Here is a 54935-nt window from a genome sequence, read left to right as displayed (position 1 = left end):
TGATTGTCCCTTTTGGTTTAAGATAGGAGTCAGTAAAGATTTTCTGCAAATGATCAAATAGTGAGTATTTTAGGTTTTGCAGACCATATACAGTCTCTGCCACATCTTATTTCTCTACTTAAATTTTTTTACAACCCTTTAAAAATTTAAACTCCATTCTTAGCTTGTGTATTATACAAAAATAGGCCATGAGTGGCCTGAAAATAAGATATAAGATAGCTCTTAGATTGGGGGTACACAGCATATCCACCTGGGTCCAGTCAGGAGAGAGAACCACATAGTAATTGAATAGGGAGAAGTTAATATGAGGAATTACTAACTATAGAAGGGAGATTGGAATATCAAGAGATTGGCTAGTAAGAAGGAGAAGTCTTAAAAAATAGGAATTCCAGATGTAATAATATAACATAGTCTAGTATAGTATGGTATAGTATAATATAATATGATATAGTTTAATATAATATATTATATAATATAATATAGTCACTACCCCCTGCTGCTGAGATAGAGGACCCAAGAAAGAGACCCCCATTTCCCCCACCCCACCTCCTCCTTGCCCCCATACTGAGATCCAAACCTTGCTGTAGAAGGCATGGCCTGGCTCTTTTGATGACGGAGAAGTTAATGTGGTGCTATGCCAGTAGAACTTGCTAGAAATCTGCCCTCTGCAACTTTCTGGATATTCACCCCCTAGGTGTTAGAGAGGTATTCTTGCAAAGTTGCCTCACTGGAAGCACTCTGCTACAAAACCACTTGCAAGGGTGCCAAGGAGAAGTTGCTAGCTGCAGGGTGTTGCCGGGTGCTGCTGGTCACTAGACACAGCAGGAGCCGGGCACTGGGAAAGCCACTTGCGCTGCAGGACCTGGTGCTGGAGAATTCACCTCCTCTGCAGAAGCCGGGAGCTGCAGGAGCCAACCAGGAAGGAACACTCCTTCCTCCTGCACGTCTCTCCAGCGCCCTCTGCTGATAAAGCTTTAGGACCAGACACTGGCAAAGGAAAACTCGTTAAAGGGCCCAGTTAAGTTCTCACAGACCAGGCAAAAAGGGTGGATTGAGAGCTGGCAGGAAATAACTGATACCAGGTACAACAGGAATTCTTCCTTTCAGGGTAGAAAGGAGTAAGCCAGACCCTGAGTGGGGACGATACCTCCTTCGTGGGGCTTGAGCTTCCCTTTCCCACCAGGTCTCACAGAGGTCTTCTGGTGACCGGGTAAGGGCCAGAGTTTGGATTTAAGAGTGGTATTTCTGTTGATCTTGATGGATCCTGTGTAAAGTCATGGCCAGGCTTGAACTGTCCTGTGGAGACTGTGGGAAACAATGTCTATGGCACCACTTGGGGGTGCTGTGCCCAGTAGGGCAGGGGTGGGGGGCTTCCCGGAATTAAAAACAAACATCCTGGTGACCCAAAGAGAGGAGGGCTGGAAGGAAGATCTAAAAGGACAGGCCCAGGAGCCCCTGTGAGGCCAAGTCTTGGGAAACCATCAGAATAGTGGGGGGTGGGGCGGGGTTACATGGCAAGGGAGACGGTTCATGCCATAATCATGAAGTATAAAAAGGAAGGATAAAATAATTAATTGGTCTAAGGATGAAGAAACACAGAAGATGCATTTAGAAGAGATTATCACTTGGGTCCAAAGTGTCAGTTCAGTTATTACCGAGGGAAAAGTCAATGTCTTTTCTTCCCTTCCGTGTTCCATGATTTGCTTGATCTGGCTGTGATCCAGACTCGGAGCAATAACTGTGGAGTTCTCCACCCAGCCATAATAAAAAAAAACTGAAAAAAAAAAGTTTTCCTTCAAACTACCTTTCTATTGGGCCAGCTATGAATTCCTGTGTGCTAACACATTTTAACACTTGCATGATATAACTTATGGTACGGTCTTCTCGTGGATGGCAATTTAATGATTTTATTTAAGGCAACCTGACCCTGCTTATACCACTAGCCAGCTGGTGATTTAGGCAACTTCTCTGAGCCTCCCTCTATTTCTTTATAAGATAAGTAAGGAGATTAGTTGCTAGGGCTCCTTGCAGCTCTAACCCTGTTTTTAACTACAAATAAGAAATAACCTGCAAAAAGTCAGACTACTAATACGTAATTTAGGAACTAATTTATTTGCTTTACTAACAACAGTCTTCATTTCTCAAATGATTCACAACTGAATTCCTTTGAAAAGCAAATTATCTTAGTGTCTAAAGTGGCTTCAAATTTTCAGGAACGTGGGTGTTAAATAAAAGTAGGGCAGCCATCATTAGAAATAGCATAGCTGCGTGTACATATATTCAGAATTCAGGATTTTCACGGAAGTAAATTACAATTTACACTTGCCTAGGTCCAGTCTTTCTTCAAAAGCAAGAAAGTGCCCTTACCTGGTGAGATTTTAGAGACAATAGTAAAATCTCAGGCCTAGGAGAAAGCAAGCAAAGAGACAAGATATAGTTTTTGCCTGATGTCACACCATGAAGGTTTCACTCCTTTGGTTCCAGGCCTTGATAGCTCTTTAAAAGCAAATCTCACCGGTATGAATAAAACTGTAATTTCTTTTTGGATATTTACATCTCACTGCCTGAGCTAATTAGTTGTTTCCCTGAGGGTTCTTGGAGAGAAAGGCATTGGAGGCCTCAGATGGACACCCAGGGGTGAAGGAAGGCGTGTGTGTGTGTGTGTGTGTGTGTGTGTGTGTGTTGGAGGGCTGCGGGGACATAGGGGAAGGGTGAAGTAGTACCGGTAGAAGCCGCTTTCGCTCTCCTGTTTTGAGTAACTCCGGGCCACATACCCACTGCTTGACACATGGGGGCGCTCAATAAATAGTTCATGGATGACTCTGGCGTTACATCGCGCCAAGGTGGCAGTGGTGTCTGGTTGGAACTTGCTTAAGAGAAAGCTGAGTTAGCATCCTCGCATCCACGCGCGAAGGAGGGCAAACCGTAGGGTGGAGCAAAGTCCCAGAGCACGGAGACCGCAGCGGATCCCACGGTTGGCCCTGGTCGGAAGTAATTCACGCAAATGTGGACGCGGAGGCCCCCCTCCGCCCAGGCTGGGGTCAAGGGTCTTACGGGAAGAGCTTTCTGGCTACTGGAACTCTGTCCTGGAGTTTATACAAACGGCCTGACGGAGGACCCAGACACGGGGCAGCCGTGGGAGGCGGCGTTGGGGTACGGCCGGGCGCGCGGCCAAGTCTGCAGGGCGCTCCATTCAGTCTGCGTGGCCCGGACCGCTTTGCTCATCCACCAGCTTAGCAGAGCGCACTCTCCCGGCTAACTGAGCGGGACCCATTTTGCAGTTTTGCAGGCTGTCTGGTGGCGGGATATCTTAAATCTTTGCAACCTTCGCCCAGCTCTGCCACTTTGCAGAGCGCGCCCTGCGGGTCAGTCCTCGCGGCGGCCCAGGGCACTTGGCGCGAGGCCAACGTTGCCAAACCCCTTCGCCGGAGCAGGGGCGGTGCCCGCAGCCCCGCCCGGCTCCTAGTGCGCCCCGGGCAGCTCCTCCCCCTGCAGCGCCCCGGCTTTTACTTTCGTTTTCATTGAACCGGCCGCAGACCCCCGCACCAGAGCGACCAAGACGGCAGTGAGCTCGGCTGCCGGGACGGCCTTGGGAACGGTAACCGCAGCCCCCGCCGCCGCGCGCTGCCCGCGCTCCTTCCCCGCCCGCCCTCCTTCCCGCCGGGCTCCCACTACCCGCGCCGCTCGGAGCGCTGTTTGGTGCAGGGCCACCCGCAAGAACGGCGCCCAAGCTTTGGGGTAGGGCTCTTCCCGCGCTCCGGCCCCGCTTACTCTGCTCAGTTTGACCCTCCCCTCCCTCCTAGCGGGGGTCTTGGGACACCCCGAAAGCTCGAGATTTAGAGGAGGAGGGGTGGATTTGGGAGAGGAGGAGTTCGTTTCCTGTCAAGGCAGTTAACAGCGAGCGCTCGATGTCAGGCACGCCTGGGTTCCAGTCCCCATGCCCCTCTGCGTGGCAGCGGTCGTGCCTGGCCGTCTCTGTGCCCCGTCTGTTCCCACGGGCAGGGAAGGGGATGATTGCGGTGCACGGCCGAGTTCGCGCGAGCTGTTATCATCGTTGGGGTAATCTTGCTGCAAGTTCGTGGAAGTGCCCTGAGTGGGTGAAAAAGGCAGGACCTTGCAGCCGTTCACGGCTGTACTCTGCTGTGCGGTTTTAGGGGCAGTAAACTTGCTTCGAGAAGTTGCGGATGAGTCATTCCCACGCCTTTCCCTGGAACTCGGGAGCAGGCCGACGTGGCACTGATCTCTGTTTGCTGGCAGGCTCTTTCCTCCCTCGGGGTCTTTCTAGGCAGCTCAAGCCTGAACTGCACCTGCACACCTGCGTTCGTAATCCATCTTCGGCTGCCCCTTAACTGTGTGGCTTCAGGCAGGTTACTAACCTCTCTGAAGAAGCAGAACTAAGCGCTGCGCTGTGAGGATCCGGGGAGAGCGCGGGGCACTCCGGTGCCCAGCAGGCCCTCCCATCGTGCTGGCAGGGAGACGCGGAGGTCTTCAGGGCTGCTTCTCCTTGAGCCCCTTTAGGAAGATTGCCTTCTTTGGGACAGGAAAATTGTATTTTGTGACTTTTCCGGGGAAGCAGCTGCAAAAAGCCCATCCCCTCCACCATTAAAAAAAACCCTAAAACTATCCAACTGTAGACAAGGGCTGGGAAATGATTTCCTACCCACATGTATAGGCTGCCCAACGTGTGGACAGTTCCAAAGCATGTTTAGAAATGAAGCTAGAGAAGTTTTTTCCAGTCTCTACAAAAGCTGTTTAAAATGTGGCTGTGGTTTTAAAATACCAGTGGCAGTGGACAGTCTTGAGTTCTGTGGGCAGTGGCGATAATAAGGAGTAATTATGGGACGTTCGGAACGTGTGCCCCAGTGCGGTTAGCATTTTATGGGTGTTGTTCCATTCACTCTCACAGCCACCCATGACCTAGGCACCATCATTGTCTCATTTTACAGATAAGGAAACTGAGGGTCCAAGAGGTTGAGGCCTTTGTCTACGGTCCCATGGAGGAGCCTGCTCAAACCAAATCTGCCACCCTTGGCTTGCCACCTCTGGGCTCTCAGCCCCCCTCCTAGGTCCCTTTAGTTCTGTTGTCTGCTCTGAGTCAGCAGTTTGTTCAAATTTACAAATACATTTCAGATAAAAGGTTTATAAGGAGGTATGTACTGAGTGCTTGCCATGGGTCTGACACTTTTCTCTGACTGGAGAGGAACAAAGATGATTAAGATAAGGTGTATAGGGAAGTGGACGGCTCAACTAATAGAGCATCCGCCTACCATATGGAAGGTCCAGGGTTCGATACCCAGGGCCTCCTGACCTGTGTGGTAAGCTGGCCCACTCGTAGTGCTGCCACGCACAAGGAGTGCTGTGCCATGTAAGGAGTACACCCTGCAAGGAGAGCTGCCCCATGTGAAAAAAGCACAGCCTGCCCGGGAGTGGCACCGTACATATGGAGAGCTGACCCAGCAGGTTGATGCAACAAAAAAGAGACGCAGTTTCCCAGTGCCACCTGACAATACAAGGAGATGCAGAAAAACACACAGCAAATGGACACAGAACGGACCACTGGGGTGGGGGGAGAAATATAAAATAGAAAAGGATAAGCCCTACAACTACAACTCTAGTGGATAATAGTGGTGCTAATCACAAAAGCAATAACTAACAGTATGCCTACTATGTGCCTGCCACCATTAGTGCTTTATGTGTATCAGATGTTAATTCATTTTAAGAGAAGATGTAAGGGGAAGCCGACTTGGCCCAGTAGGGCGTCTGTCTACCACATGGGAGGTCCGCGGTTCAAACCCTGGGCCTCCTTGACCCATGTGCAGCTGGCCCATGCGCAGTGCTGATGCACGCAAGGAGTGCCCTGCCACACAGGGGTGTCCCCCACATAGGGGAGCCCCACACGCAAGGAGTGCGCTCCGTAAGGAGAGCCACCCAGCGTGAAAGAAAGTGCAGCCTGCCCAGGAATGGTGCCGCACACACGAAGAACTGACACAACAAGATGATGACACAACAAAAAGAAACACAGATTCCCAGTGCCGCCGATAATGATAGAAGCGGTCACAGAAGAACACACAACAAATGAACACAGAGAGCAGACAACTGGGGGCGGGGGGGGGGGGGGAGAAGGGGAGAAAAATAAATAAATCTTAAAAAAAAAAAAAGAAGATGTACATATTTAACAATCAAATGAGCAATATTCCTCGAATGGTTGCTCTTTGCAGCATTGACCCTACGAACTGGATGGATACAGAGAATGACGCCAAGCGAGCTCTCCTGCAACATGGCAGAAGGGAGATAGGCCTAGATTTTCTTGGTGTTTCATGAGGATGAATAGAAATAAAGGGTCAAACCTGGTTTTTTTTGCAGCAACTGCTTTCTTGGCTGGAATGATGTGACCGAATTCAGGCCACCCACTCGGTCACCACCCTGGGCTCTGAATGTCCCGTGGATATTTCAAAAAATCAAACACAGCCTCTAGGTATGAGAAAGTGTATGCCTAGCCTTTACAGGTGTAAAAGAGTAAAGTACCCCCACTGCTGACTTGTTTTAGAAATGCTCTCTGGCACATTGTTATAAGGAAAGCTTTCTATCGTCCAGAGAGTGTTCAGCATCAACCTAAAGACATGCTGTAGGTTTCAAACAGAAGTTTGGAGGGAAAGTTCTGGAAAGCCTCCTACCATTTGAGCCATAGAAATCAGCCTAAACTTTGCTTCTCCGTAGCCAAGTCCAAGTGGCTAGGAAGGATGCGTTTAAGCTGCACCCATCCGTTGATGGAACATTTCAGCTGCTCGATGTTTAATGAGCTGTGACATGTGCCGTTCTCTGGCCCCTCTGATTCTCAGTTGGCTCCTTTTGGTCCTTCAGATCTCAGCTCAGACACTTCCTCCCTGAGAACCTTCCCTAACTCCTCTGAGGCTCAGTCAGGTCCCCTGGTAGAGTCATGGCTAGTTCTGCCCACATGGCTCTTCCACAGTGGCAGTTGGACATTACACCGTCTTCTGTTCCCTAGTTGGGGGGACCGAGTCAGTTATCACAGGTGTATCCCTGCCTCCTAGCACAGGGCCTGGTACATAAGACTTGCAGTAAATATTCACTGATTAAACAAAGGAATGGAGTCTCCAAAATTCTTCTGAGCCATTCCAAAAAATTAAATGTTCAGCTTTCTTAGAAGATACTATAGAGTCCCCCCCCTTTTTTAAAAAAAGTGGCCGCATTGTTTTATCATCATACATCTGAGATTACAACCTTTAAAACTAGCTTTAGCAAGATGCTCGAGGCTTAAACACTACATCATGGATTTAGTGTCTTTTTTTGATCGTTTTTGTATAATCCTAACTTGTTGATTTTGAAAACATTTAAGTGGGTGCTTTTTAATAATCCACATGGGAAAGTAACTAAATCTGCATCAAGGGGATAAAGTAAAAATTATTGAGCATTTTCTAAGTGTGTGGTCTTATTCTTGATTCCTCTGGAGTTGGGGTTATCACTATTTTTGAGAAACATTTTGGGTCTTAATTTGAAAAATCTAGCCACCTCCCCATCAGAAGCACATTGGCAGTAATGGTGGGGAGGTTCGTGGTGTGCTGGGGAGGAAGATGCCGTCTGATTCCAGGGTCATTGTAGAGGTCTGGCCGGGGGACTCAGCTGCCCTCTTGGTTCATCCCCAGCACACAGCTCACCCATCAGGTAAGCTGGAGGGTGACGCGACGATACCACTTAGAGCTCAAGGCCTCGAGCTCCTTGGACACTTCCGCCCAAGCTGAATTCCTTCTCCTGCTCCTCCAAATGTCGGAGGTAATCCCATCTGCATGTGTGCTACTCTGGAGCACAAGATGTTCTGAAAATTAGATGCCTTCTTAGTTTCCAGCTGAATAAAAGCAACCTGGGCAAGCCCTCACAGGACAGCAGAGCTGCATCGAACCGCGTCCACCAGTGGTGGCCACACTGTGAAGTTGCTTAGAGGTTGGGACCAAGCAGAAACTGGAGTCCCCAGAGTGTTCCCATTGCTGTGGAAAGCTGATCCCTTCACAGGGAAGGAAATGGGATTTGATTCAGAAGTAGGCTTTCCTACAGGTTCTTTTTCTGCCTGGCTGTGCCACCCATAGCTAATTTCTTTCCTTCTGGGCATATGTTTTTTTCAGCCTTTCATTCAGTTAATATTTATTTAGTAAGCACCTTCTGCATGCCTGGTGTTTTGCTGAGTACTGGGAACACAGCCTCTGCCATCATGAACTTACATTCTCACGTAGGGCCGGGAAACGTGCTGGGAAGGGAATGGGATTGGGATGGGGCACTGCGTGAGATAGGTGTGGTCAAGTAGAGACCTCCCTAAGGAGGAGCGATTTAAGCCAAATTCTTTTTTTTTTAAGATTTATTTATTTATTTATTTCTCTCCCCTTCCCCCCCCACCCCGGTTGTCTGATCTCTGTGTCTATTTGCTGCATCTTCTTTGTCCACTTCTGTTGTTGTCAGCGGCATGGGAATCTGTGTTTCTTTTTATTGCGTCATCTTGTTGTGTCAGCTCTCCGTGTGGGCGGCACCATTCCTGGGCAGGCTGCACTTTCTTTTGCGCTGGGTGGCTCTCCTTATGGGGCGCGTTCCTTGCGCGTGGGGCTCCCCTACGCGGGGGACACCCCTGCGTGGCACAGCTCTCCTTGTGCGCATCAGCACTGTGCATGGGCCAGCTCCACACGGGTCAAGGAGGCCCGAGGTTTGAACCGCAGACCTCCCATGTGGTAGACGGACACCCTGACCACTGGGCCAAGTCCGCCGCCTTAAGCCAAATTCTGAAGACTACAATGAATTGGCCAGGTGGGCAAAGATGGCATGTCCAGTAAATATGGACACTGACTTGCAGAAAGAGAGTGTCATGAGCCGAGACAGAGGCCGAGATGAGCGTGGCGTGTCTGTCCAGGGTTGCTAGGGGACTGGGTGGCTGAATGATGTAATGATGAGGAGTGGGCTTTCATTGCTGGGTTCAGACCCGAGCCCACCTCTTTACTAGTTACGCGGCCTGGAACCAGTTATTTAACCTTCTCTAATCTCAGCTTCCTTCCCAGTCAGTGGGATGGTCATAGGGTTGATCTAATGCAGTTATTGGGAGTATTATGAAAAATAATGCTTGTAGAGCAATTAGCACAGGAAAGAATAAATGTGTGCTACTATCCTTGTTATTCTTGTTATTTTTATCACTTAAGGCAAAAGAAGATGCTGTTGACTGGGTAGTTAGCCTAGCTCAAGAATCAGAACACTTTTTCTGTGAAGGGCCAGGCAGTAAATATTAATACTTTAGACATTATGGGTTATATGGTCTCTGTTACAACTACTCAACTCTAGTCGTAGCAGGAAAGCATACATAGCCAGCTGATAAATGAATGGGCATGGCCATGTTCCATTAAAACGTTATTTACAAAAGCAAAGCTTCACTCCATAATTTGCCAGCTCCTGTACTTGACTAGTGGTGCCCAACTCCCTCAGCTTTAGTTTATCTGGAAATGACTTAATCTCGTCTCATTTTTGAAAGAAATTCTCACCAGATATAAACTCCTTGATTGGAAATTGTTTTCTTGCAGCACTTGAAATATTCCAATTCACTGCCTTCTTGGCTCCATGTTTTCTGATGAGAAATTGGCACTTAAATCTTATGGGGATACCCTCGTACATGCTTGTGCTTTTCTCTTGAAGCTTTCAGAACTCTCTCCTGTCCTTGGCATTGGACAGTTTGATTACTATGTGTTTTGCATGGTTCTGTTTGAGTTTATCCTGCTTGGAATTCGTTGGGATTCTTGAATGTGCATAGTCATGTCTTCCTTAAATTTTGGAAGTCGTCTCCATTATGTCTTTGAATATTCCTTCTGCCTCTTTCTTGTTTTTGTTCTCCTTCTGGGACTCCCATAATGTGTGCATTGGTATGCTTGATGGCGTCCCACAGGTCCCTTAGGCTTTGTTCACGTTTACTTGTTTTTTCTTTCTGTTCCTCAGCCTGAATATTTGAATTGTCTTGTTTTCAAGTTCACTGCTTCTTTCTTCTGCCAGCTCCAATCTGCTGTTGAAACCTTTTAGGGAATTTTTCATTTCAGTTATTGTTGTCTTTGACTCCAGTGTTTCTGGTTTGGTTCCTTTTTAAAAATTTCTATCCCTTTATTGAGATTCTCATTTTGTTCATTTATTGTTTTCCTCATATCCTTTAGTTCTTTTTCCATGTTTTCCTTTATCTCATTCAGCCTACCAAGGGTCATTTTTTAAAATGTCTTAGTCAGTATGTCCAAAGTCTGATCCTCTTCATTGGAAGTTTCTGTATTTTTATCTTAGTCCTTTGGCTGGGCCATCATCTCCTGTGTCTTTGTCTTATGATCTTTTTTTTTTTTTAATTTATTGAAGTATATCACTCATATATAAACATACATAGTAAGTATATAATAATAGTTGTGAACTTACAAAACAAACATATATAACATCATACAGAACTCTCATAACTCACCCTCCCACCAATAACTTGCATTGTTGTTAAACCTTTTTAACTAATGATTAAAGAGAATTGTCAAAATATTACTACTAACCAAAATATTTTCCCCCAACCAACCCTATCATTATTATCTTTATATCATTTATATATGAACATACATGTATAGTAAAAGTTGTGAACTTACAAAGCAAACATGCTGAACATCATACAGGGGTCAACTCTCCACTAACACTTTGCATTGTCATGAGACATTTGTTACAAATTATGGAAGAATATTGTCAAACTTACTACTAATTATAGTCCTTATCTTACATTTGGTGTGTTTTTACCCCAACCCATCTTATTATTATTTCTTAAATATAATTTTTATGACAGAAGTTGTAAACTTATAAAACAATCATGCATATGTGCAGAATTCCCAAACAACACCTCTCCGTCAACATACACACTGTGGTGGAAAATTTGCTACAGATAAGATAATATCATCTGATTGTTACCATGCCCATAGTGTACATTTGACTCATATTTTCCACACTCCCTCATTATTAACACAGTACATCTTTCACATAGATGCAAGATTATTCTATTATTACTGCTAACTGTAGCCCATAGGTCACTCCAGCTGTATTTTTCCCAGGCTTCCCCACATTCCCAACACCCTGCAGTAGTGATGTACATTTGCTCTAGTTCACAAAGGACACTCTTGCATCTATACCATCAACCACAATTCTCATCCACCTCTTGGTTTACTGTGCTATTCAGTTCCTAGATTATTCTCTAGCATTCTGTCAACTGGCATTTACATACTTAGATCACCATTTTCAGTCACATCCCCATTTATAAACTAGCTGTTACTCACTATGTGTTACCATTCACTCTATACATTTCCACACTTTTATAGTAAAGCTAATTAAACTTTTACATACATTAAACATCAGTAGTCCATTTCAGTTCTCCTCTTATCTCCTTTAAGAATCCACCACCTGCCACCAGGTCTTAAAGATATTTTCCTACAATTTCTTCTAGAAGTTTTCTGGTTCTTACTTTTATTTTTAGATTTTTTGATCCATTTTGAATTAATTTTTGGACAAGGTATGAAATAGGAGTTGTCTTTCCTTCTTTCAGCTATCGATAGCCAATTCTTTCAGCACCATTTGTTGAATGGACTGTTCTGCCCTCACTGTGTGGGTTTGACACGCTAGTCAAAAATCACTTGACCATACATGTGAGGGTCTGTTTCTGAACCATAAATTTGGTTGCATTGGTTTATATGTCTGTCTTTATGCCAGTATCATGCTGTTTTTACCACTATAGCTAGGTAATGTGATTTAAAGTCTGGAGATGAGGGTTCACTTTTCCTTTTTATGATATTTCTGGCTATTCAGGACCCCTTACCCTTCCAAATAAATTTGATGATTATGTTTTCTATTTTTTTTTAATGCTGGCTGAATTTTTATTGGGATTGCATTGAATCTGTATATCAATTTGAGTAGACACCTTAATGATACTTAATCTTCCAATCCATAAGCATGGAATGTTCTTCCAGTTTTTTAGACCTTTTTAGATTTCTTTTAACATTGAGTTGCAGTTTTCTGAATACACATGCTTTACATCCTTGGTTAAGTTTATTCCTGACTATTTGAGTTTCGTCTGTCATATTTTATTTTCACCACTCTTTTGACACTTTTAGTTACTTTTATTGATATAATCTTCATTTCTAGACCCACTTCCAGGGCTCTGTCTCCTGTCTTTTCTTTTCAGGCTCCAGCACAACCTTTAGTATTTCCTGATAATCTAGTCTCTTGCTTAGAAATTCTGTTTCTGCTTATCTGTGAATATTCTAATCTCGCCCTCACTTTTGAAAGACAGTATTGTAGGATATAAGATTCTTGGCTGGAAATTAAGTGAAAAATCAGCACTTAATCTCATTGGGTATCCTTTATATGTTATGCATTGCTTTTCTCTTGCTGTTCTCAGAATTTCTCTTTGTCTTTGGCATTTGACATTCTGATGAGTATGTATCTCAGAGTTGGTCTGTTCGGATTTTTTCAAATGGGAGTATGTTGTGCTTCTTGGACATGAATATCTGTGTCCTTCAATAGGGTTGGGAAATGTCCTACCATTATTTCTTCAAATATTCCTTCTACCCCTTTTTCCTTCTCCTTCTGGGACACCCATGACATGTATGTTTGCACGCCTTTTGCTGTCATTTAGTTCCCTGAGACCTTGTTCAATTTTTTCCATTCTTTTCTTCATCTGTCCTTTTGTATGTTCACTTTCAGAGGCCATTTCTTCAAGTTCACCAATCCTTTCTTCTGCCTCCTCAAATCAGCTATTATATGATTTCAATGTTTTTAAAAATTTCATTGCACCTTTCATTCCCATAAGATCTGCTGTTTTTCTATGCATGCTTTCAAATTCTTCTTTGTGCTCATCCAGTGTCTTCTTAATATATTTAATTCTCTTTAGCCATCTCACTGAATTTATTAAGGAGATTTGTTTGCCCATTTATGATTAGTTGTCTCAACTCCTTTATGTCATCTGGAGGCTTATATTGTTCCTTTAACTGGGCCATAGCTTCCTGTTTCTTGGTGTGGATTGTAATTTTTTGTTGGTGTCTTGGCCTCTCGATTACTAAAGTATTTATTCTGGGTGCAGTTTTTCTCTTTAGTTTAGGACTTTTTGCCCTTTCTTCCTTGCTGGTTTTGCAGTAGGTGCCAAGGTTGTAATTGCGCTATAAGCTGTGGAGGCTAAAGCTGCCCTCATTGCGCCAGGGACCAATGAAGCTTCTCCCAACTTTCTCCTTTGCCAGGGGAGGGACAGGCTCACAGCTGTGGGGAATAATCCAAGTCATGCAGGCCTAGACTGTAGTTGCCCAGAGAGACTGATGAAGCCTCAGGCCCCTTTCTCCCTGGCCTGGGACGGGGATGGAGCTGCAGGTGTGGACAGCAATCTATGCAGCGTGGGTCCAAGATGACCATAGTTGCCCCAGGAGACTTGCGATTATTCAGTTTGTGCCAGCCAAATGTATCTGCAGTTACCTGGATAGGCTGGTGCAGGGTCTGCCAGCTTCCCCCCTGCCAGAGGTGGGGCTGAAGCCTAGTCTAGGGCTGCAGGCCGATCTGGGTGAAAACAACTGGTTCCTACCGTCCCTTTGATTTTCAGTCAGCCTAGCTTCCCCTCAGGCTGAAGGCAGAGTCAAAATGGTGGCCACTGGCCTCTTTCTGACGTGGACAGATTCACACCCCAGTTGTTCCCAGGGTTATGTCTTAGCCAGCCTAGTACCAATCAGTAACCAAAATTGGCAGCCAACCATCTTCTCCTCCCCTGTTTTTGGGAAATGGAGCTTCCAATTCCAGCCACAGAATAGCTCCTGGGGCAGCTCAAGCTGCCAGAGTAGGATGATCACCAGCCTCCATGGCTTGGCTGGTAATTTCCAGGAGAGGCTGGAAATTCCCCACAGCTTCCTCCCTGCTGGAGGTGGCACTGGGTCCTCGGCTAGCGCTATGATCTGACCCGGATGGAAAGAAGCCGGTCCCCACCAGCACTGGGATTTTCAGTCCATCCCGCTTCCCCTTGTGCCAGGTACGGAGTTAAGATGGTTGCTCCCGGCCTCTTTCTACTTGGACAGGCTCAAACTTTAGCTGTTCTTAGGATTATACTTTAGCCCACTGAATTTACTCATTAGTAACTGAAGTTGGTGCCTGATCATCTCTTCCTCCCCCACTTAGGGGAAGTGGAGCTTTCAGTTCCAGCTGCAGAACAGCTCCCGAGGTGGCTTGTGCCTCCAGTGGAGGATGGGCACTGGCCTCCTGGGCGTGGAGCGCTCTACTTACGAGTCTTCTCTGCAGATGGGCAGCCTCCTTCTTCCATTCCTTCAAGGATGTGGCAGGATGCTCTTCTGGCCTCCTGGAGCCCCCAAATAGATGCTTCCGCTAGCTCCAGATAGCTCTGGGTATTTACTAACTGCCCTGTAGCAGGGGCTGACTCTAGGAGCTCCTTACTCCACTGTCATCTTGCTGGTTCTTTCTGTCTTGTGATCTTTTGTTGCATGCTATACCTTTAAAATTTTAAGTGTTAACTGTGGGATTTTAGTTCCTAAGCTGTCAATTCCTTAAGTTTGTATCCAGCTACTGATATGACAGAGATTTTCTCAAATGTCAGGGGCTAACAAAAACAAACAAACCAAAGCAAACAGCACCTTTCACAGTCTTTAGATTGACTGTGCTTTGGCCAGTGCTCTCTTTCAGAGCTTAACCCTCATATCAAGATCAGCCCAAGGTGAATGCAAAGTGCAAGGTTCTCTCCATCTTATCTGAGCCTGAGTGGCCTCTGCTTCTTGAACTGTGCTTGTTGTTGTTCTTGGCCTTCGGAATCCTCCTGTTTATAAGGATTTGAATGCCCCCTCTACTCCCTTTGAAATAGACTTTTACCCCTGGCTGGGTACTTTATTTTCTGACTTACCACAAGTGTTCCTTTGCCCCAGGCCTCTTCCACTGAATTATTTCTGACACTGCTTTAGCTGTCTGGAAGCTGCTGCTCTGCCTTCAAGAAAAGTTCTGTGAGGACAATCTTCAGGTTTCTGCCCGACAGATTGGCACTGACATACGGGCACACCAGTATGCACATAAGGGGTTCTTCTGCTCCCTCTGGCTCAGGGCGAGGGACCCACAATGGGAGTGCAACCTGGCTCCGCCCCGCACCGGGGAGGGGTGCGTTGGGGGTTAGCAAGGGCCACAAGCTTCACCTACCGTTTTTTCAAGCTGCTTTTGCTTGATGCAGAACTTTCCCAGAACTGTTTTCTGGAATTTTGGGGAAGATGAATCTGCCTGTTTTTGCTGATTGTGTAAAGATTCTGTGGGGAGATGGCACCCTGGAGCATCTTATACCACCGTCTTGTTCTACCAAAAGAAAGTTCTAACTGTTCTAGGCCTGGGTTTGGGTGATGCCAAAACCTGAGAACCTACCAGGAATTTGAGGAGAATTTCCTACTGTCATAGACTTTTCACAGCGCCTTGTACACAGTGAGCATCTAACGAAATCATCGACACTAGATTAGAAACTCCCTGAGAGCAAGGACTTTGCTTCCCTGCCATGTACCCAGTCTGCCTAGAATACAGTTGTCACTCAAACTCTTGAATGAGTTGATAGTGCAGTAACCCTGGAACCTAAACACGCAATACTACTCATCCCTAGGCTTAGCTAAAAACCGTGTCATCTAATGAGTTTTATTTTAGAATATCAACAAATCGGTTGGTGCCACCGGAGACCAACTTTCTGGTTTGTTTTTTGTCTTCCCAGATGGCAGATGATCCGGGCTACATCATGGACCAGGGAGCTGGAGATTCAGCAGATAGTGATATGGTTGATGCCAAGCCAGACCGGTCTTCTTTCGTCCCATCAATCTTCAGGTAAGTTGCCTTCCTTGCAGATCTGCAGGCCTGCCAAGCCTCTGCCATCCCCACCCATGGGGAAGGGGACATTCAGGGAATACGGTTGATGTGATATGACCTAAACAAATAAATTTTGATAAATCATGAATTTTATTGACTAGTTATTATTAATCAAAATAATTATTAAATAGAAATTGCATTAAACTTACAACTTTTAATGGCATAGATGGCACTTTTTAAAAAATTAGTTCATGAATTATGGACAAATAATACTGCTAGAATAATAAAACATTCAGTGTGGCTTCTTTTTCCTATTTTTCTTATAAGCAACAGAGAAACCATGAATAAATATATAGAGATGACAGGAGTTTTGCTTAGTAATATCAATGAATTCTTTAAATTCCTTCCCAGTTATGTGCCAAAAAATGACAACTCAATTAGATTCTTCTTGAATTGTGTTGAAAATAAAGAATTGGAAATTACCTACTTACAAAAGGCTTTGCTAGTTACCCCTTAGAGACATTCGTTTTCTCTTTCTGTGAAGCAAACCAAAAAGGCTTTATGAAAAGTTCTCAAACAACTGTTAAACTTCTTTCTCTTTTACTTAGAAGTAACATATTTAACCCAAAATACTCAAAAAGAGATAGGATAAATTAAGCTAATATCAATGCACATTTGCCAGTATCGTTTTATTGATAAAACACATGTTTTTAAAATACATTTTGTCAAGATCTTGGAACTGCAAATGAAGTTCATTCATACATGGAAAATGTTTGCTGTATAATCTAATTGGCAAAGCCAGTCCTCCCTGTCAAACCAGGCAGGCAAACCAGACTTGCTTTCTATCACTGAAGGTCTGATACCTTTTTTTCAATTCAGTAAATATTTTATGAAGCATTTCTGTAATAATCGTTTTGTTTCTAAAACCTGGATGGATGGATGGAAGGGAGGGGTGGGGGGCGGGGAGGAAGGACACAAAGCTTAGCCCTGTTCCACAAGATGGAAGAATATAATATAGATTGAAGAGTACTTGCTGGTATTCTACTGTAGAACTGTTATGACTCTAGCAATGGAAGAAATGTGTAATTGATGTGGAGACAATGGCCGTGAGAGTTGCTGAGGGCAGGGAGAGGGAGGAAGAGGTGTGATATGGGCCGTTTTCAGGACTTGGAATTGTCCTGAATGATATTTCAGGGACAGATGCAGGACATTGTTTATCCTGCCATAACCCACTAGATGGACTGGGGGAGAGTGTGAACTGTAATGTAAACTGTGGTCCATGCGGTGTGGCAGTGCCCCAGGGTGTATTCAACAAATGCAGTGAATGTGCCTTACTGATGAAAGGGGATGTTGATGTAGGAGGAGCGGGCTGGGGGGAGGGGGGGAGTGGGGTATGTGGGAACCTCTTATGTTTTTTAATGTGACGTTTTGTGTGATCTATTTATCTATTGAAAAAGACAATAAAAAATATATGGTTAAAAATATAAAAAAAAAAAAACTTGCTAAAAAAATGCTTAGCCCTGTGTTTATCTCCCAGATCAATACTTCCTATCGGTAAGAGGTAAAGTCATTAAACAAGATGCGCCATCATTCCCATCCTATTCTATAGCCCCCCAAACCATTTCTAATGCCATGCTTCTTCCTTATCAGATTCATGTTTAAGCAGGAAGCCCCACCAGAGTAGGGGACTCATAGAGACTCAGGAGACTGATAGTGAAATTGTCCTTTTGTTAGATGCCCTAGAGATTTACACAGCGTGGAAGGCTCAGGGTGGGTAAGAGGTCTGCTCTACTCAGTTATTCAGGGGAAGGTGGGAGACTGGGAAAGGGGAGGTAGTGCTCGGAGGCACTACAATAGAAGTTGAGGATCTGGCAATTTATTCCCTTAAAACTGTGTTTGGACCCCTTGGAAAGTCTTCAGATACTCTATTTGAAGACCTTTTCCTTGAAGAGCCATCATTTTGCAAAAATATTTGAGTTCTATGGTGTGGTATTTCTCCCCCTTAAGTCCTTTTTAAAAACAAATAGGCCTGGATAATCTACATTCTAGTCCTCTGTACCTTTTTTATGGCATGACTGAAGTTGACACAAAGCTTTATATTATCAAAATAAACAGTAAATTTCCCTACAAACTATCTCAATTCCATCTTCTGAAGTGCTTATTTTCGTCATATTGTCAGACATGATTGTGTGTTAAAAAATACAGAGCTACAGTAAATGACAGTTTAATGTCTTATTCTTCCAAGTGTGATATGCTAGTTACTTATTTTCTCTACCTTTTCTAGGCATCTGCTCCTACCCTATTAGATCATACACTAGCCAGTTATCAGGAATGCTTTCAGTTTAAATAAACTTTAATTAGGATTTGTGACATACCCTTAAAATTTAGTTTTCTCCCTCCACTTTTTACTTCAGTAAGATGGAAGGTTATTTCGTCAAGGGCAGTATCACCAGGCTTTAAATTAACCACTCCGATGCCATTTTGGTCGCTAATTCATTATTTCATTCATTTGACATTCATTCAACACTTATGAAGCAACCAAGCCATACATTTTAGGGGCTGAGTCAGGATTCGAGCCCGGACCCCCTGTCTCTCTAGCCAGCACTCCCTGTGGCCCACCTTTCTATGCTGGGTTTTGTGTTTCGCCCGGGAAGGCAGTGATGAGCAGGTCAGCATGGCCCTTCCATTCCTGCAGGGACTGCAACTGGGTGTGATGGGGTTAGAAAAGGCAGAACAGGGTTCTGTGGGAGTGAAATAAAATAGAGGACCTAGCCTGGTCTTGGGAGGTCAGAGAAGGTGCCCTGGATACTTGACATTTATGCTGACTCTTCAGAGTAGGGAGGAAGTAGTGAGGGGAAAAGAAGTTTATGAAGGCCTGGGGCAGAAGAGGTCCCCGGGAATGGGGGTGCATGTCCGGGGGTCGGGGGCAAGAAAAGACGGGGGGACATGAGCAGGGGCCAGATTTTAGAAGGGCTTGTCTGCAGCTCATGTTGAGTATTTGAAATGTTATCCTATAGACGGTGAAGTCACTGAAGGGTTTAAGCGGTAGAGTGACTAACGCCTAAAACAAAAACATCTGAACTGCAGCTGCAGTGCGGAGGGGAATGGACCAGAGGGGCTGCTGCCCGGAGGCCGCGGGGGTTCTCCCGTGAGAGTGGATGGTGCCCACGGGCGGGGCCGGGACAGGTGAGGGAAGCAGCCGGCTCCAGCTGGGTGGGGGAGGAAGAAGCCACAAGAGGTCAAGACCAAATGGAAAGGGGGGGTTGGACCACGGGTGAGAGCTGACGTCATCTGGGGAGCACGGAGCCCTCTGCTAGAAAAGGGGGTCATGAGCCAGGGTTGTAGCAGTAACACGTTGTCTTAATGCAGTTATCCACTACCTCGCAATCGTAATGGCACAGCTGCCCCTCAGTAGTAGTAACAAGTTACTACCTTCCTTTGTTCCTTTGAGGGTTCCTGCCAGCTCAGTTTTAAGAAATTTGGATGGAGTCAGGGACTTCCCGTGTCATGGGGTAAAACCCTCCGACGTGTTTGAGAGCAGTGTGGCTTGAAGCCCGGCGCCCGCCTTCACTTTCATCTCCCTGCCTTAAGGATTCTAGCTGGAGATGTTAGTTCTGCTAGAACTAAGTTGGGTGACCTGGACGTGGCTTTGGAAGTTGGTTTAACGAGTCGGGAAGGCGCGGCAGCACCCCCCCCCCCCCGTGGCCCTCCGCCGCTTGCGGGGCGCCCTGCATCGCACACGTCCCAAGTCCGGGGCGCACCGCGTGGGAGCCGAGGCCCGGAAGCTCCTGTAGCTGATGACGGGCGCCTTCCCCGCATCCATCCCGTCCCCAAACACCCCTCTCTGGGGCGGCCCAAATCCCTGTCAGGCAAGGGAGTAAAGGAGGCAAGTAGACACCGCCCCCCACTCTTTCCTCTTAGGGATCAGCGGCTGCAGCTCCCTCCCCCGCAGACCTCAAGGCTTCTGGGAAACAAAGGAGCCCGCTTTCCCCCAAAAAACTGAGTTGGGACTCCATGGCTCAGGCTAGTCTTGGCTTTTTTGTGTCGTTGCCACTAGATGGCAGGACAGCATTGTTTTATTGCCATTTTATGGGCCACCCTTAATCCAGACTATTGTTTTTCTTTAAAAATCATTAAAATGTTTTTCTGATTTTCTGATTATTGAAGAAGCGGAAAAACGCAGAGGAAAACTATCCAGGATATCAGTTTTCAATTAGTAATTTGGCTTTTAAAAATTATTTAAAGGAAATATATATAGGTAGCATCTCTCTTCTTTTTGATCAGCCATCGTTCTTCTTGTCAGTCGTGGATGTGAACAGGGATCTCTCTGGATGTAAGCGCCTGGCACAGGTTACCTGCCATTCAAGTTGACAATGTGGTCCCTGCCCTGGATAGAAACTCAAGTTTTTCTTCAATGCTTAGGCACAGGGACAGAAAATAACTAATTGCAGAATGGCGGGATACAGACTGGGAGCTGGGGAAAGCTGGGGACAGGAAAGGTGGGAGCAGGCGGGAGGAGAAGGTGGAACTTGAGTTGTCAGAGAAGCGGGGGGACTTGTCAGGGGGGCAGAGGGCCTGCCTTTGGGGGCCACTGATGGTCAGGCCAGGCCAGGTGGTAGCAGGTTCTGGGAAAGTGGCGAGACCCTCAGACCGGGCGACCTTGTCATGATGGTAGAGGCCAGGACCGTGTGGTGTAGGGAGCAGTCTAGACGAGGCCCTTCCCTGGGAACCCTGGAACTGTGCCATCAGAGACTTCCTCCTGAGCTCTGATCGGGATCAGACTTAAACAAAAATGAAAAATAAGGTGGCAAACGGATTTCACACGAATTTCCCCAGAGCCTTCCTGGAACCCCTGGTGCTCTGCAGAGGGGTTGTTTACCCTTCCAGTTCCCCAGAATGAGGAGGGCTGGAGAAAGGGCTCGTTTTCACATTTTGGTATACTCTCTGTTTTCGAGGCACTGGCTCAGATGACACGAGCTTTATCCTCTGCATCATCTTTGTTTTCCAGCCCTCGTCCCCCTGGAGAGTGTTTCATAAATGCCACTTGATTACAATTCCTCTTTCTCCTGCAACTTGAGTTCCTCCATCAGGAAGTCTTACATATAAACAGACCTCTATGACAAATGCGATATTTGTGTAATTTTGAGAAAGATCCATTTGGAGATGGGGGAAAAGCGTTTCAGAAGAAGCAGTGCTTTGCGATTGGAGAAAAGAACAAAAAAGGCAGACCTTATTCTAAAGAACATGTTCCAGCTGAAATGAAAGCCTGTCAATCAGAGTCATTGATTTAAAAAGGTCAGGTCAGTGCCTCTTAAGAGGGACATTAAAGCATACCCCCAGGACATTTACTTTTCAATAGAGTAAATACTTTACTTTGCAGACTCCAGAATACTAGATCCTTGTCTCCAAATTTGTACGTAAAGAATAATAAAGATTAAAAAAAATTTTTTTGTTGAGCTGAAAGCCACATAACATAAAATGAACCATTTTAAAGTGAGTAGTCCAGAGCCTTCACAGTGTTGTACGATGTCCACCCCTCTCTAGTTCCAAACATTTCATCGCCCCAAAAGGAAACCCGTGCCCGTTAAGCAGATGCTGCCTATTCTCCCCTCCCCCCAGCCCCTGGCAACCACTCATCTGCATTCTGTCTCTGGGGATTTACATATTCTGAATATTTCATATGAGCAGAATCATATCGTATGTGACCTTTGGTGCCAGACTTTTCCCTTAGGAGGTTTTGAATGTTCATCCACCTTGTGGCATGTATCGGCACTTCTCCTTGTTATGGCTGATTACTATGTCGTTGTATAAGTAGACCACGCTTTGTCCATTCATCCGTTGATGGAGAGTAACAGATCTCATGCTGTCCTTGAAGCAGTGATGACACACCACTTAACATCCCAGCTGTGGCAGAATGGAAAGCCATCAGATTTTGGGGTGCAACAACCCGGGTTCACACGCTGGCCTGCCTCCACTCAGTAGCGAGGGGTTGTAAACAAATATGTCCCTTAACGTTTCAGAGCCTCAATTTCCTCATCTGTATAATAGGGCTAATAATTCCTGTCCACTGAATTGTTGTGAGAATTAAATGCAGTAACTGTCAGTTTGCTAAATTATCTGAATGCATCTGATGAGAAAGAAATCATAGAATTTTTATGTTAAAACTGGAAGATTCCTTAAAAGGTAATTTATCAGTTCCCTCTGTTATGATCAAGGAAAGTTAGACCAGAGAGGTAAAGTGGTTTGCTCATAGTCACACAGCAGAACGAAGACCAAGACTCAGGCCTAACATAGGGTCCAGCATCTGTTCCCCAGCCAGTCAGCCACCCACAACTACAGTGGCATGGAGATATTCAGTCACATTAATCCACCAACAGTGGTTTGTTTCTTCCACCCAAGTGGGTCCGCAAATTTAATTCTTCCTTTAAACTGCTTCCCTTCTGCTTCACTTCATCTGAGGGATGATAGTTTGGAGAGCTGGGGGTAGATGTTCTGATAATAGATCCATGTGTACATTTCAGGGGCAGAGAGCCACACACCGCTGTGACATAGCTGGAGGTTTTAGGAACACTGAAGCTGTGGTTTCTACAAGCGTAGACAACTTTCAGTTTCTCGAGGGGAAAAATCAACTTGTTTAAAGAAGACAAGCAAATGATTGGGTCCTCGTCGTAATTAAAAGGAATTTTAAAATACAATTAGTGTAGTATAGGAAACTCTTCTGAAAACCTGGTCTGTTGCTTTCCAAGAGAACATATCACAAATAAGAAACTTGGCATGACACGTTCAATCCTCGAGCTTGCCGGAGATTATGGTTTTATATCTGTGATGGCGAGCTTATACACTGACACTGTTCAGCTCAAAGTAAAAAAGAGGGGTGAAGTGGTTGTGTAGGAATGAGGACTGAAGTATGTTAATTGTTCTAAATTCTGGACCCTGCAGCCATAAAATAGATGGATAGCTGTGTCTTCTACTAAATCTATTAGTGTATTTAAAGAGAACACAGTCCTTAATTTTCCAGGGGTGATTTTTTTTTAAAAAGTTCTTTGTCAAGTTTTAGTGTCAGAGATCTCTCTTCCTTTTGAGGGGAGAAGAGGGGAATATGGAAGGTGATAACTTTGGGGAGGGGGAATCTGTTCTGCTTAGGGCATTTTAAATGAATTTGTTTAAATGAATTTTTAGGTGTATTTTTGCAAGCTGGGTTTCAGAGAAAAATGCGTAGCGTGAGTTTCATCTCTTGCTTGCCAGAGTTGAGGATGGCAAATGATTAGGAGGTTTGCCCTGGTTAGCGGGCCTGTAGCCTCACTTCATCATCTTTACACCTCTCATTGACCGTGCTCCTGAGCTGAAACTGAGAAAATCATTGCTCAGCAGTTTCTTTAACAAGTGTTTTGGTTTCTCTTTGTTGCATTTGGAGAATGAAGTGGCAAAGTAGAACAACTCCCAGATCAGTTACTTTACTCAAGACCAGTGAGAAAAGTTTCTGTACCACATTTGAAAATTAATGAATTTGGTATGCCTCTAGAGTCTTTTATTCTGTTCTTTATGTTACTAGCTTAAGCACCTTTACAAGGAAAAAAATAACTGAATGAACTTGAAATGTTTCACTCCCCACCCACTCATTTCCTGGTTTCAGCCAATTACTTACCTCTAATTTTATAAATTTTTTCAACTAATGGTTGTGCTGTTTTGCAGCTTTCTTTGTCAATTCGGCACTTCATGGGCTGACCACATCTACATACTGTCGTTTTAAATACTTGTGTAATTTTGTGGTCTCTTGATTGTCCATCTTTTGCTTAGCCTTTTCTGTGTTGTTGCAGAGTTAGGTTCTTTCCAGTTTTTCACTCTTAGAAATTGTGCTGCTGGCTGCATCTTTGTGGAAACTTGTATGTGTGTGTTTTTCCCTTGGCTCCCATGCGTCTTCCGTAGGGAGCTGGCCTGGGGCTGGGGCATCAGGCAGTGTGGGGCCTGGGCATTTCTGCTGGTCAGCAGAGGAGGCTGCCACCAGTGTGACCTTCCCAGCTCTAGGTTGAATGGTCCTATGGAAAACTCCAGCATGCAGCTCACTGCTGATTCAGTCACAGGCCTCCAGGGCCAGACGGGCTGTGCCTGGCCTCCGTCCGCGGCTGAACCTGAGCATGCTGAGTTTTTATTATTACAGAGAAGAAGGAAGCTCATTCCTCATCATCACAGGGCAAAGCCTGGTTCTGATGCAGAGGGGGCTGCTCTCAGATAGAGACACTAGGTACTGCCATCACGCTTCCTTCTGCTCTCTGTCTTGCTCTGTGCCTTGGTATGTTAGGACTGTGGGGATGCCCTCTGTTGAAATGTTGAAACCATGAACGAATCATCCCAAAAATATTTAGACAAAGGAGCTACAAAAACCAGAGCTCTAGTTCCGAATGAAACACCCCTGGGGAAATGTATGCCTGGTGGTTTGTTTGCTTTCATGCTGATGAATGTCTGCAAACAGATAGAACAACTGGGAATCCTATTCATAGAGACGCTCTAGAAGATAAATTGGAGCAGGTTTGCATACTTATATTCCTTCCCAAATATAGAAGGCATAATTCACATTTCCAACAACCTAGGGGATCTGTAAGATGATAAAACCTCTATTTATCCACACTAGTGATGGGGAGAATTATTCTTGTACCCAGAGTGAATTGCAAAAACTCATCATGCACTTTCTGAGGTTTTTCACTTCTTTGTACAACAGGCAGAGTATTTTTATCCTATAATGTTTTCTGGTATGAATTGCTGTAGGTTCTTCAAGGAGGCTTTTTTGAAATATAAATAACCAGCAGAGCTTGGTTGTAATTTTTGCCTCTTGACTTGGTTGTATTGAAAACGACCAAGTTGGCCTTGCACTGTGAAATTGGAGGTTCCAAGAAATGGCTCTCTACCTAAGAAGTTAGGATACTGTAGTTCCTTCCTGATAATTGATGCTGGTATGATGTGAGTTCCTAACAGACATCAGAGCTTGTTTGAATGTATCTGGTGATGGGAGAATGGTGATAATCGGGCATATTCAGGAGGCAATACAGCACCAAGAAACACGGAAGATGGTTAGGAAGCACCGCATTAACGTGCTTCTGTGAATTAACTTCTCGTTCCATTTTAGAGCTCACTTATGCGCACGTGTTAGGTCATTCTGCCAGGGTATCATAATTGTTGCAGTCTCGCCTGTCTGACCCTAATCCCAGTGATTTAGTGGTCAGATTTACTTAAAAAAAATCTGCAGACAATTTTGGAATACATGAGCTTCCCCCGCCCCTGAGATGGCTCCCTCATCTGTATGCTTGTTGTTTGTGCTTGTTGTTTTTGCTTGTTGTCTGTTTGTTTTTTCTTTAGAGACACCAGGAACCAAACCCAGGACCTCCCTTGTGGGAGGCAGGTGCTCAACTGCTTGAGCCATCCACTCAGCTGCTTGAGCCACATCTGCTCCTTTCATGAGCTTTTAAGAGGATTTAGAACTTTTTTTTTTTCCTCTCTTTATTTTTTTTTTTTAATGTTACATTCAAAAAACATAAGAGGTTCCGATATACCTCCCCACCCCCTTCACCCTACTCTTCTCACATCAACAACCTCTTTCATCATCATGGGACATTCATTGCATTTGGTGAATACATTTTGGAGCACTGCTGCAACACATGGATAGTGGTTTACATTGTAGTTTACACTCTCCCCTAGTCCACCCAGTGGGGATTTAGAACTTTTAATTCACTGATCTGGTGAATTAAACTTGCACTTAAAAACAGCAGCTTCCTAAACATAAATCCTGGGTTTCTTCTCAGGATAGTGATCTTAGCAGAAACCCTTCTCCAGAATGACAAAGGTCAAGATAAAGGCTAGGTTTATCAGCAGAGAATTAGCAAAGATTAAAAAATGGGGTCGATTTAGAATAGGAAGTGATATTAATACAATCTGCTTTAAGAAAATACCCTGTCCAACTTTTATTTGCTGTGTCTTTCCATGCCTCTTATCTGTGCTTTGCAGAATAAATGGGATAATGACTATTAATGCACTTTGTAAGGCAATAAAAAGCCTATAAAAACATTAATGATAATTGTCGATGGCAACTTAACAAGTATCCAAAGTGGTTCCTCCCTGTCTGTCAGGTTCATGAGAAGGGCTTGTTTTCGCTGATCTGTGCCTGAGGAAGCCTAGCGTGCTTCTCTCTCTGTCAGGGTCTGTGTGACATCTGTCCTCATATGTTCTGGACTCTCCTGCAGCAAGGGCACACGGACTGACTGGGGCAACAAGAACAGCCACTTCTAGAAAACCTTACCTCTGGGGATGATCTCATGTGAAGGAGTTTCTCCTCTGGATCTTCGAAAGCTTCTTACTCCCCTGCTTGTTCCCTCCCTGCTCCCTGCCCCTGGGAGAACCTGCCTGCTGAGCTATGGAAAGTTGTCATCTTTTTGCAGTTGGCTAATTAATTAGCAAAATCTCTGTGGAGCCCTGGAGGCCCTTTCTTCTGTCCACTAGCAGTTGTTTATCTGATGAGCTGCTTGGCTCCAGCCACAGCCTTCCAAACAGATAGTAACTCTTTACTAGGCGCTAGGACTGGGCCACGTGGCCCGGTCGCCTCCCCTGACTGGTGGTGGTGGATTACTGCTCACACCAGGGAGACACACCTAACGGTCCGTTGCAAACAAGGAGAATAAGGATGACATTGCACGCAGAGTGGCATTTCCTGGAAGCATTTGGTTGCCCTGTGAAAGTAATCGCACTTCAGTCCAGTCCTCACAACTGGGAGACCGTCCTGCAGGTTTCACGAACAGTCCTGAGGTTCCCACATGTCTCGGAATTCATGCTGCTGCTGACCGCGGCCTCCCAGACGACCTTGCTTCCCAAGGCACATCTTCTTCCTGCTTCCGGCCATGAGCCAAGGGGCCGTAAGGCTGTGCCCACTTGGAAGGTGGCGTTTGATACAGTCAGGGGAGCTGGTGCAGTCCCTGCCCCCATGCAGAAGTGTGGACGTCAGCCGGAACCTGCGGCCACTGTCTCGGCTTTGATGGAACCTGGAAATAGCGAGGGGCTTGAGACAAGCTGAGACAGCAAAGAAGGGCCAGGGCCAGCAGGCCCCAGGCCTTGTCATGTTGGAGCATCTCCAGGGAAACGCACAGGCCTGATCTGAGGCTCTTGATTCAGCAGGTCTAGGGTGGGGCCCGGGAATCTGCATGTTCCCAAGTGTGCCTTGACATCGATGAGAAACGCTAGAGCAGGGCGCTTAGTGTTAGACCTCAGAGCAAACCCGGACTCTACCTCTAGCTTCGTGGTCTTGGGCAAGCTAACTGAATCTTTCTCTGTCCCTGGGGTTAGTGCCTCACAGAACTGTTGTAAGGCCTAAACGAGATAATATATGTAAAGTGATAAGTGATCAGAAAATGGTACTTATTGTGGTTGTTATTGAGGTATAGAGGAATAGAGAGTTTAAAAGGCTAGGGAGAAGGGTGAAAAGAGTGGAAAACAGATAAATGGGGTCTGTAGAGAGCCCCTCAACAGTACAGAAAAGTCCCTGGGGGGCCCCTCAACAGGTAGAACAAAAAAGTATCATTCAGAAATCGTAAAAAATATACCAGGTCTTGAAGCCCATTCTCAGCAAGAGATTTTTAACTATTAAATAACCATTTTAATAGAATATTTTGAGTAGTACATTCACATATAATAAAAAAGGTGTACAGTCAAAATTCTTCCTCCCCTCTTGACTCCTATCCTGCTCCCACCCAGCCCGCCCCCATCAACAGGTAGCCACTTTTAATGACTCATGGTAGTCACGACAACAATAACACTCATTTATTACCTGCTGCATACTGCCTACTGCTGTAAGTGTTTTGTGAATATTAACCCATTTTTAAGCCTGTAATATAGGTGCCATTACTTTCTTTGTTACATATAAATGAGGAAACTGGAGCACAGAAAGGTTAAGTAACTTGCCAAGGGTGGCTCAGCTCCATACTGGAGCAGGGAATCAAAGCCAGGGGGTCCTACCCTGGACCACTGCACCACCCTTCAAGAGTCTGCTTATGCAAATGCAAAAATATCTTAATTCCCTCTGTTTTCCCCCAACAGGTAGCATACTGCTCTCTCTGTTCTGTAACTTTGTTTTGTTCTGCACTTAATACTTCTTTTTGGAGATGGTCCCCATCAGGACAGAGAGCTCCCTCATTCCTTCTCACAGTCCGGCAAGGTTTTGATCAAAGACAGCGGCGGGGGAGCCCGCTGCGGGCCCCTGAGTCCTCGGGCCCTGGGAGCTTCCACCAGCTGGTCTGAACCTGCTCAGGGGAGCCCTACAGTGGGGCCAGAGAAGCTGGCAGGGGCGATGGCACAGAGCCTGTGGAAACTCAGGGAAGGGGGCTCATGGGGAGCTAAGCAGGGGAGTTGGAATCTGATTTATGTTTTTAAAGGATGCTTCGGCTATGGGGGCCTGGGACTCTGGCATGGCCTGCTCGCCAGCGCCAGCCCCCATCTCCCGTCTCTTGGCTTGTTCTGGCCTCCTCGTTGCTCACCTGTCATCTGTGCCATATGGGCCAATGTGGCCACAACTCCCGTTTTAGCCACCTTGGTTGAGACTGGATGCCTTTTTTTTTTTTTTTTCTTTTAATCAATTCCAGTTCCAAATTCCAGGCCGGAGTACCAACTAGCCCAGCCTGCAGGTTAATTGCCCCTGGACCCATCAGTGACAGCAACAGGGAAAGCGTGGAAAATGACTTCCTCCTAAAAGGGTGGCTCTCAGAGTATCTGCACAGGGAGAATGGGGGTGAAAGGTAGATAATCTCCAGGAGAGAGAGGGTATCAGCAGGCAAAAGTTACGTCCCCAAGGCCTCCCAGCTATTAGGGGGCAAACTCCTCTCTTAGACTCTCATTCTGGCAGACTATGTCTCTCTGAAGTGAACTTTAATTTTTTTTTTCCCGGCACCATCTCCTGATACTTATTTCCTTCTTTTACTTGTTATCTCCAGTTAAATGTCTTAACCTGCTGATGAGGATTTGCTTTCTCAAAGTTAAGTTATAAATGGAACTTTCCTAAGACCAGCTCTATTTAGGAAGAAGATTTCAATGGAATTGATAGTTGCTTGACTCTGGTCTGGAAAGACTTGTTTAACAAAAAGCTATTTTGGTTAGAAGGAAAAATTAATATTGACTGACTAAGCTCCAGAAAGAGAGGAAGCAGATATTTAAGTTCGTTTTGAAAAATAGGGGTTCAATCTAGGGGCAGAATTGACAAGGGAAATTTCCCTCACCACCCTTTTGAGATTTTTATTAGGGGTAAGAATCACATTTCATGTTAAATTTTAAGGTACTTTTCATAGCATGGAGAGTGTTTTCTTTAAACTGTTTTATATCTTTATTCCCCATTTGTGTTTATTTTTGACCAGATGATTATCCAAAGTCTGTTCCGATAGAAGTGGAATCCTTTTACTTTTCCATGTACCATATCTTATAAAAGCTACTTGCTGGTTTTGTTTTTCTCATCATTTAGGATGGACTAATGGCAGCATAGAAAAGAAGCACAGTCTATTTATTATTTGTAAATTGTTGGACAGTTCATTTGAAAATAATCTATGGTGCAGAGGATAGAAGTAGAATTCTTTCTCCCCTTTTGGGTCAATGAGTCGAAGGTGTCAGTATATAAACTGTGGCAGCCCATGTGCCAGACTTCATGTGACTCCCATTAAGGTCTTTGAATGGCCTTAAATTAGCCCCAGGACCCAGGAATCTGGCTCTGAAAACAGAACGGTTGACATGTTAAAAACCCTACTCTATCTACTCAGTTTTTGCTCCTTTTATCCCAGCCTGGTATTTTCTGAATGCTGGATAAACCCCATCCTGAAGCATTTTTTTGTTGAGGGGCAACTCCATGCAGGTTATCTCCAACTTCCCCAGAAATAACCAAGAAGAGGAATAAATCCTATCTCTGAATTTTAGTGTCAAAGACCGCATTTGTTCCAAGAACCAAGGCATGCAGTGCAGTTGAGAAAGCACACTGTGGGGCCAGATCACCAGGAATCATGTCCCAGCTGGAGATTGTCCTTGATCTGCAAAAATGCAGCCTGGCTGTGGTGATGATTTCATAAAGCTTCTGGTCCAGATGTAGCCAGTACTAATAAGTGGTAGCTACATAATTACACTTTTTCTTGAATTTTTAAGGTCTCAGTATGCTTTAACATACCTTATCCCATGTGATCATGACAGTTGATAATTAGGCCCATATTTATAGATGAGAAAATCGCACCTCTGAGAGGGTCAAGGCCAGCTTTCCCACTGGCACTGTTGTTTTTCCTGAGCCAGCTGCTGGCCCACCCTGGGCAGCCAGGTATATTCAGGTAGGCTCCTGTGGGCGAGACGGTTCCCAGGTCACATTGCTAAGTGGACTTCCCGTAGGGCTGCCTGACCACTGCCCAGTTAGTCCTGGTGCCAGAAACACAGATGACCTCTCTGGAGGTCGGTGGCCTTTCCCCGGGTGATTTTGGCCAGAAGCCCATTCGTCATCTGACATTTCCACCTGAGGTCACCATTGCCCAGTGGACAACAGGATGGCTTCTGGGGTCCAACTTGCCATACCCACTCACCCCCCATCCCATGACCTTGAGCCAGTTACTTAACTGCTCCGAACCCCCGTTGCTCATCCGTGGAGGGGGTGATGGGGGTGTCATCTCCCTCAGACTTCAGTGAAAAAACACAGTTTTAACAAGATCTTGGCCCACAGTAAGCCCTGGCAGCCGTTAGCTGTTCTAGTTATTATTACCTATAAAATGGTCGTGATGGTGCCAGCTCTAACTACCCCACAGGTGCCCTCTGAAGACCAAAGAGTTTATGTATCTGTCGAAGGCGGTTTATCCACATACACAGAGGACACTGTCAGTTAGGGTCAGGGGCAGGGCAGCAATAAGGAAATAAGCCCTGCTGCTCCCCAAGTGGCATGTCCTTGAACAGTGTGGAGATCCTCTGCTGATGCTGGTCTCCTCTGAGCTTTTACCCAGGCCTGGAGGCGGGCAGGTGATTTTAAAGCCACAGCGAGTACCTGCTCCACTGAATCTCCAGTCTGATTTTGTGATAAGTACAAAAGGCTTCACCTCTTGTCTGTGATGAGCTGTTTCCAGATAGAGAAGTTGACACTCTCTGAAAGGCAGAAGCTCACTGACCAAAGTCACCTGGGCAGGTGCACATGGAGCTCTGGCCCTAGGCCCAAGGCTCTTTTTGAGCTGCTTCTCTCAGAGAAGTGTGAAGAAAAACAGGCATTCCCCTTGTAAACCAGACAGAAAACAGGGAAGGGGAAGTCTAGAGAAGGCGGGCACAGGATATTTTTCTTTCAAAAATAAAATCACATCACGTAAGAAATTTGAGCCTATAAAAGTAGAGGCTAAAGTTCTATGCAGTCTAGAAGGAGTAATTAGGAATTTGAAGGTTAGGTTTACGGAGTTAATCTGTAATCCCGACCAAGATGGGAGGCGAAAGGAGAAAGGTAATATCTTTTCAGGGATTCTGAGAAACGCCAGCCGATAAGATTTAATGGAGACAAAACCCTTGCACCCACACTGGTCAGATAACGAAGCTTAATTTTCATTTTCACTTTGCTGCTTCCACCTTTTGACCAGAGCTTTGGGAGATGGCTTGGCGAAGCAGCCTGACCAGTGCTGCGGCGCGTAGAATTCTGGAACTCTGGCGTGGAAGTCTGAGGCCTCGGTGATGGTCCCAGCCTGGCCAGCAACTAGCTGTGCGACCTTGGACAATCCCCTGCCTTCCTCTGAATTCCATTTTCTACGGCCATAAAACGAGGGGTTAGAACTCAGTTCATATAGTCATATAACAAATATTCACTGAGCAACTTCTGTGCCAGGTATTGTTTTAGGTGTCGGTGATCCAGCGATTCTCAGAACAGATGAGTCTCTCTTTCCTCACGACGCTAACGTTTGAGGGGAAGAGGGTGACTAGTAAGGCCACTTCCAGCTCCATCATTCAATTTTTTTTTCCCATCCTTTGAATGAGTGTCGTGTTCCAGCCTCGGCGTCTATGTGTCTACATGCCAAACTTAGTAAACTAGACAGTGTCTGGAGGTTGGAAGGGAACTACTCTTTTTCATTGCATTGTTGCTTTCTTTCCCCATCCCCAAGGTAAATGGTATTGAATAATAACATCCATATGGAACGTGCACACATTTGTGAATTTTCACAAAATGCCACACCCATGTGCACAGCACCAAGATCAAGACACAGAATACAACCAGCACCCAGGAAAGTCATGTTTCTTCCAGTTCCTGACTTTCCCATTAGAAGGAAAACCACTTACCTTTTTTTTTTTTTTTTTTTAAGTTAGGCCAGTAAAAAGAATTTATTTGGGAAATGAGGGAAATAACAATGCTCGCTGAGAAATGGGAGAGAAAGATGGAAATACATGCCAAGATTTGGAGTGGGCCCCATTAGGCAGGGAGAGCCTCACCTAACTTCTAATACAGTGGATTAAGTTTTTGGACTTCATACAAACAGAGTCAGATGATAGGTACTCTTTTGTATATGGCTTCTCTCTTAGTTTCCTAGAGTTGCCATATCAAAGTTCCACAGACTTGTTGGCTTAAAGCAGCAGAAGTTGATTGCCTCCCAGTTTTGGAGACCAGATGTCTGAAAAATCTATAGCTGTCAGCAGGGCCGCACTGCCTCTGAGGTCTCCAGGGTTCCGGCAGTGGCTTACCAGCACGTGGCCTCCTTTGGCTTAGAGCATAACCCAGGCCCTGCCTCCATCACTTGGCTGTTCAAATATCCTCTCTTTATAAGAATGCCCACTTAGATTGGATTAGAACCTGCCCTGATCCAGTTTGGCCTCCTTTTCACTAATACATCTTCCAAGATCCAGAGAGGATCACATTCATGGGACTGGATGTTAAGATCTGAGCATTTGTTTTGGGAGGACAATTCAAAATAGCTTCTTGGTTTTTTTTAAGATTTATTTTTATTTATTCCAGGCCCACCCCCTGCTGTTGTTTGTGCTCACTGTCTGCCCTCTCTGCCCATTCACTGTGTGCTCTCATTGTTTTTCCTCTTTGTGTCACCTTGTTGCATCAGCTCACCATGTCTGCCTGTCACACCAACTCACTGTCATGTTTGTCTTCTCCAGGAGGCACCAGAAACTGAGCCCAGGCCCTCCCATATGGTAGGCAGGAGCTCAATTGCTTGACCCATATCCACTTCCCTCAAAATAGCTTCTTTCACTCAATATTACATTTGTGAGATTCATTCCTGTTGCTTCACGTCATCATGGTTTGTTCATTCTCATTGTTACCAAGTTCTCATACATATAATGTATATGGAAATGCAACCCTTTATCCATTCTACTAGGAACAGACACTGGGAGCTCCTTTTGGGTGCCATTTATAAATTGTTTTGCTATGAACATGTGGGAACCCATCTTTTGGTAAACATGTCTGCATTTCCTTAGGGTATATACCCAGGAGTGAAGTTGCTGGGTCATAGGAAATGCCTAAGTTCAGTTTTAGGAGATTCTGCCAGTTTTCAGAAATAGCTCCATGAAGGAGCTTCCCATTAGCTGTTGTAGGACCTTCAGGTACTGAACCTGGCTGCCAGCACTGTTTCTTTCTTTCTTTTTTTTAGCATTGTTTTTTAAGATACATAGAACATAAAAAAAAAAAATGTTACACTAAAATATAAGAGGTTTCCATATACCCCACACCCCACCGACCCCTACTCTTCCCATATCAACAACCTCTGTCATCATTGTGGCACATTCATTGCATTTGGTTAATACATTTTGGAGCACTGCTGTGCCACATAGATTATAGTTCATATTGTAGTTAACACTCTCCCCCAGTACATTCAGTGGGTTATATATCTGATAGGAGACTAGTATCTTGCATATATAAAGAACTCCTATATCTTGAAAATATAAAGACAAACAACCCATTTAAAAAATGGGCAAGAGAATTGAATAGACATGTCTCCAAAGAAGAAATACCAATGTCCAAAAAGCACATGAAAAGATGCTCGAAATCACTAGCTATTAGGGAAATGCAAATCAAAACTACAATGAGATACCATCTTACTCCCATAAGACTGGCAGCTATCAAAAAAACAGCACTGTTTCTTTTACATCATAGCCATTCTGATGAGCGTGTGCTGGAATCTCATTGTACTTTTGATTTGCGTCTCTTTGGCATTGAATGAAGTTTACCAAGGGACCCTGTTCCTTTTTAACATGACAGTCAGACAGAACCATCTGTCTACTCAGGTCACTTCTCTTCACAAATACAATTGGTGGCTTTCTTGGGAGCCCCCTTTCATGCGAATAATAAAAGTCTGTTACTGCCCAAACTTCTTGCACAGCCTCTAACAGGTTTTCTGTTTCCCCAGTAAGAAGAAGAAAAATGACACAAAGCACTCAGACAAGACTGTGTCTGACTTTAAGTATAACATGGATTTTGAGAAGGTGGGCAAATGCATCATCATAAACAACAAGAACTTCAGTGGCGAGACAGGTGGGTGTTTGGGCATGGGCCAGCCTTTTCTACCCCCTCCACCTTGCATCAAGACTTGTAACTGGTGCTCATCAAAGATACGCTGCACCCATCTGCTGTGGCAGACAGCCCCTCCACAGGTGGTACCTGCATATCCAGGGGAAAGTTTTGAAAATAGATGCAGGGAAATCAGGAACTTTCAGCCTGCAGTCCCACCATGTGCTTTAACTGGCGTGGGATTTTAATCAAAAGGACTAAGAATAAAGAGGGAGATTCTCACAGCTTTTTGGCCTGGATTGAAACTGAGAGTTTCCACAATGGGATGGGGGGTGTGGTGGGGGCTCACCTTTTGTAGGCAAGTTGAATTGCCTGTCCTTTGGGTTTGCTTCTTACTTCTTTTGATCCTTTAAAATGTGACCATGGAAGGTGTTCTCTGTATGCAGAGCGTTCACACTGGAGTTGGTGCCAGTTACATTGGGTGCCTGGCATGGTGATACACCCATGGTAGCACTGGGCCAGACATTGCTCATCTGCAGACCCCTTACTTGTTCCTGCAGGGATGGGCACCCGGAATGGAACGGACAGAGATGCTGAGGCCCTTTTCAAGTGCTTCCAAAGGCTGGGCTTTGAAGTGGTCGTCTTTAATGACCTCTCCTGTGCCAAGATGCAGGACCTGCTTAAACAAGGTGTGTGCCTGCCCTCCTCCCCCTGCCTTCTGCCTGCACCCAGGAGGAACAGAGCCCAATTTGGTCTCGGGAGGACGCCTCTGCGGGGCAGAGGAATTTCCACCTGGGAAGCCTCTCTTTCCTCCTGGCCAGGCCATACCTGTCACTGGGCCAGATGAGACTCTTTGAGGAAACTTAGGTATCTGCGGAAAGAAATCAGCTTCAATTACAGTCAGACTCTGTATGTATTCAGAACTGTTGCAATTTCCTAGGGAAGGAGGAATTACTTTTTGTTCTGTCCAGAACAGGGTTTAAGTAAACTCTTCCCTGGTGGCAGATGGAGAAGAATAATTCCCTAAACTTCTAAAATACCTTGTTTTTTATAAATCACTTTCACCTGTTATTTCATTAGCTCTTTAATACAACCTCTGTATGTTGGCAGAATATTAACATACCCATTTAGAGAGAATAAGAGACATAGCAAAGGTTACAATTAGTAGGTCCAAACCAAACCTCACACCCTGCTCTTCCAACACTGGAACAATTGCATTTTTCTCCTACATGCTATCTACTAGATGCCATCTGCAGTGCAACTCTGGCATTTAGGGCAAGTGTTTGAAAGTAATATCCTATTAACTCCTAGTCATTGACCCATAGACAGTGGGTAGGAACACAGTTCAGATCACTGCTGCCTTTCTTAGCTGTGCAACTAAAAAAGAAAAAGCCCTCACCTCCATTTTATTTTTTTAAAAACTAGATACCTTTTCCTAATTTCTTCAAACTTGAATCTTACAAGCTGACCTTCTGTAGCTTAGTAGGCCATGTGGTAGTACAGAGTAGAAATAGGGAGTTTCTGAGCTCTAGTTCCAGCCAAAGTCTTAACAGCTGGGTGCACTAGGCAAGCACTCCCTCATCTGATGCTTTTCCTCTCCTCAAATGTGGATCACAATTCCAGCCATTCCCATTTCATGGAGTTGGGGTGAGGAGTAGCTGAGAGGAGATTGTGAGCATGCTTTGAGAAGTACAACTGCCCGGGCAGACATAAGGACTTGTCCTGATTGTAGTTCTGTTCTCGTGAGGGTGAGTCCTTCCGCCCGAGATGAAAGTGTGTCACGATCATAGAATGTTCACACTGTCCTGTCAAAGTAGCAAAGCAGTTCTATTTTCTTGACTGTTTGTGTCATAGGTTTCAGGGAGGGCAAAACTCCATTTTCTCAATTCATCTCATCTTAAAATAAGCCAAAGGGGAAAAAGAATTCCAACTTTCACTGCCCTCGCTTTATACCTCTGATGCCAGTTACTCCAGATGCACTGCAGAAGCATCCTACAGATTAGAATGGAAGAGACCAACACCTGCTCTGTGCAGGGCCTTACAGCACCCCAGGTTAGAGTAGGGCTCAAACGGTTGGGTCACCTTGGGGAAGGTTAGAGAACCTCTCTGAGATTCCATTTTCTTGTCAATGAAATAAAGGTAAATTCTGCCTACTTCCAGGGGTTTTTTGCAAGGAATAAATGATAAGTTGTGTAAAATACCTCGACCATTGCCTGCACATATTAGGTGTGCAAGAAATTCTAAATCTTCTTCCTCGCCCATCATTAATAACAGAGAAGAAGAAAGGACAGGTTATGTCAGTTCTGTTTAGTTTAGTTAGAATCACAGAACCTTAGGTGTGCTCAAGCTGGCTTACATGGTATACAATTCTTAAGCATCGTGGACTGACAGCAAATGTAACATTTTTATTTTATTTTATTTTATTTAACAAATAACTTAGCTGGTACTTATTATGTGCCCTACTTTACAAATATTAACTTATTTAACAGGTACTATTAATACCTCCATTTTATAGGCAAGGAAACCCAAGCACTAAAAGGTTTCATAACGTGCCCAATGTCACAGAACCAGTAAACAGCAGGCCAGGCTCCTTCCCCCGCAGGATGCCCCTGATCCTTCCATTGCTCAGAGCTCACTTTCCCATGACAGAGGCGCATTCTAGAATTCTCTCCGTCTCTAATTTCTCTCCACTGGTCCTCGTTCTCTTCCAAGGGCGGCCCAGGCGCAGCCCAGCAACCCTGCTCCAACCTCCCTCTCTCGGGTGCCTCTCCAACAATAAGTGGCAGCTGCAAGGCTGAGAGCACATACTACATCTGAGGTCCTACAGGATTTAGGATTTGACTTTTCAATGTTAATATTGTTTGCTTGCAGCTTCTGAGGAGGACCATACAAAGTCAGCCTGTTTTGCCTGCGTCTTATTAAGCCATGGAGAAGAAAACGTAATTTATGGAACAGATGGAACGATACCAATAAAGGAGTTGACTGCCTGTTTTAGGGGCGATAGATGCAAAACCCTTTTAGAGAAACCCAAACTCTTCTTCATTCAGGTAATCTCTTTTCAAGGACAATACAATTTAAAACAGGAGTTTAGAGAACTTCTTGAACTGCACCATTTTCCACAAATCCTTGTGTGTTTCTTCTGAGCTATGCAAATTTGGGGCTCTGTTTTCCTTTTAAATGCTTGGCATATGTATTTGCATTGGATCACACATTATGAAGGTTTCTGTACGACACTGTAATACTTTCATGTGCTCTGCTTAGTAATTTAGCTTAATATTCATTTGTTCATTCTTTCTCTCATCAGATTATTATGGCACTCCTAGTACATGCCGAGCCCAATTCTGGGCACTGGGACACGGTGTAAATGGTGCGCTGTCTCTCTTTCCAACTCCAGGGGTGATTTCTGCTCTGCTTTTCAGGCTTGCCGAGGTACAGAATTGGATGATGGGGTCCAGGCCGATTCAGGGTCTCTCAGTGACACAGATGCTAATCCCCAGTACAAGATTCCAGTGGAAGCTGACTTTCTCTTCGCTTATTCCACAGTTCCAGGTATCAAGTCAAGTCCTTTGTTTGCAAGGAGACCATTCCATTTCCCCATCGTCATGCAGCCTTGGGGAGCTGTTTTAGTTTTCTATTGCCACCATAACTAACGACCACAAACATAGTGGCTTCAGTACTACAAATGTGTCTTACAGTTGTGTAGGTCAGAAGTCCGACTTGGGTCCCACTAGGGCTAAAACTCAAGGTGTTGGCAGAACCACATTCCTTTCTGGATGCATAGGGGAGGATCTATATTTCCTTGCCTTTTCCAGCTTCTTGGAGCCTCCCACATCCCTTGACTCATGACCCCCTTCCTCTATCTTCAAAGCCAGCAACTTCACATTTTTCTGACCCTTCTTTCATCATCTCACTTTCTCTCTAACCACAGGTGGAAAAGCTTTCCATTTTGAATCCTGGGATTAATTGGGCCCACCTGAAAATCCAGGGATACCTTCCCATTGCAAGGTCCATAACCTTAATCCCCCTACAAAGTCTTTTTTGCCAAAGAAGGAAAAGCGCAGGGTCCAGGATTAGGTCGTGGACTTCTTTGGGGGGTGGGAACAGTTACTCTGCGTATCACTGGGGTGTTTGCACTTTTCTCTCCAGGAAACCTGAGTTCTCTCAGTTATTATTACTAATCTTTTTTATTGTTAATTATAAGAATAAACCCTTCTATAGCTCTTTATAGTTTAGAGATTGCTTTTCATGTCTTTAACCTCACATCACTTATCATAATTATGCAGATAGCTGAGAAATATACTATTACTATCTTAATTTTACAGATTAAAGAATTACTGAGGGTGGGTGAACGTAAGTGCTGTACTTAAGGTGGTCCTGTAGAGATTTCAGTCATGATAGAGATATAGTTTGGACCAGACCAGGATTTCTGACTCGAGTCCCAGCCACTTCACACTGCAACCTGTAAGCCGGTACCAGAAAACATCAGTAACTAACAAGCCTACTCAGTATTTGCCAAGCACTGTTTGCCTTAGCCTGTTCCATGAAAGTCCTTCATATTAGGTAAAAGCCATCACTAAATAGGATTTCTTTCAGCTATAATCTTGGCTTGTCCAGTGCTTGATTTTAGTTCCAGTAAACAAGTAGGTTTGGAAAACCATTTCTGGCAGGATCTACAGGTGGGATTTTGTGACACTGATAACGCCACACATTTTAAGGATCTTACAGAAAATAATCCCGTCTTACTGCTCGTGAAAGGGAGGCAGTGTAACAGGAGTAGGTATTTGTGTAGACAAACCCAGCAGTAGAGCTGTGTGTGCTCTGAACAAGCCCATCCTTTAGTCCGGGGGGAGCTAAAGGAGGCCATGTGAGTTCTGCTAGAGGGGCAGGCATGAGCAGCTTTCCTAAAGAAGAGCTGCTGAAACCGAGCCCCGAAGAAAATCAGGTAACAGGGAAGGGAAGGATGGCTTTTCAGACAGCATGAGGGGCCCAGCAGCCTGATGGGTTTAGTAACACTCAGGAGCACCCCGAGGCTGGACCACAGGGGGTGACAGGGTATGACAAGGGAGTGGTGGGCCCTGCCAAGGAGTGTGAACTTCCCACTGATGAAACTGTGGGAGGGAACTGTTCCAAGGTAGGAGAGGCAGAGGATGAGATTTGCATTTTAGAATGGTTACCTTGGAGACCCTGGAGGCCGAGGATACAAACCTGGAGGCAGTAAGAAAATAGAGCTCTAATACTTGCCAGGCTCACTATGTCATTTTACTGTGAGCACCCTCTACAAATGAATTCATTCAGGCTGGTCTTTGCCAATAGCATGTGCTGCAGAAAAGCATTCTAAGTGCACCTCAGCCACTCCACACATAGCTTATTTCTGTTTATTGTATGTTACTTCGGTAACTGCTATAGATGGTAACGACCTGCATCTTATCAAATCAGTGAAACCAGTTGGAGGTCAGAGGATGAAGCACAGCTCATCATGTAAACCAAATACGGCTTTACTTTGTTTCAGTCCTTTTAAATTCAGGGTGAAGGTGGAATCTTTCCCTACTCCAGGATGAAAACTCCAGCAGGTCTTCTGGCTTTTCTGTTTAAGATATTAAACAGAATTATGGTCACTTTTTAGAGTCCAATACAATTGCAATACTATAACCAAAATGTTCAGTATGAAATAATAACTAAAATTCTTAACCTGGCTTGGCTATGAATCTCTCCCCACTTCTAGATCAGACCTGCTTAAGCTGGAGACCTTCAAATGGCTAAGGAAGGTAGCCTTGAACCTCCTTCTTTCTCGCCTTCTCTCCCTTTGCCAGATCCCTTTGTAGATTTTCCCAGGGTCAAAGATGGGAGTGGAGGAGGTAGGGTACAAGATAGGGGGACCATGGTCACCTGGCTTCTGGTGCTCTGGGCCAGCCGAGTGTGCAAAGCCGGGTGCTTCCCTCTTGGGTGCTTTCAGGAGCTCCTGGGTTCCCTGGGCCTTTGCTCCTGCAGTTCAATGGCCTGAAGTTTGCATCTCTGTTCCAGGTTACATATTATGATTTTTTCCTCAACTCCTGCCCATCCTCCTGCATACATGGTTAGTCTCTTTATGCTGAGGTCTCCTTGTCCCTCAAGAAGTCCTGGAGGGCAGGACCCAGGACAACCAAAGAGCCAGCTTTCTCTCCTCTTGCCATCCTTTGCCATCCCAGACTGGAGGCTCTTTTGGCTCCACCCTTAGGGCAGTTGGTCATTCAGCCACCTCTTGCTTCTGGGTTTTAGTTTTCTGTGTCCCCTAACTGCAGGAACATGTCTTAAAATTCTCCACGTGGTTCCCTGTTGGTTCCCCTGTCTAGGCTTGAGTTCGAAAATAGCCAGGAGGATGGTGAGGAGTTCCAGAGTTATAGAATGGTTTCTTTGGCATTTCCTTTGGAAATCTCCATGTGCAGACTTGTCTCATACTCACTGAGATGTCCGATATGAATCATGTGGGTGCCTCCATCAAAACTGATGCTGCAATAGCTCTCTGCAACATGTACCAACACTGGTCCTTAGCAGTGTTGTCTGTTACAGGATTTCCATGCTGGACACCAAAGCATCTGTGTAACCTTCCAGATCTATAATCGCGGATGTTTTGCTCTCTGAGCATGTCAGCATAACTCTCATTAATGACTCACAAAATAGGGTGAAATAATTTCAGAAAAGCAAGTGCAAACGCCTCAAAATGCTGAGAGCTCATTCTCAGTGGTGAGTTGGAGCAGCTCCAGAGTCAGTCAGTTACATCTTCTCCTTTCTATCCTGTTGAAGGCTATTACTCATGGAGGAACCAAGAAAGAGGCTCGTGGTTTGTGCAGGCCCTCTGCTCCATCCTGAACGAGCACGGGAAGGACCTGGAGATCATGCAGATCCTCACGAGGGTGAACTGCATGGTCGCCAGGCACTTTGAATCACGGTCTGATGACCCACTCCTGGACCAGAAGAAGCAGATCCCGTGCGTGGTCTCGATGCTCACCAAAGAACTCTACTTCTGAGAAAGAATCATCCCGTTGGTGCCTTCTAGCTGAGAATCTATGGATCATTGATCAGTGAATCAGGTCTATTTTTTTTAGGAGGCTCTTGAAATATGTGAGAGTCCCAAAGGATTATAATTTCAGGAAAATTCATTGATCCAACAAGGAAGAAATGATCTGGTGCTGTCTCATGTTACTCTAAAATTTTTTTGCAATGTTCTTCATTTGATGACTTTGGAATTTCTTCTTAAGATCAGTTGTCTGTTTGTATTTCTTTCCTCTTGTTATTGCACTGAGTATATACAACAAGAACGACCTCCTGAGTTGGGTCTTACTGGTGTCCACTATTTCTCACAGTGACACTGGTAGAAACAGAGTCATTTTTGCACCTTGCAGAAAGGATCCCAATGCTTGTATTCATCCTCCTGTATTGCAGAAAGTGGGTATTGGATGTGGTTTTAGTGATTTCTCATTGGCCTATGGCAGATTCTCATGCAAAAATGCCCTGATATATTAGAACTTTAAAAACTCAATGGTTCTAATATGTATCAGTCAAGATCCAGTGAGGAAAACAGAAACCATCCCAGGTGTTTCAGCAGAGGGGACTTACTACAGGAATTGATTTACAGAGGTGGTGAAAGAGAAGCCAAGCTGCAGGGAGCTGTTACCACACTTAGAGCCTCAAGGTTAGCAGGAGGAGGTGTGGTGCCCAGAGTCCACAGCTCTGGAATTCACCAGAATCCTGGTGGGGGCTGTCCATTGGGAGCTAGGCAAGGATAGAGTGTGGAAAATGGAGCCATGGCCAGGCCAGTGCCCCTGCCTGAGATGGAGGCAAGGTCAGAAACCAAGTTAGATATGGAAAAATACCCTGGCTTTGCCCCTCCTCTGCCCTCTGGTTTTCCACCGGTACCTTGCCATTCCAGCCTACCTGGAAGCCAGCTGGCAAGGGACTTGGGATACTTGAGTTCCTGCAATACAGAGCAAGCGAAAGTGAGGCAAGGGAGGACAAGAAATGGATATAAGCCTGGCATATAATGTGAATATAAGTAATATCTTGATGTTCAGCAGTTCATCCATTCAATCATTTATTCAGTGTCACAACAGATATCTACATATTGCACACCCTGTGCAAAATAATCTGTTCCAGCTTTAAAATTTACCTTGGCACTTTTTAGATTATTCTAGCCTTAAACTGGGTAACGTTCTATTGCCTCTAATTCTACAAGTGGGGAAAAATTTATGGTAAAGATTTTTGCACTTTGATCCCAAGGTGGTGTTATCTTTTGAATTCTTGATAAATTTTTTATTGTGCCTACTGATTTGTTAACAAGCAGATGGTCATATTTATTGAATAAAATATGGTTGCCTAATTCCTAACCTGCTCAGTTTGCTTTCTTTTGAAGTTATTTATGGCATTGAGGAAATGAGAAAGCAGGATAAAAACTAACCCTCCTGCCTTGACCTCAGCACCAAATGTAATACATAGTGTTTCTTTTGAAGTTTGAGCACTAATAAAATAAGTAAATAATCACCTGGAAAGCCAACATTCTCCACATAGAGTGTTAATCAACATGTAAAGCTGTTTGTGATGGGCTATCATTTATTCATTTGGTCACATAATCAGATGGTGTAAAAGTATCTTATTTCAATAAGAAAACTAATTTAGGGCCAGTTTATTAGACTTGTCCCTGATTTCCTGCCATCTAAAATATACAAAATGTTCAGAATTTAAGTGGGGATCATGAATTAAAATCAACAGTCACCTACCCTACCATTCCCAGAATTCACAGGCTGTTCTTCTTTGGAAAATAGATGATCCTATTAAGTGTCCCTATCAGAAATAAATGTGCATAAGTGCGTTGTAATTGGAAGTAAAATAATAGCTCTCTAGCTGTTTGCCTGGTAAGCTTCATTAAAAGAAAAGAAATTATCCGAAATGTCAGGGTTATTTATATATTTTTAATTCCCTGAGCAGTTTTAAGTATTGAACTCACAAGTCATGAATATCACTCTTACATCCCTTAGACCAGAGATATAAATCCCCATTAGAAAGAGTCTTCATCCTTGAATACTTTGCTTACTATCAAGATCAGAAATCCTCTTCCAAGTTGAATATGTGTTTAGCTCACACATGCATTCTTTTTATTATTATTATTATTTCAAAAGCAATTTTATTCATACACCATATAATCCATCCAAAATGTGCAATCATTGACTCTCAAGTATAATCACAAAGTTGGGGATCATCATCACAATCAATTTTAAATTCCCACACATTAATTCTTAAACTCTCCAGTCTTTTTAGCCAGAAGTTCTGATGACAAGTTACCTTAAAGGAGAACTTGGTCCTGGGTGAATATGGATTCCAAGTTCTCACTGATGTTTAGAATCCAAGTTCTACCCTGCTGGAGTCCTGTCCATGAGGAAGATGGTGTGTGTCTGTGACTCCTCGCTGGAATAATGGGCCCAAGCCTGGCTTTCTGTGTAACCATTCTTTTTTCTCCAGGTGCCACTAGTCCTTGTTAAATGGTAGCTATTAATATATTCACAGTCAACTTTAGGCTTTGTCCCTGAGTTTTTTCCTCTGAGCAAATGTCCATAAACAATCATAAGCCCATTATGTTTATGATTTGCCCAAACAGCAGAGTTGCAACACCTACTCTCCAGTTCGTTGGACTTCAGGTCAGCTAACAAGGAGGTGAAGATGGTCAACCACCACACCAGAGAACCAAGAGAGTCTACAACTGCAAGCAGGAGAATCCATCCATCAGCCATGTGGGATCTAAGCCCCTTCTTGATTTGAAGGTGGAGTGGACATTGCCATCCCAGTGTCCTCAGGATGGAAGAATAAAATATGGACTGAAGTTGACTTACTGGTATTCTACTATAGAACTATTGTGACTCTAGCAATGGAAGAAATTGTATCATTGATGTGGAGACAGTGGCTATGGGAGTTGCTGAGGGCAGGGAGAAGGAAGAAGAGGTTTGATATGGGGGCATTTTCAGGATTCAGGGTTGTCCTGAATGATATTGAGGGACAGATGCAGGACATTATATATCCTGCCATAACCCACTGAATGTACTGGGTGAGAGTGTAAACTACAATGTAAACTATAATCCATGTGGCACAGCAGTGCTCCAAAATGTATTTATCAAATGCAATGAATGTGCCACACTGATGAAAAAGGTTGAGGTGGGAGGAGTGGGGGTAGGGAGTGGGGTATATGGGAACCTCATACTTTTTACTGTAGCATTTTGTGTGATCTATGTATCTTTAAAAAAAAGACAAAATATAAAAATTTTTGAAAAAAAAAAAAAGCAGTGCTGAGGTTCAGGGTATTCACCTGGTTTAACACCTCAAGGAAACAAGGGCCTCTCTGTGAGGAAGAAAATGACATCCCCTGAAAGGATGTAGCTGCCAGGTGACAAGTCCTCTTACAGAGGTCCCATCTGACATAATACATCACCTGAAATCTCTTTTACCCAACCACTCTGGTAACCAAGGAGTGCCTTTGACTTCCCATGAGCATACCCTTCTGTCCAGCTTTTCATCTTTGAGGCCTTTTTCCAGAAAACAACTGGCCAGGTGAGAAGCTGTGGTTACCAGCAGCAATTTTCATGTGGGCATAATAAGCCGGGGACAAATAGCAGTAATCTAGGGCTCCACTTCTGGAAAAATGTCATCCTGAAGAGTTCTTCAAAGGTATCTTTTACACCATTTGTCTTGTAAATGTTTTAAGTTTGTGCAGAGATCAGCACCATCTGCATCCCCTGGGAGCTTGTCAGAAATGTGGCACCTCAGGCCATGCCCAAAACCTGCCGAGCAAGCATCTGCATTTTAACCGGATCCCCAGGTGATTCAAGTATGCTTTGGAGTTTGAGAAGCTCTGTTTGGAGGGCAAGACCATATGCTCACATGTTTTTGTTTTCCCTCTGCAGTGAACACTGAGCCAAGAGCATAGTTCCTGCCTAAAAAGAATTAGTGCAAGAACATGTATGTTTTGGAGCTTTCAAAGAAGACATGTTTCAAGCATCTAAACCCTCAGCAAAACCCTTCTTTTGTTTCTTTTTTGTTTTCTTTTACTTATAATTTTGAAGTAATTTCAAACTTAAAGGACAGTTGTAGAAATGAAATAAACCCCATACAAAGAAATCCAACATATCCCCACCCCTGGATACCCAGATCCAACAATTTTAACATTTTGCCACCTGTGCCATATTATTCTATCACCTACCTATCCATCCATCCATCCATCCATCCATCCATCCATCCATCCATTTTCTGAACATTTGAGAGCAGGTTGCACACATCATACTCCTTGACACATAATAATTCCATGTACATTTCCTACAAACAAGGATATTCACTTATGTAATCACCTTAAGCAGTTATGTTCAAGAAATTTAACGTTGATATAAAGCTTACAGTCTATATTCCAATTTTTTCATATGTCCCAATAATGTCCTTTCTGCCTTTTCTCCTCCATTCTTAGATCCCGTCAAGGGTTGTGTATTGCATTTGATTGTCATTATCACTTTAGTTTCTCTTTCTTTTTTTAATTGTGGGAACATACATAGAACATAAATCTTCTAGTCCCAAACCCTCCCAAGCATATCATTCAGTGGGATTAATCACATTCACAATGTAGCAATACCCTCAATATCCATTGCTATAACTTTCCCATTACCCCAAACAGAAACTGTACACTTATTTTGCATTAAACTCCCCATTTCCCTGCCTCCAACCCCTGGTAACCTATACTTTACTTTCTTTCTCTATGCGTTTGCATATTCTCTGATATTTTCTTTGCGGTTACCATGGGGCTTAAATTTAACATCCTAAATCTGTAACAATCCTGTTTGCTTTGATACCATCTTAACAACCTCAATAGCATATATAAGCTATGTTATTTATACCCATCTGTTCCCCCACTTTTATTTACTTGTCACAAATTATATATTTATATGAATCCAAAGCCATCGATTTATCATTACATGTTATACATTTGCCTTTTAGATCCTGTAGGAAGTAAAAAGTGGAGTTACAATTTTAAAATACAACAGTACTGGAATGTATATTTACCCATGTCATTATCTTCAGATCTTTATTTCTCTATGTGGCTTCAGTCAATTGTCTAGAGTCCTTTCATTTTAACCTGCAGGACTCCTTTTAGCCTTTCTTGTAGGACTGGTCTAGTGGAGATAGTGTCCCTCAGGTTTTCTTTATCTGGGATGTCCTAATTCCCCCCTCGTTTCTGAAAGACAGTTTTGCCAAATACAAAATTATTGGTTGGCACTTTTTTTCTTTCAGCACTTTACATATGTCTTCCTACTGCCTTCTTGCCTCCATGGTTTCTGATGAGAAATTGTCATTTAATCTTACTTTGAGGTTCTCTCGTGTAGTATACATTGCTTCTCTCTTGCAGCTTTCAGAATTATTTCTTTATCTTTGATATTTGACCTCTTGATTATAACATGGTACGGTATGGTCTATTTGGGTTTATCCTGTTTGGAGTTTGTTGAGTATCTTGGATGTGTATATTCATGTCTTTCATTCAATTTGGGATGTTTTTCAGCCATGATTTCTTTGAATATTCTCTCTGCCCCTTTCTTTCTTCTCCTTCTGAGACTCCCAGAATGTGTATATAGGTACATTTGACGGCAACACATAGGTTCCTCAGGCTCTGTTAACTTTTCTTCATTCTTTCCTCTCTGCTTCTCAGACCAGTGATTTCAATTGTATTTTCTTCGTTTTCACTGATGCTTTCTTCTGCCAGCTCTAATCTGCTCTTGAACCCCTTTAGGGAATTTTTAATTTCTATTATTGAAGTCTTCAGTTCTGTTTGGTTCCTTTTCATATTTTCTACCTTTCTGATATTCTTTCTGTGTTCATCTCTCATTTTCCTGATTTAAATTAAATTTTTGGTCTATGTTTCCCTCTGCTCTTTGAGCATATTTAGGACCATTTTTTTTATAGTCCTTGTCTGGACTATCCCTGGGTCTGATCCTCCTCATTGATGGTTTCTAATGCTTTCATTTTATCCTTTGCCCAGACCATAACTTCCTGTTTCTTTGTATGTCTTGTAAGCTTTTATTAGACATTTTGATACTTTAGTGTTATTGCTGTAATTTAGACTCTAAGGTGTCCACTATTTGTTTCTTAAGCTTGTATATAGTTAGTGTTATGACAGTACTTTCCTTGAATGCCAGGAGCTTAAACAAAGGGGGGGATGGGGAGGAAGATGAGGAGGAGGAGGATAAGAAAAAGAAAGCACCTGTCTCAGACTTTGCAGACTGACCTGTGAGAGCTTTCTCTTTCAGGGCTTACACATAAAATGAGTTTGGAAAATAGCCCCAGGCCAAAGCTTAAGGGCCTCCCTGATACTTTCTGTGCAAGCCTCTTGTCTTGCCAGGTACATGTGGCCCTAGGAAATCCCCTATTTACACATATCCAAACGTCCCCTCTTTAGGAAACAGTTTCCTCGCTGTCCCGAGCACTGCGGTATGTGTCTTAAAGCTAGCAATCCCTTGGCCCAGGCAGCACAACTTGACTGTTTCCCCACAGTTTCTGTAGGAGACCTCCATGAGCCGCCTTCTACTTATCTGGCCACCACCGGACAGATTGAGCCAGACATACGTGCTCCCAGTATGTGCACAAGGGTTACTGTGCTCCCTCCAGAGCCAAGACCAGGGATCTCCCCTGGGAGGGTGGGCCTCCTCCCAGGACGCCCAAAATTCCTACCCATTTTAAGTGGCCTTTCTCTTGATCTAGGCTCAACCACTTGGTACAGACTTTTAACTGTTTTCTGGAGCTTTCTGGAAGCCTGTTCTTGCTGGTGGTTCAAAGCATCTGTAGGGTACAGCGCCCTGAAGTGTCTCACTCTACCATCTTCATCAGGGCAGGGGCCAAAACCCTCCTTTAAACTATTGGATGTCCCTAATTTACTTTCTACTTTTTGTGCCCTTCTCCATTTTAAATGAATCTTCTGTTTATATATTCTCGAAGTGTCTGAGAATGTGAATTGCAGCCTTTAAAAGGTCTTCATAAACAGAACGGGATTAAGGGAGCCATTCCTTGCATGTTTCCTTCGGCAGCAGGAGCTGTTGTGCATTAAAACCTCCAGCATGTCTGTTCCCACCTGTCCTGGTTGCCCAGTGGACACCAGGAGAATTCTCTCTCCCTGCCAATGTACCCTCGGGCTGTAGATCACCTTTCTGATATAGACCTCAAGGCTTTATTTTGGATCAGATGGCAAATAGTTCTTTTGGATGCATAAATCATTAACACAAACCCACCAAGGACATACTTAGAAGGGCCCAGCCTCCACCACAATACTGATATGGGCACGGAAACTCCATTAGCTCGTAGATTCATGGATGAACAGCCCTCTGAAAGTATGTGACCCGCATTTGAAAATGCAGAAACCAAATATGATAAATTTGGCTTTAGTGTGAGTTTTGATTTAATGGCATTGTAAATATTTACGGCATAACAGTTTCCTAATGAATTTGTTTTAAACGTTTTAAGCCAAACTATGTGAAAGTATTTAAATCTGGAAGGCACTTGGGGTTATGGCTGCAGATATACAAGGCTGAGCATTTCTTGAGCTTTGATGGTCTGCGCCAGGCTGATGGCGTGAGGCTCAGGGAAGGATTTGGTAAAGAAAGGAAGTGTAAACAGCCTGATAGGTTTAGTCTAAACTGTTATCCCCAACTTAAGTTGTTTAAGGTATATCTCAGTCAGCTCAGCTCCCAAGTTATTTCTGAGGATACAGGGTTAGCAGAGGTGCTTTTAACCATTAGTGATTAAAAATCAGCCTCTGAATCCAGTCTCAGTTCTGATCTCAAGCTCTGCTATTTGACCACTTAATACTTGTAACCTTAGACAATTCTTCAGTTTGTGCATCACCACATAAGCATACTAATGCAGTGAAGAATAAATGAAATAATGCATATGAAGTGCTTATCATGATGCCTAGCAGAAAGTGCTCAAGAAATGGTAGCTATCAAAGATGACAATGACAACGACGATGATGATAAACTGCCCTGGGCCCTCCACGTGCTCATTCTGTCTCCAGGACTGCTTTCTTGATCATGTCTTCTAGCCTATGCCTTTCAAAGTGGAATCTTCCAGAAGTCCAGGAATTACATCAAAGATTGATTTGTACAGCAAACATTTAAAGAGTCCTGTTAAATGACAAGTGTTGTGTTAAGGGTGGCACTAAGAAGATGACTAAAAATGATGCTTGCCCTGGAGGAGGTAAACAAACCATTCCAGTAAAAGAGGGGTTGTAACAGTTGTGTGTATGTTACTCTGGAATGCAGAAGAGGGAGTGTGCCTCTGCCTGCAGATTCAAATCCTCTTCCATTTCAGCTTCCCGTCAAGGCTGAGGGGAAAGTGACAGAGAAGAGGAAATTAAAATCAACAAGTAGAAGATAGCCCCTTTAGTGGTTCTCAAACTTTCGGGGGCCGGAGAATCCCTGGAGGATCTGGTTATGAAAAAAATGTGTGAACCCCATCCACCCCACTTGTGATTCAGTAGGAGGGAGACCAGGAATCTGCATGGAGATTTCACAAATCTGCCTGGAGATTCTGACGCACATGGTCCTAGGACAACACTTTATACTGATACCAAAAGCATCTCTCGCAGTCTAGCATGAGGAGCAGCAGAGACTGAATTAAACAGCCGGAAAAGGCCATCAAAGAGCCAGCAATGCATTAGCTGTTCACAGACGTGGCCAGCCATCCTGCCCTCAGGGAAAATGGCAAGGGACCGAGCACACTCCCACTTCCAGAAGTAGAACAGGGGAACTTCAGACCCAGGGCAAGTCTTTGAAGAAGTTTGTGGAAGATAAGGGATGAGTAGAGCAGCAGACAGCCTTCAGTAAATGGAGCCAGGTGCATTGGCATCTCCTTCAGCTGGTGTCAGCAGGCACCGCTTCTCTCTTCCTCTCAAATCACTTAGGCAACCATTTCCAGCCAGGATGGGTCACTTGTGCTTTCTCCCTCCTCCAGCCCTAGCCACCTCGTAGGTACCAAAATGCAAAATGCTCCTTTAAAAACATGGCTACATTATTAAAGCACCTTTTCTCTACAACACTTTTCATAATTAATATTAGATGAATGTGTTAAAAGAAAGGAGAAAAGTAATTCACCAGTGAGTGTTTTTTATCCTAGGGTATGGAACAACTCTTAAAAGCTTAGGAAAATCAACTTGTGCAAATTATCTTTTCTGAAGCTTCCAGCCAGCTGTATGAAGTGCTGACAGTTTTTAAGCACTGAGATGAAAGAGACAAATTCCTTTTCTTTTGTTTTGCTAATTACAATTTTGCTTGGCATTATGAAGCCTGCTTTCCTCTTGAGACATTTGCCAGCATACATTAATTGCACAAATATTTACATACTGCTAAAGCATAGGGGAAGCTTATACCAAAAAAGATATGGAACACTTGGAAAAAACCTTCTTTGACGCATTATATTTGTGACCGGTTACTCAGAATCAGCATAAACTATTTGCCCCTTAGCCTCAGCAAATGTGTTTAAAGAACATTGTCTCTGGGTTGATTTAGTGTTTGCTTTGCTGGCAGTGACTGCTGAAGTCTTTCTTCAAGAGCTTTGTGGGTGACGCTTCTTTTTTTCAGCATGAAAAACAGGGTTTCCAAGAATATGTATGCAACGTATGGATTGCTATGTTGTCGATGTTTTTAATCTTCCATGCCACCCACGTGGCATGGAAGAGGCTTATCCAGTGGTTGTTCCAGTCCCCGGAGCTTCAGAAAGTAAAATGGAACAAGCTGGAAGACTTGAGGAGCAAAGCAACAGGGATCATTATTTTCGTAGCATGCTAGTTGAGAACAAAGGCTCCAGAGTCAGGCAGCCCCAGATTCACAGCTCGTCTTTGTCACTTCCAAGTTGTGGGACCTTGAGGAGTCACTTAACCTCTCAAAAACCTCTGTTTCTCAACCTTAAAATGGGAAAAGTCATGTTACCTACTTCCAAAGGTCTTGTGAGGAATAAATGAAATAATTGGTGCTGAGCACTTATCCCAATATCTGGCACACAGAAAGCATTCAATAAATGTTTGATGATGTTTTTAAACCAACCTTAAAAATTATTTAGGCCACGAAAGAAGATGAGGGAGAAAAAAGAAAAAAAAGGAGGTGCTCTTTCTGAGGATAAGGGTAATGGTTACCCACACAGAGCAGAGGAAGGATGTGGACCAGAAGTTGAAGTTGTCAAGGGCCTGAGAGACCCAGGAAGGCAAGAGAATGGCATAACCTGGCCTGGGCTTCCAAGAGGAACAGGCACTGAATATCGGATTGCCAAATAAAATGCTGGATGCCTTGAAACTGGAATTTCAAATAAACAATGAAATTTTTTTTTTTTTTAGTATAAGTATGTTCCACTGCAATGTTTAGGATATACTTATAATAAAAAATCATTTGTTATTTATCTGGAATTCCAATTTAACTGGGCCTCCATTTTGGTGTGGTTTTCTTTTGCTTTTCTTTGTGTGTTTGTTTTGCTACGTCTGGGAGCCTAGCTGAGTGAATGTTGCAGGCCATTTCTCCTGCTGCCATTCCCTCAGCTGGGCCTTGAATGTTCACCTCACGGGGACATTGGAAGGAGCTGGAGAAATATCGTGATAAAGGGCTTTGCAAACTCGAAAGAGCTATATAATCAAGTAAGAAGTTTCTTGTCAAGTGCTGTTATGAAAACTCTGAGTCATCAAGTAGAAGCGAGATCTGTGTTAATTTAAGGAGCTCTAGGATTCTGGAGGAGCTTATTCCTTAGAGGGGTTCTGAAGACTCTAATGAGAGAGACCAGATGGAGCGGTTCTTAACTGGCTACTCGTTACAATCACCTGGAGTGCTTGTCCGAAGCCAGTGCCCAGGCTGTTAGCAGACCAGTGAAGTCAGACTCTCTGAGGGTGGGCTCCAGGAATCCAGATTGTTGACCCCTCCCCCCCACCAAGGTGATTCCAATTTGCAGTCAAGGTTATCAGCCAGTGGAAAAATATGTCTAGGAAACTTTGGAGCTTCAGGAGGGTCTACCTTTAGTGAGGCTGGGTTGTAAGAAGAGGAGGAGGGAGGAAAAAAAGAAAAACAAGGGAAGGAGGAATTTGTAAAGATAAAATTATTCTAACTGCTTAAAAAAAAGAAAACTTATATTTGAAAAAAACTAAAAATAGCCTAAGTACCAAGGCCAAAAGAGCATGGCCATTTAAAAATCAGCTAATTTGGGTATGAGCTAGAAGCAGTAGATTAAGTAAGTATATCAGGTAAGAATTAGCTACATTTAAATCAACCAGCACCCAACTACCACGTACCAGATAGGAACAGTCCATGGGAATGATCCATTTGTGATTGGAAAGGCATGTTGGAGGCATTGTTCTTTCATGAAATCACAATTGGCTCACAATCTCTCTTCCAGCTTATGATAGGACTTGTAGGAGCTAAAGACTAATTTCTCTCTCAGGCATAAAGATATGGAAGGTGTAGGTGGTTATGTAAAAATGCATTAATCTGTGATCAAGTAAATTATGCCTACATGGGAAACCTGTCTGTTCAGACCATGGCCATAGCCAACACTTGTCCATGACTGTCTGTCACATCTAAAAGGAAGTAACCATATAAATTTTTTTCCAAAAGAAATATTTAATGAACTATGTGCCAAGCATTGCTCTCCTAGCCTTTATCTTCAGAGGCTACGGCAGGGAACAAAATAGTCTTAAACCCCTTAGAATTTATATTTCCATGAGAGAGACAAATATGTAACGTAATTTCTTATAGTGAGAAGAGTTATGAAGAAAGAGAAAGCAGGATAAGGTGCTCAAGAATAGTAGGCTGGGAAAGACCTCTCTACGAAGACTACATCTGAGCAGAAACCTGAGTGGAGAGAGGCAGTGGGCCATGTGGATACAGGAGGAGGAGGGTTCTGGGCAGAGCAAGCGGCAAATGCAAAGGCCCTGAGGTAGCCAGCATCCCAGCTTGTTCGAGAAACATCAAGAAGGTCAGTACAACATAGGGGATTGCCGGTAAACAAGGGTGAAATGCAGGCAGGGCCAGATTGGATTTCATTCTAGTGCAACGGGAACCATTGGAGGGCTTTGAGCAGTGGCATGATAGGATCCAGTGTACTATCTTAAAGCTCCTCTGGAGAATGGATTGAAGAAGGAGAGTGGAGGCAGGGATGCCAGGCAGGAGGCTGTTGTGGCAGTGGCCTTGATGAGAAATGATGGCAGGTTGGAGTGACCCTGGAGGTCAAAAGGAAGTCATGCATGGGCTTTATCTTGGAGGTAGAGCCACCAGCATTTGCTGACAGATCTGAAGTGGGAATGTGAAGAAAAGCTAGAAATCCAGGAGGACTCCTGGGTTTATGGCCTATGCAGATAGATGAAATGATGGTGCTTATTTCCTGAGACTGGAAGCAGGTGTGCAGGAAGAGGTGGGAATGGTGAAAACCAAGATTGCTGTTCTGCACAAGTTACTTGAGAAGCCTATTAGACATCGGTAGCAGACTTCCATCAACCCCCTCCCCCCACCCAATATCCGTTCCCCCTTTTTAGTTTCCAAGTGCTGCTATAACAATTTACTACATATTTAGTGGCTTAATACATTCTCTTAGAGTTCTGGAAGTCGGAAGTCTAAAGTCAAGGTATCAGCAGGGCCATGTTCCTTCTGGAGGCTTCTGGGAAGAATACATTTTGCTTTCTCCAGCTTCTAGAAGCTGCGTACTTTCCTTGGCTTGTGGCCCCCTTCTCCATCTTCAAAGCCAACACTGCAGCATCTTCTCTCTCCTCTGACCTCCTGCCTCCCTCTTATAAGGAACCTTGCGAGTACATCAGGTTGACATGGATAATCTCTTCATCCCAAAATCCTTAACTTAATCACACTTGCAATGCCTCTTTTGCCACCTAAAGCATCTCCACAGAGATTAGGATATGCCTATCTTCGAGGCACCATTATTAGTCTACCATATTTCCCTTCCTTATGGCCAAAACCCTGATTGAGTTCAGAATAGCAACGTGCCCCACTAGAAAACGCAGCACTTATTTGCAAGTGAAGATGACCCAGAGCACCTTGCCGAGGAGACTGTAGCAGATGCTGGTGGCAGCTGCCCACTTACCCTCGACCTTTTCAGAGCAGTACACTGGCAGTCTCCCAACTGCCAGCACCTACATTTGAGAGGCTTCTCTGGCCTCTTAGGACTGCTTTGCTCATGTGTGCCAAGAAATTAAGAGCCCCTGATGACTGACAGGAGTTTGACTATCAATACCCAGGCTCCCTTTCACCCTGGAGGCACTAACTCTGAAGCGGGTGCTTTACACTGGCTCTCAGAGTTTGCCGGTGGGACTCAGCTCCAGGTACCCTCAGTGATAACTTACCTGAGAGCAAACAGAGTGTATCTTTTACCTGAGACTCACATGGGTCTCCCAGACTCCTGGGAAGTGGAGGGGCTGCAAGGTAAATGGAAAGTGGCCTCCACAACAGCATTTAAAACCAAGCAGCGGTGCCACCTCCTCCGTGAGACCTCCCTGGGTCTCTTCCTCTTCCCCTTTGGAAGAACAACTCCTCTGAATTCCCATGAATCTTTATCTGCACTGTTCTGACAGCACGAATCTCTTAAT

The 54935-nt window shown here is 44.2% G+C and overlaps 1 protein-coding gene across 3 annotated transcripts; it reads left to right on the top strand.

Moving 5' to 3' along the window:
* Positions 1-3485: 3485 nt before the first annotated feature.
* Positions 3486-44181, top strand: CASP7 (caspase 7). Of its 3 annotated transcripts, none has more exons than XM_004458063.4 (7): positions 3486-3598; positions 15764-15873; positions 34221-34345; positions 34882-35010; positions 37193-37368; positions 37741-37870; positions 41102-42681. In XM_004458063.4, exons 2-7 carry the CDS (start codon positions 15764-15766, stop codon positions 41323-41325), a joined length of 894 nt encoding a protein of 297 aa, XP_004458120.2. In that variant the 5' UTR covers positions 3486-3598; the 3' UTR covers positions 41326-42681. The 3 variants fall into 3 exon arrangements, with proteins under 3 accessions (XP_004458120.2, XP_058154348.1, XP_004458121.2); XM_058298365.2 differs by lacking the exon at positions 41102-42681 and adding an exon at positions 43947-44181 and having other exon boundaries at positions 3507-3598; XM_004458064.5 differs by having other exon boundaries at positions 3515-3738; positions 41102-41473.
* Positions 44182-54935: the final 10754 nt, after the last annotated feature.

The sequence above is a fragment of the Dasypus novemcinctus genome, chromosome 6 (genome assembly GCF_030445035.2).
Source record: "Dasypus novemcinctus isolate mDasNov1 chromosome 6, mDasNov1.1.hap2, whole genome shotgun sequence".
Classification (NCBI taxonomy): domain Eukaryota; kingdom Metazoa; phylum Chordata; class Mammalia; order Cingulata; family Dasypodidae; genus Dasypus; species Dasypus novemcinctus.
The sequence above is the reverse complement of the archived record's forward strand: the minus strand, read 5'-3'. Positions and strand labels throughout refer to the sequence as shown.

Excerpts from the sequence above, each read along its gene's own strand:
- CASP7 (XM_004458063.4), top strand. The coding sequence starts at position 15,764 with ATGGCAGATGATCCGGGCTACATCATGGACCAGGGAGCTGGAGATTCA. Across the intron at positions 34,346-34,881 it reads GAACTTCAGTGGCGAGACAG|GGATGGGCACCCGGAATGGA; the intron begins GTGGGTGTTTGG and ends TTGTTCCTGCAG. Across the intron at positions 37,369-37,740 it reads CCAAACTCTTCTTCATTCAG|GCTTGCCGAGGTACAGAATT; the intron begins GTAATCTCTTTT and ends TCTGCTTTTCAG.